The sequence below is a fragment of the Corvus moneduloides genome, chromosome 2 (assembly GCF_009650955.1).
Source record: "Corvus moneduloides isolate bCorMon1 chromosome 2, bCorMon1.pri, whole genome shotgun sequence".
In the NCBI taxonomy this organism is placed as follows: Eukaryota; Metazoa; Chordata; class Aves; order Passeriformes; family Corvidae; genus Corvus; species Corvus moneduloides.
This window is the reverse complement of record NC_045477.1, coordinates 122155076-122216023: the sequence shown is the minus strand read 5'-3', so window position 1 is coordinate 122216023 and position 60948 is coordinate 122155076. Positions and strand designations below refer to the sequence as shown.

The 60948-nt window shown below is 53.2% G+C and overlaps 3 protein-coding genes and 1 long non-coding RNA gene across 9 annotated transcripts; 2 read left to right on the top strand and 2 right to left on the bottom strand.

The window, feature by feature from the left end:
• Nucleotides 1-335: 335 nt before the first annotated feature.
• Nucleotides 336-12636, top strand: KCNE1 (potassium voltage-gated channel subfamily E regulatory subunit 1). 4 transcript variants are annotated; one of them, XR_004238582.1, is made up of 2 exons: nt 336-1800; nt 4705-5209. XR_004238582.1 is itself a non-coding variant. In XM_032101161.1 (2 exons), exon 2 carries the CDS (start codon nt 11913-11915, stop codon nt 12291-12293), a length of 381 nt encoding a protein of 126 aa, XP_031957052.1. In that variant the 5' UTR covers nt 336-1800; nt 11875-11912; the 3' UTR covers nt 12294-12636. The 4 variants fall into 4 exon arrangements, 3 of the variants coding, with proteins under 3 accessions (XP_031957052.1, XP_031957053.1, XP_031957051.1); XM_032101161.1 differs by lacking the exon at nt 4705-5209 and adding an exon at nt 11875-12636; XM_032101162.1 differs by lacking the exons at nt 336-1800; nt 4705-5209 and adding exons at nt 8516-8602; nt 11875-12636.
• Nucleotides 12637-30661: 18025 nt separating this feature from the next.
• Nucleotides 30662-33546, top strand: LOC116440412. 2 transcript variants are annotated; one of them, XR_004238580.1, is made up of 2 exons: nt 30662-32065; nt 32136-33546. It is a non-coding gene; the product is annotated as an uncharacterized LOC116440412 (long non-coding RNA). The 2 variants fall into 2 exon arrangements; XR_004238581.1 differs by having other exon boundaries at nt 32101-33546.
• Nucleotides 33547-37464: 3918 nt separating this feature from the next.
• On the bottom strand, nt 37465-50499 carry SMIM11A (small integral membrane protein 11A). Of its 2 annotated transcripts, none has more exons than XM_032101158.1 (4): nt 49529-50499; nt 46132-46222; nt 44160-44339; nt 37465-39466 (listed from the first exon to the last, which is right to left on the bottom strand). In XM_032101158.1, exons 2-3 carry the CDS (start codon nt 46150-46152, stop codon nt 44172-44174), a joined length of 189 nt encoding a protein of 62 aa, XP_031957049.1. In that variant the 5' UTR covers nt 46153-46222; nt 49529-50499; the 3' UTR covers nt 37465-39466; nt 44160-44171. The 2 variants fall into 2 exon arrangements, with proteins under 2 accessions (XP_031957049.1, XP_031957048.1); XM_032101157.1 differs by lacking the exon at nt 37465-39466 and adding an exon at nt 42506-42681 and having other exon boundaries at nt 49529-49762.
• Nucleotides 50500-52481: 1982 nt separating this feature from the next.
• KCNE2 (potassium voltage-gated channel subfamily E regulatory subunit 2) lies at nt 52482-52878 on the bottom strand. The gene has a single exon (XM_032101156.1). The coding sequence runs from the start codon at nt 52857-52859 to the stop codon at nt 52482-52484; it is 378 nt and encodes a 125-aa protein (XP_031957047.1). The 5' UTR covers nt 52860-52878.
• Nucleotides 52879-60948: the final 8070 nt, after the last annotated feature.

Here is a 60948-nt window from a genome sequence, read left to right as displayed (position 1 = left end):
GGGCGGGGATTCCTGATGCAGGGGGCGGTACCCGACATGTGGGAGGAGCTCAGAACAGTCACATCAGGGGGTGGAGACAGGAAAGGGTCAGGAGGAGGAGGGGGAAAGGGATTGTGGGAAGGGGGAGGTGAAAAGGCAGAGCGTGCCATGCGGTCTCCGCCATTTTGTGGCCATGTGGGATGGGGGGGGATAATGGCAAACGGCACTTTGAACAATTTTCTAGACTTACAACTGGGGAAGAGGGCAAAGGATACTGGGTTTGGGTAGAGGTCAAAGCAGCCTGGCCAGGGCTATCTTGACAGGGTAGTGGAGAAGACTGAGAGGGGTCAGGGAGGAGGTAGCAGCCCTGTGCCTCTGGGCATGTTGCACCTCTTGGTTTTTCCAATGAAGGGGAAGTGGGAAGAGGAACACGAGGAGAGGAATGAGGAATACGGGGAAAACTGGGGAGAACTTTGGGCTTTTCTTTTACTTTCTGGTTCATTTTATGCAAGTCCCAAAGGCCTAAAACTTTTCTCCAGAGGTGTTCCCTCTTCGCTTCAAATCAGCGGTATTATCACCTACAGCCTGCCAGAAAGCAGGTGATTTTAAATTTGCAGGGGATGCCTCAGGAAAGTAAAAGACAAGCCAGCGGGCAAACTCTTTTAACAACCCCTTTGAAAATTTAAACCCACCAACTTCAAGGGACTCCACAACTTGGATGCATACCTCTCTTTGAGGCTGAGAGAGTTTTGAGCCCATTGCTCTCTCGACCCTGTTTCCACCCACCACCTGCAAAAGGAAAACGAAACAGAAATTCTCAGGGACCGGGGATACTCACACAAATTTCAGTTCAGCACAAACCAACACAAATTTAGAGTCACAGACGTCCAGTCCTGGAACCTAAAAGCACGGGTGGGGTCCTCCAGGACAGGCTGTTCTCCAGGATCGGGAGTTGGCAGCCTTCTCTCGGCGCACTCCTTTTAAAACAGAGGGTGCCATGGCCAGAGGCGTTGGCAGCTCCAACGCCGTTTACTCTCGCTGTCCACCGACAGCAAGGACGTCACGGGAACCCACGTGCATGAGCCCCACATTGGGCGCCAACCTACCGCTGTCCCAGGCTCGCTGACACGAGCTCTGGCGTGCCCTCAGTCAGAGGGGACGCAGCGTTACTGCTGCGACGTCCTTCAGGACCGACCTGGGCGGCAGAAAGGCGCTGGCTGGGCGTGGGTGCTGGTTCCTCCATGGAGGAGGCACCTCAGGGCCGATGGTCTGGGCTCACGTTAATAATCCGGAGGCAAAGGAAAGGAGAGGGGCCGCTGGTCTGGGTTCCAACAGGTTCATTGTCAGAGGGTCCAGCAGCCAGAAAAAGGCACCGAGGGGCTTTCTCTTTCCGTTTTATAGGGGCTGGAAACCGGCGGGGAAAGGGAAGGAAACCAATGCGATACCAGCCAGGGGGAGGATACAATTCAACAAGAACCAACGGGGGAACCGGGAGATACAACAGGGAGCCAATGAACCACAGAATAACAGAGAACTCTCTCGAACAGGGGGAGGCGGTTTGGAGACGGGTACTGCCCAGGGGGACGTGGCTTAGGCTTCTGTGCCACCCATCGACCCTCCCTCATAGTCACTGTCCTGGGTGGGGAAATCCACTCAAGGGAGAGCCCTGAACTGATTGGCATTCAACTCCCCCAGCCCAGCCGTGGGCTGGGTCACAGCAACATCCAGTGAGCACACGGTGCCAACCGGGAGAAGGAAGAGAAGGATTTGCCTGGAAGAAGGGACTTGGTGTTCTCCTCCTCAGCCAGGTGCTGCTCCCAGGTAAGGATTTCAGTGCTGATTGGATTTGCATACGCTCAGCTGAGCAGAGAAGGAACATCAACGCTGCATTAACCCTGTGTGCTAACCAGGAAATGCCCATGGAATCCCCGAGTGGACTGGGATGGGAGGGACCCTAAAGCTCATCCAGTGCCACCCCTGCCATCAACAGGGACACCTTCCACTAGTGCAGGAGAAGCTGTGGCTTCCCCTGGATCCCTGGAAATGTCCAGTGCCAGGCTGGAACAACCCAGGATAGTGGAAATCCCTACCCATGGAACTGGATGATCTTTAAGGTCCCTCCCAACCCAAACCATCCCATGATTCCATGACCTGGCTCCTCTGCTGCTGCTCAGGAAGGTATTTTGGGAGCAAGTCCAAAAGTTCTGGCTCTACCTGAAGGCCATGAATGAGGTTGGACTTAAGCGTGGAATAAATTTGCTCCTGCTACCATGGTTAAATCCATGGAAAACTGGGATGAGAAGCTCAGGATGGCAAATCCACACCAGTTCTCCAGCGAAGGCTGCAGGGGTGTAGCTGCACATCCAGGGGCACTCCTGGCCCTCTCACTCCACTGGGAATCAGTGGAGCAGGAACAGAGGCTCCAAGGTTTGGGAAGGGTTGGAATCAGCTCGTGCTGCTCCCATCTGGAGCCTGCTCAGGGTAAAACCACCCCATCAGGAAGACATGCGGGGCTGCCTGGAGAGAAAAGCTTATCTGGGCCTCACACCATAGCACAGGCACTGGTAAAGAGGAGGAAATGAGATAAAGAAATTACTCAGGGCTGCTGCTGCCTCTGAAAGACTTCCTTGATAAGGGAGGCAAGGCTGGGGTTCATGTGCTGGGCAGGCTCAGGAAGCCGGGGGTGGTGTGGGCAGAAAGCTTCAATTATTTCAGCTCAATTAACAGAAAAACCTTTTTCAGTTGTGCTTCTCAGGACAGAAGGTTCCCTGCCCCTGTGATTTGGCTCTTTTCCTGAATTGGGGGTATTTTTGAGGTCCTTCCTTGTGCATGGAGGACCCTCCTTCCCTGACATTCCCCAGGAATTTGGTGCAAATTCCTGGGAGCTTGGAGAGGATGTTTGGACAGATCCTTTTTCCTGCACCATTGGGGCATCTTTGATCTTTCATTCTCCTGACAAAGCCACCACAAATATTGGTTTCTGAGCATAAAACATCTCTGCTTCTCAATGTACTGGGAGATCTTTCTCCCTGGAGAGGGAGCTCAGGCCTTGGAAAGAGCTGCCCAGGGAGGTTTGGAGTGCCCATCCCTGGAGGTGTCCCAGGAAGGGCTGGAGGTGGCACTCAGTGCTCTGGGCTGGGGACAAGGTGGGCATGGGGCACAGCTGGGCCTGGCTGGGCTGGGAGGGCTTTTCCAGCCTAAATCCTGGGATTCTGGGATCTGCTGATAAAAATGGGGGTATAAAATGCCCTCTGAGGTGGTTGGAGTCAATGGAGGAAAAGCCAAAGGTTCAGTGATATTTTTGCTGAGGGAACCCTCTGCCAAAGGAGATCAGCACAAACAGGTCAGGTTTTCAATACCTTAAAAATTGGGAGGATGAACCAACCTCCAGTGATGTGGTGATCCAAGGCCAAGCTGGACATTGGGGCTTGGAGCAGCCTGGGACAGTGGGAGGTGTCCCTGCCATGGCAGGGGTGGCACTGGGTGGGCTTTGAGGTCCCTCCCAACCCAAACCATTCCATGATTCTGTGTGCTCCTGGGAAGAGTTTGTTTGAGTTTGATCCAGAGTCTCACCTTCCTCCCTCTGCCTAAATCCTCCCAGAGATTCTGTCCGGCCTGTGGGAGCTGATAACCCCAACTTCCTCTCAGGGATCACAGAGTCCCAGACTGGTTTAGGTTGAAGGGACCTCAAAGCCCATCCAGTGCCAGCCCTGCCATGGCAGGGACACCTCCCACTGTCCCAGGCTGCTCCAAGCCCCAATGTCCAGCCTGGCCTTGGGCACTGCCAGGGATCCAGGGGCAGCCCCAGCTGCTCTGGGCACTCTGTGCCAGGGCCTCAGTCAGGAGTGCAGATGAGTTTGTAGCTCAGGGTAGGAACCCTCTCAGGACACCTGGGAACAATAAACTCCAGCTTTGGTCAGCACTAATCCGAATTTCCTCTGTCTGGTCATTAAGGCCGTGAGTGGTGATCAGGGATGACCCCTCTGAACTGTCCTCACCAGAATAAACTCTCTAGCCCCTGTGCCTCTGCTGAGGGCTCAGAATTCCTCTGCAGGAAGGGAATTCCATTTAACCTCGTTCTGGGACTCAGAATCCTCCCCATCCAGCCCCTTCCAAAGCTGCAGCTGCCAGCACATTTTTAATTTAACATTGTGGGGTTTTCCTTCAGCCTAAATTGCATTTCAGGCACAGGCTGTGAAGTTTTCCCAGCTGGAGCAAATCCCCAGAGCTCCAGAGCCTTTGCTGCATCCCTGGGCTGTGGCCTCGCCAAGGGAAGTTTTGGATCCTGGCAGAGGTTGTGCAAATGGGGGGGACCAGGTGCCCCAAACCCTTGTTTTTGGGCCTTTGGGATTGTATTACTGCTGGGATATCAGCAGCTGCATTCACATCCCCCTCTTGGCCAGGGTTTTCCTGGAAGCCCATCCTTTGTAGGGGGACTTGGAAAACCTCAATCCAAAATTATTTCTACAGGGTTTGGGCTGAACTGGAGGTCCCATCCCAAAGGGACTGGCCAAGCCCTTTGGCAATAGAACTCTTTGATGGGGGACATCCTTGGGATGGGGGATGGAGCTGGAGAGGGCCCAGTCACCTCCTGTCCCCTTGGCTCAGCCAGAGGAAGCAGAGCCATGGCCTGGGGCCTGCCAGGAGCTGTGGGGCCAGAGGGCACCAAATTACTTCCAGATTATTGAATGAATTCTGAATTATTTCTCCCTCCCTCTTGCTCAGGAGCCCACAGAACTCTGCAAGAGAGAGTTTGTACAGCTCTGGTCCTTATCCCTGATTTTGAAGGGTTACCATGCCACAGATAAAGATCTGGACAGAAACATGTTAGACCTCATCTATTCCTGTACATGGGCCACAGCAGCAGCAGCAGCTTTTCCAAGGAAAAGGGAAAATTCAGTGAAAGAATAAAGTGTATTTTCTGCTCCCCAGTCTTATTTCAGTATTTCTTTCCTCAAAACAAAAATGGGGCCAATTTAAAACCAAAAGGCTTCCAGGACTAGAGTTTAAAGGGATCTGCAAGGGCCTGTGCTGTGAAATGTCCTTTGTCACCTTCCAGAGAAAACTTCCTGAGGGATCCCATCACTCCACAGGTCATCACTGAACTGGGGAAAATGAAATCTGTGGCTACTGACAGATCTGAGAGGGCAAAGAGAATTCCTATGAGAAAGAGCTGGAGCTCTTTAAAAACATATTAAATAATAATCTCCCTGTCACAGGCGCTCTCAAGTCCCCCCAAAGTCAAATAGAAGTTACAGAGATGCTTCTGGAACAATGGATCTGCTCTAATGGAGACAGGACCTTCCCTGGAACCCCCCCGGTGGGACTGGGAGCGGAGTGGGGCCCACACAGACTCTGAGATCTCGTAAAATTAATCATAAAATGGCCTGGTTTGGGAGAGACCTTAAAGATCATCCCCTGCCATGGCAGGGACACCTCCCACTGTGCCAGGCTGCTCCAAGCCCCAATGTCCAGCCTGGCCTTGGGCACTGCCAGGGATCCAGGGGCAGCCCCAGCTGCTCTGGGCACCCTGTGCCAGGGCCTGCCCACCCTCCCAGGGAACAATTCCTGCCCAATCTCCCATCCAGCCCTGCCCTCTGGCACTGGGAAGCCATTCCCTGGCTCCTGGCCCTCCATGCCTTGTTCCCAGTCCCTCTGCAGCTCTCCTGGAGCCCCTTTAGGCCCTGCAAGGGGCTCTGAGCTCTCTCTGGATCCCTCTCTGCTCCAGGTGAGCACCCCCAGCTCTCCCAGCCTGGCTCCAGAGCAGAGGCGCTCCAGCCCTGGAGGAGCTCTGTGGCTCCTCTGGCCTCTCTCCAGCAGCTCCAGGCCCTTCCTGTGCTGAGAATTCCAAGGCTGGACCCAGCAGTGCAGGTGGGATTCCAGCAGGGCACAGCAGAGGCCCCTGGTCCCCACAGAAGGGGTTCCCTCCCTTCCAGAGCCCTTTGCCCCCCTCAGCAGCTTGGTGACCTCCCTGCTCCCTTTGGGGTGCCAGGGTGACACCACACCTGGCTAGGGGGACACGGGGGCCCTGCCCTGGGAGAAGGGGACAAGGAATGGGGCCACTGGTGCCAAGCCCTGGCTCCACGTGCCCTCCTTGGGTGCCCAGACTGCCCCATGGCCCAAGAGCCCCCTCCCCACCCCTGCCCCCCAGCACAGCAGGGCACGGCCACCTCTCCCACCCCAAAGCGATGCTCCTCTCCCACACCTCCTTCCCAGGTATTTAGGGAAGAGGGCAGCTGGGCCAGGAAGTGACAGGATCTGATTTTGTCCGAGATTTCCCCTACGAGGAGGAAGCAGGGCCTGACTGGTCACTCTCTGCTGTCACTGACCACCCACACCCTCCTCCTTTTCCTCCTCCTCCTCCTCCTCCTCCTCCTCCTCCTCTCTCATCCCAGTCTGGATCTCTCCTGGATCCAACACACTGAAGCCACCCCTGAGGGAGCATTTGCTGCCCTAACCCCATTTCTGAGCTTTCTGCACTGTTGATTTAGCCCATTTATTTCACCAAATTGATTTATCCTGCAGTGCAGTTTCCCTAATTAGCCCCGGCCCATCCTTCCAGCAGCTTTTTTGCTGCAGTGCTGGGTTAAACTCTGGGACACCCCTCTGTGATCTGGGTGAGTTCACACCCTGGGGCACAACATTTCTTCATGTTCCAGGGTTTTGGTGGCCGTGCTTGGCCTCAAACTGGTGTCACTGGTGTGGGGAAGGGAATCAGCTCCCCCCGTGACTCCTCCTGGAGCCTCGGCCACCCCTTCAGCTTCTCCCTCTTCCCCCACCACCGCTCATGCCAGGCTTTAAAATGCACCTAAAAGATCTCAAAGGGGAATTTGACAAACAAGAAGGATCAGATCCTGCTCAAGGCTTCCCAGGGGCAAAGGAAAACTGAATTTGGCTGCCCTGGAGGGGAGATACCAAGCAAGCAGGGGCTGGGCCAGAAGAAAGCCAGGTTTTACCAGGGATTTGGGCCAGTCTAGGAAATTAATCCCACAACCTGCTCCTTCATTTGGATGCAGCAATGGCTCAGGCAAGGAAAACAGGGGCTGCATCCCCACCCTGAGGGAAAATGGAATAAAGCTCTGGAAAAGTGTGCAGCAAGAAAATGCTGAGCTATTGGTTTCATCCGTGTGTTTAAATCCCTCCATCACCACCTCAGTTCCTCTCTCCAGCTGCTGCCCAGGCAACAGCAGCTGGTAAAGAGTGTCAGGCAAGGAGGGGCCATCCCACCCCATCCCATGGATCCCACCCCATCCCATTCCACCCCACCCCATTCCACCCCACCCCATCCCAGTTCCTGTTCTCATCCCTGCCCCTGCCTATTGCAGCTGATGAGAGTCTGGAGGTCACTGTCCCTGTCAAGGGCCACAGGAGGGATGTGCCACAGCCCCAGGAATGCTGAGGGGATGTTATCCCACAGGAGGGATGTTATCCCACAGGAGGGATGTTATCCCACAGGAGGGATGTGCCACGGCCCCAGGAATGCTGAGGGGATGTTATCCCACAGGAGGGATGTTATCCCACAGGAGGGATGTTATCCCACAGGAGGGATGTGCCACGGCCCCAGGAATGCTGAGGGGATGTTATCCCACAGGAGGGATGTGCCACGGCCCCAGGAATGCTGAGGGGATGTTATCCCACATCAGCAGCACTGTCTGAAGGAGTTTAAATGCATCTTTCAAAGCTGATAAATTCATTTTGTAGTCTCCAGGTGGGCATTGATGAATCCCCCTCTGGCTCAGTGGTGACCACAGACACTTCTTTCTCATGTGGAAAATAGGGGTGAGATTTTGGGTGGGGTTTTTAATGTTTAGGGGTGGGGAGGAGTGAGCCAGTGCTCCCTGTGAGGATGTGTTTGAGAGGAGCCCTGGAATGACCTCTCCTTCCTCCTCACACCCCAAAAATGTCCCTGAAGGATGGACCTCGGGGAGTGTCAGGGGGCCAGGGCAGTGTCACTGGGAATGTCCCAACACCGGGCACCTTCCTGGAGCAGAGAGCCTGAGCCCAGAGCTCCCCGGGGGCTGCAGCAGCCAGGGAGCGGCTGGAGCTGGGCCAGGGCAGGGATTTAGGTTGGATTTTAGGGAAAGGTTCTTCCCCCAGAGGCTGCTGGGCACTGCCCAGGCTCCGCAGGGAATGGGCACGGCCCCGAGGCTGCCAGAGCTCCAGGAGCGTTTGGACAGCGCTGCCAGGGATGCCCAGGCTGGGACTGCTGGGGGGTCTGGGCAGGGCCAGGGGTGGGACTGGCTGATCCCTGTGGGTCCCTTCCCACTCAGGATATTCCAGGATTCCCTCTCTCCTGTGCTGCTCTGCCTCTGGCTCCACGTTTCCCGTGCCGGGAGCTGCGGTGCCCCCTCAGCACCTCCCACCTGGGCACCTGCAGCGGGCCCGGCCCTGGCGGCCCCGGGGCTCTGCCCTCCCTCCCTCCCTCCCTGCCGTGCCCGGGAGTTTCCCTGTTCGCTCTCACCTCCTGCGCCGAGCCGGGACGGGCCACTGACAGCCGGGCTGCTCCCCGCAGCAGCAGCAGCCGCCGCTCAGCCCCTCACACCCACCATCCAGGGGCTTTTCCAGAGCTGGCATCTTCCCACTTCTCCTTCCCCAGGAGGGGCTGCAGCCCTGCACCCGCCAGGTCTGTGCGGGCGCTCCGGGATGAGAGCGGGGGTGGCGGAAAACTGGGAAGCTCCAGGAGCCTGGGAGCTCAGCAGAGCTGAACTGATGGAGGAGCAGGAGCTGGGGCTCTGCTGCCAGGGTTTGTTTGCTCTTCCAGCCCTGCCAGTGTTTGCTCCTTCGGGCTGGGAGCAATCCCAAGGCAGCTGCATCCCAGGGGATAAACCCGGCTGGATGTTTTGTAGGGAGGATTGCTGCGCTTTCTGCGGCAGAACAGTGGGATGTACATACAGTGCACAAGAAAATTGAATTCCTGGCTTTTGATCTAAGAAAAGTGAGGAGTTTGGGGAGAATTCGGTGTCCCCCACTGCACAGGGGCTGCTTTTTAAAGCCACCCCAGGAGCTGAGGTGTCGCCCAGGTGAGCACTGAAGGACGGCCTGGACAGGTAGGGAGAGGCTGCAGATCTGCCCCAGACATGTGGGGGCTGCAGGAGGTGTTTTGGGGGCCACAGGAGGTGTTTGCAGATCCCAGAGCTGCAGATCCCCCCCCTGGGATGTGCAGCTGTCCCAGCTCGGAGCAGTGCCCTGGATGCCGCTCGGTTGCAAAATTCCCGGGAGCTGGAGCGAGGAAATGGGGCTGCCTTGTGCAATGAAGAACGGTGTCCGACCTACTCATCCCTGAAGGAATGGCAGGGAAACCAGCCAGGGAGGTCAGTGGATCCTTTGTGGTGGTGGAGAAGCACCAGAACATTTGGAAGGCAGAAATTTTGGGAGGTGCGTGGTGTGCTGTGCTGGTTTTTGCTCTGAGAGTAGCACAGGCTTTATTCCTGTGTCATCACACCACAAGAAGTTGTGATAGAGCTGTGTTTTCTGAAGGTGAGTGTTCCTCCAGGCTGCCTGGGTTCCTGGGGCTGGTTGCTGATGCTTTTGGCAGCAACAGGAGAGCGGGTTGGAGATGTTTGCTCGGTGAGAATTAAAATAGAGGTGCTTTGGTTTGGGAGAGCTGAGAAAATGGTGTTAAAATCTGTCAGCTCACATCCACCTCTCCTTGTGGGATAAATGTCACATTTAAACCTCAGCAGGGGAGAGAAATAGAGGCAGCCAAGAATCAGTTTTCATGGAATCATGGAATGGTTTGGGTTGGGAGGGACCTTAAAGTTCATCCCATTCCAACACAAACCATGGGCAGGGACACCTTCCACTATCCCAGGCTGCTCCAAGCCCCAATGTCCAGCCTGGCCTTGGGCACTGCCAGGGATCCAGGGGCAGCCCCAGCTGCTCTGGGCACCCTGTGCCAGGGCCTGCCCACCCTGCCAGGGAACAATTCCTGCCCAATCTCCCATCCAGCCCTGCCCTCTGGCACTGGGAAGCCATTCCCTGGCTCCTGGCCCTCCATGCCTTGGGAATTGTCTCTCTCCAGCTTTCCTGCAGCTCCTTCAGGCCCTGCAAGGCCACACTGAGCTCAGCCCAAAGCTTCTCCTCTCCAGGCTGAACAATCCCAGCTCTCGCAGCCTTTCCTCCCAGCAGAGCTGCTCCATCCCTCTGCTCATCCTGGTGCCTCCTCTGGCCTCTCTCCAGCACCCAAATGCTCGAGGACAAAATTCCCACTGAGCTCCAAAGCTGTCACAACTTCGAGGTGCATTCCAGGACAGAAAATTTCCTCTTCCCTTTTAAACCCTGGTGGCACCAGCAGCCTCTGGCAGTACCTGCTCCTCTGCAGCTGAGCTGCTGGAGATAAGCCCAGCTCAGACGGGGCAGGAAGGGCCGGACTGAAGCTGGAGGTGCCCACTGGGCTGGGTGCCCTCCACTGGGAGCAGGCTCCAGGCTCTGGGAACAGGCTCCAGGCTCCTTTGGAGCAGACAGAGCTGTTGTGCTCTGCCTTTGTTGGGAAGCAGCTGGGTGTCAGTCAGCCCTGCCATTCTCCATGTGCAGCCAGATCTAGCTGCAGTTCCCTGTGTTTGGAGCCCAAAGTCAACCTGTGGCTCTGCTGGGACATTCCCGATGGCCTCAGCACCCAAACAGGCACCAGAGGTCTCCAGAGGCTCAGCTTGGCCTCTCTCCACACCCAGCCAGGATCAGACTCAGCAGCTCCGGGAAGTGGCTCCTGGAATGGCTTTTGCAGCTCTGGCACCCCATGGCTGTGGGGATTTGGGTGTTGAAGAGATCAGGGACAGGTCATAAAATCAGAGAATCCCAGAATGGCTTGGGTTGGAGGGATCTCAAAGCCCATCCAGTGCCACCCCTGCCATGGGCAGGGACACCTCCCACTGTCCCAGGCTGCTCCAAGCCCCAATGTCCAGCCTGGCCTTGGATGGAGCTGCAAGAAAACGGGAGAGAGACAGTTTCCAAGGGCAGGAGGGCCAGGAGCCAGGGAATGGCTTCCCAGTGCCAGAGGGCAGGGCTGGATGGGAGATTGGGCAGGAATTGTTCCCTGGGAGGGTGGGCAGGCCCTGGCACAGGGTGCCCAGAGCAGCTGGGGCTGCCCCTGGATCCCTGGCAGTGCCCAAGGCCAGGCTGGACATTGGGGCTGGGAGCAGCCTGGGCCAGTGGGAGGTGTCCCTGCCATGGCAGGGCTGGCACTGGGTGGGCTTTGAGGTCCTTCCCAACCCCAAATGATTCTATGATTTTATGATTTGATGTTACCTGGCTGCTGAGGATTTGGGAATGCAGTGCTGACAGGATTCCTCTTCTTAAGTGATTTACAGGTGCCACTGGAAAGGGAAAAGGACCCTTCAGCTTCTTGTGTGAGACTGCCAGAGCAGAGGCTGTGCCTGGGAGGCTTTGGGCTTCCAGCTGCTTCTGGGTGTCACCATTTCCTGCTCCTGGAGCTCTGGCAGCCTCGGGGCCGTGCCCATTCCCTGGGGAGCCTGGGCAGTGCCCAGCAGCCTCTGGGGGAAGAACCTTTCCCTGCTCTCCAGCCTGAGCCTGCCCTGGCCCAGCTCCAGCCGCTCCCTGGCTGCTGTCCCTGGCCCTCTCTGGGAGCAGAGATTAGAAGCCCCTCATGCCTGGGGGGCTCTGGGGGAGTCCTGGACTTTAAATACCAGCAGGGAGGTCGGGGTGAGGTCTGTGACAGCTCCACACTGTGACAGAGTCTGCAAAGTCCGAGGGTGCTTTGAAGGTGTTGGTTGGGATGGACTCGGCCCTTGCTGGGTTGCAAACGGGAGCTGAGAGGGGCTCTCCAGGTCCATCCAGGCTCTGAGGTAAATCCCTCACTGAGGAGGGGAACCAGGAAAGGGAGACAGAGGAAATCCCATCTTTTTCTGATGCCATCCCCTGATTTTTATCCTTTTCCAGCCAAAGGAAGGAAGAGGTGCCAAGGACAGGAAATCAAAATGTTGGTGCTGTCGAACAACACGGCGCTGAACCTGCTCCTGTCCAAACTGCTCCAGGACTACCTGGAGCAGACCAACAGCTCGGCTCCTTCGCAGGTGAGGAGCGCCAGCAACAACCTGGAGATCATCTACGTGCTGCTGATGGTGGGGCTGTTCGGCTTCTTCACCGTGGGGGTGATGGTGACCAACCTGCGGGCGCGGCGCCTCGAGGGGCCCTGCGACCCCTACAACACCTACATCGCCACCGACGCCTGGCACCAGAGGGACAGGGAGTACTTCCAGGCCAAGGTCATCGAGAATTACAAGCTCTGCTGTGTCCTGGAGAACCAGCTGGCCGTGGAGCAGCCGGGCACAAAGATCCCTGAGGAGAAATCTTCCTAGGGAAAGGGGGGAAAGGGTTGTGCGTGGCACGGGGACGATGTGAGCGATGCCTGCTGTGGGCCGGGGAGCTGCTGGCCCTTCTGCAGAGCCACAGGCCTGGGCCAGGCTGAAGAAGCAGCGATGGTGAAGCTGATGGATCTGGGATATCCCAGTGCTGCCCCAGCGCCCGGCACCGGCACCTTCTTGGAATCACTGTGAGGCCAACAGCGGGATACACACGGAATATCATGGACTCATCAGCTTCACCTACTGAGACAGGGCCTCAGTCTGGAGGAGGGCAGGGATAGGTGGGATTTTGGGAAAAAATCCTGCCCTGGGAGGGTGGGCAGGCCCTGGCACAGGGTGCCCAGAGCAGCTGGGGCTGCCCCTGGATCCCTGGCAGTGCCCAAGGCCAGGCTGGACATTGGGGCTGGGAGCAGCCTGGGCCAGTGGGAGGTGTCCCTGCCATGGCAGGGGTGGGATGGGATGAATTTGATCTGCCTTCCAACCCAAACCATTCTGTGATTCTCTGATTCTCTAAAGAGGCAAATCTTGGTGTTGCCGGTGTGAAATTAGAACCTAATTAGGGCCTAATTAGAACTAAACACAGGGCAGAGGTGTTAATTGCCAAGCATGGCTTAGACAATCATTTTCAAGAAAGACCAGATCCTCCGGGGGAAAAGCAGCTGGAAGATTTCATTTGCATTTTTGTCCAGCCTAGAATGATGATTTTAGAAATCGTACAATGCTGTGCTAAACTATTTCCTTCAGAATCATGCCCCTCTTAGGGATAAGATAATAGGAAAAATTTCCCGTTTTTTTTCCTGAAAAATATTTCTGTGGAAAAACGCAGAGGGAGGGAAACTTCAGTGACTGCTGGGTGGTGGGTTAATGTTGGGTCAAGGGTTGGACTCAGAGGTCTTGGGGAGCTTTTCCAACCTCAATGATTCCATGATTCTGATTCCTAGCAGCTTTCCCAGTCTGGTCTTGCTGGCTACTCCTCATTTCCTTCCCATGGATGGGGCTCCATCCGGGCAGCAAAATCCGTGTGCAAAGATTGAGCAGCCCACGGGGTCTGTGCCATGGAAGTGGGTGACATTCCCAGATTTCAATCCCAGTTAATTATTGCACGAGGCCTGAGTGCCAGCCCATGGTTGGGAAGGGAATTTCCACTCTGGGAAGAGCAATTCCATAATTTCTGCTGTTCAATCGCACGCGGGGGATGTCTGTGCTTAACTCAGATTCCATGAGCAGCTCCTGCAGCTCCCTGGTATCCATCCCAGGACCCAACACAAAATCCATGCCAGCAAGGTTTTCCTGCCCTTCCCTCCTTTTCCCTCCTCCCTTAGGCCAGGTCTGGAGGGACAGGGCAGCCAAATTCAGCTGCTGTGGCACCAACCATCACCTGCCTGTCAACAGGAGAAATCCATCTCCCCTGGACATTGTGTTCCTTAAAATAACAACTCTGCCGGCTTGGAGCCGGTTTGGGATGAAGGAAGCAACAGTCTGGGCAGGAGTGGGGATTTTATTGCTGCTCTGCAGATACAAATCCCATTTTTAGCTGCTGGAGAGGAAAGAGAAGTGGGAAAGGCTGGAAAGAAGAGCAGAGCAGCTGCTTCCAAGGCAAGGCGAGGGCAGAGAGCTTGGATGGGGAAGCAGTCCCAGCAGAGCCCTTTTCCCGGCACTTCTTTAGCACTGCACCTTCATCCAAGTACCATTCCGGCCGTGCCTGTGTTCCCAGAGCACTCAGGACACTGCAAAACGCAGGGCTGCTTTTTTTTAGAAGATATTTATACAGTGCCTACCACCAAGCTGAGGACAAGATCCACGTTTTCGGTGTCTGGAGCAGCTTGGAAAATCTCCAGCAGCTTAATTATCCCAGTCCCTTTTTCCTCTGGAGGAATGGAAACCCAAGGCCAGCTTTGGAAAAATGTTGATTTCTCAGCTTGGGCGCTGCTCTTTTGGGATCTCACTGTTTAGGACTTGCCTTGGGAGAGGAGCTGCAGAGCCAGACCCTGGACTTTGCTGAAACTTGCACCAAAAATTGCCTGTAATGACATTAAACCCTTTAATTAATTTAAGGACATGAAAACATTTAATGACATTAAAACCTTCAATGACATGAAACCCTTTGAATGAAGCTTGTCCCAAGGGCTCCCTCCTGCAGCTCTCCCCCCAGCCCTGGTGTTTCAGGGATTTGGGATCATTTCATTCTCATAGCTCCAGGGGGTTTATTTGTGAGGAGGCTGATGCTCAGCACTAATTGGATCCCACTTTTTTCTTCCAGCAGCTCTGCCTTTTTATTTATTGAAATTAAAAAAGGGGAGAGGTCTCATAATTCAGCTTTGCTGTGCCACCATCACCCCTCGGTGCCCAGTGTGGATTCCCACTGTGGCTTTGCACCTTTCAGTCGTGGAGTTCTCTTTCCCCCCCTGGTTTTTGCACTTGTACAAAGCAATAAAGCAAATTTCCAGCACTGCTCATGGCCTCAGATGTTGTTTTTTCCTCCCAACCTGTTCCACAGGCTCAGGGAAGGGGGCAGATCCTCCCCAGCGGGCACCCACTCAGCCGTCCCCTCTCTCCAGCCGATTAACCAGGGCCAGGCAGGTGCGGGGATCTGCACAAATATCGAAATGTCAGCAGCAAATTCCTCACCTCGAGTTGACTCCCGTGGTTTGCAGCCCCTGGGGCGAGTTTGGCTCCGGAGTTGGGAGCAGCGATGCCGGCGCAGCCTCTGGGCACCAGCTGGGCACAGCATCCCCCCCTGCAGCACCTGCTGAGGGCAGCCTGGGCTTTGTGGCACCTCCAGCTCCATGAAATGACAGTGGGCCTGGAAAAAACATGGAAATGTGGGAATGAGTCCAGAGGAAGCCATGGAGATGCTCCAAGGGCTCTGGAGCCAGGCTGGGAGAGCTGGGGGTGTTCAACTGGAGAGGAGAAGGCTCCAGGAGAGCTCAGAGCCCCTTGCAGGGCCTAAAGGGGCTCCAGGAGAGCTGCAGAGGGACTGGGGACAAGGCATGGAGGGCCAGGAGCCAGGGAATGGCTTCCCAGTGCCAGAGGGCAGGGCTGGATGGGAGATTGGGCAGGAATTGTTCCCTGGGAGGGTGGGCAGGCCCCGGCACAGGGTGCCCAGAGCAGCTGGGGCTGCCCCTGGATCCCTGGGCCAACCCAATCTCGAATCCGATCCTTCTGTCAGTTTAAAACCGGCTCTATCTGCCCACCATAAATCCACTCAGAGCTGTGAGAGCGGCGCAGGCTCAGCTTTGGGACAGGCAGGTGCCACTTCCAGCTGGAAGAAAAGGTGAGTGCAACACTGAAGGAAATATATCCAAGGAAAAACTCCAGGTGTTTCTATCCAGGCAGCCCAGAGCCAGGGAAGGAAGTTTGTGCTGATCTGAGGCAGCTCTGTAGCCTGATGTGCCCAAACCGAGGGCTCATCCTTTGTCCTCCCCATCCTGGAGAACTCCAAGCTCTTATCTCCCATCTTGTGGAGAACTTGCACCTGCAGCAGGTGGATTTTTATATTTTACCAGCAGAAATCCTCAGAGCTGCAGGGATAGGAGATCAAACCCCTGGGATTTAACAGTCCAGCTGGAAAATCCTTCCCAGTCCAAGGCTGTGTGAGTCTGGAGCTAGTTTCCCTGTGTCATTTGGAGTTATCAGTGCTATCTTTATTTGCAGCTGGCTGGGTCAGACCTGCTAAACCTGGAAACTTGTTCAGAGACAAGCAGGAGGAAACTGATAAAAATAGAAGATAGGAGCAATCAGAAGTGAGCAGAACATTCTTTACAGCTGATAACTGCTGTTATCTTATGTAATATTTCTCTGGCATCCTGTTTCGGTTTTACACGTTGTTATCACTGCCCCAAACTCACTCCCCAATCTCCTGATCCAGCTGGAGCCATCAGCTGGGCATGTGGAACCTCCACGGAGCCTTTCTCAAGCAATGGCTGCAGGGAGCAGCACAAACCCTGGCACAGGAGGCTGCGGGAGGTCACTGGGAACGGGGCAGGAGCTGCCCTCAGGTACCATCCAGAGGGAGCTGGACAAGCTCCAGAAGTGCCCCGTGGGAATCTCATGAGGTTTAACAAGGCCAAGTGCTGCACTTGACTCAGGGCAACCCCTGGGATCAATCCAGGCTGGGGATGAGCAGGTGGAGCAGCCCTGGGAGAGCTGGACCTGCCCCAGCCCAGAGCCCCCCATGCCCTGGGCTGAGCCCCCAGCGTGGGCAGCAGGGAAGGGATTGGGATGGTGCCCCTGTGCCCCTGTGCCCAGGTGAGAGCCCACCTGCAGAGCTGCCCCAGCCCTGGGACCAGCACAGGGAGGACGTGGAGCTGCTGGAGAGAGGCCAGAGGAGGCACCAGGATGAGCAGAGGGATGGAGCAGCTCTGCTGGGAGGAAAGGCTGCCAGAGCTGGGATTGTTCAGCCTGGAGAGGAGAAGCTTTGGGCTGAGCTCAGTGTGGCCTTGCAGGGCGTGAAGGAGCTGCAGGAAAGCTGGAGAGAGACAATTCCCAAGGCATGGAGGGCCAGGAGCCAGGGAATGGCTTCCCAGTGCCAGAGGGCAGGGCTGGATGGGAGATTGGGCAGGAATTGTTCCCTGGCAGGGTGGGCAGGCCCTGGCACAGGGTGCCCAGAGCAGCTGGGGCTGCCCCTGGATCCCTGGCAGTGTCCAAGGCCAGGCTGGACATTGGGGCTTGGAGCAGCCTGGGACAGTGGGAGGTGTCCCTGCCATGGCAGGGGTGGCACTGGGTGGGCTTTAAGCTCTCTCCCAACCTAGGCCAGCCTGGGATTCTGTGATTTAACCCTGAGGATCAGGGATTGATCCCAAGCTTTTGTCCAGGGAATGCTCCTTTGGCACAGCCTCACCAGCTCTGGCTCCTCTGCCTCCCTCCCACCACTTCCACGCTCATCCTTCTCCAGGTTCCCTGCAAACACCATCCCTGGCCTGCAGCCCCAGGAGCTGCCCCCTCTCCCCAGCCCGAGGGGCCCTATCAGGAGGATCTCTCCCATTGTTCCCAACTCCTGAGCTCCATTTCCTTTTTCCTTGTGACCTGCAGCTCCAGTGGCAGCAGGGGTTTGTCAGGGGAGCATTGATTCAGCAGCTGTTGTGCACATGAACCTCCAGCCTGTGCTCTTTATCCAGGCAGGTTTAGGGACTTCCAGGACTTTTTGTCCTGGCAGGATTTTCTCAAGGCTTTATTTTCTGCTTCCCACCCAACAATGCCAAAGGGAGCTGGGAAAAGGGTGCAAACAAGAATCTCACAGCAACCCTGCACCTGCAGGCAGTTCCTTCTCATTCCACCTCTGGAACACCGCCCCCCCCCCCCCCCCATCAGCCCCATTCCCAGGGACTCGGGGCTGGATCGGACCCTGAGGGATAAAACATCAAATCCTCCCCATATTTTTATTTTTTCACCTTAATGTACAAAAGCTGTGGTGCAGGAATAGGAAAAGCAGCATGGACACCACTCAGGGACCCCCTGGGATTTACCCAGGGCAGGGCTGACACCCAAAATCCACCCTCTGTTCTCCTTCCGTTTTTGGCTTTCCCTCCAAAAAAGGGAGATCCCTCTCTTTACCACCAGCCCAGCTGCCTTTCCATCCAAATCCTGACCTGGAGAAAGGATTGTGACAGAACAAAAGGCATTTTGAATAAATTAAGTAGATGAGAAACAAAGTGGTTCATGCCAGAGCTCCAGGAGCGTTTGGACAGCGCTGCCAGGGATGCCCAGGCTGGGATTGGTGGGGATTGTGCAGGGCCAGGGCTTGGATCAATGATCCTGTGGGTCCCTTCCAGCTCAGGATATTCCATGATTTGATGCTGATCCAAATCCCAGTGCACAACACAGCCAATAGAAACAGAGCCTTTATTTAATAACAAATTATTTAACCCAACCTGTGCACATTAAATCCTCTCCTGTATTTTTCCATGGGCATTTTGCTCCTCATTTCCACTCCCAGAAGTCACTGAAACGGAGAAATCACCAGGAACTCTGAAGGATCCTTCCTTTCTCCAGCTCTGGGCAGGCTTCCTCTTCCCTCCTGAAGTTCTTCCAGTGGGAACCAAGGCAGGCAGTGCATTCCCTGCTCCAGCTTCTCCTCTTTATTTATCCACAGGCATTTTTTAGGGATTTGCAGAGAATTGTGGAATTTTCAAAAAGGAGAAAAGAGCTGTCCCAACCTGCTGTGTTTATCAGATGTATTTGTGGGTTTATTCCATTAAATTTCCCATTCAAGGAGGAGGATGAGCCTGTACCTCCTGCAGGGACCACACCAGTGGGGCCCAGTTGGTCACCAGTTGCATCGGTGCCTGCTCTGGGGAAAGCCATTAAATCCCAGTGCAGGTGGCTCAGATAAACCCATTTTACCTGGGAATCTTCAGGAGATGGGGAAGAGGAACCCAGGAATTCCAGTGTCAGGGACAACCCATCCCAGGCCTGGCCTGGGGCCACCGTGTGTGGCTGTACCCAGATCCTTCCCCAGATCCCAAATATTCCTGCTCTGCTGACGCCTCCTGCTTCCATTTTTTGGGACTTTCTGGGCAGATCCCATCAAGCTGTTCCCAATCCCTATGGATTTAGAAATGCCCAACTGCCTGTGGAGGGCGTGGGATGAGATGGTCTTTAAGGTGCAGCTCAAACATTCTGGGATTCCGTGGTGATTTTGGGAACTCCAGGTCGATTTTGAGGAGTTCACCAGAGCAGAAATGATGCCCCGAAGGGCCAACACGTCACCAGAGCTGCACCTCTGTCCCAGCTGTGGTGACAAGGCAGCAAACACAACTTTTCCAACTCTGTGCCCTCCTCTTCCACTTCCTCTGATCCCTGATGGTGCCCAGGAGTGAAACCCAGGAGGGAAAAAGGTCTTTGCATGGATATTTCCAGCGTTTATCAGGCTGTGCCAGTCTCTAACGTTCATTTCCCCGCTCGGCTCTCGTGCGGGGATGGCACCGCTCGGGCCCTGCTGCCACCAGCAGCCACCCCTGCTGCCTTTGCTGTCCCAACGTGACGCTGGCTTGGCCAAGGGCTCCGTAATGGGCAGCCTGTGGTGGAAACAGGATGTGAAGCACAGGATGGGAGTGGCAGCTGCCTTCGTTCTGTCCTGGCGGTGACACCGCTGCGCTCGCGTGCCTGGAGCCGAGCCCAAAACGTGAACACGGGGCCACAGAAATGGGGATTTATTTTTTTTTTTCCCTGTTTGCTCCCCAGGCACAATTAAAGGGTGATATCCAGAGTTTTGCTGCCAGGGCTGAGTCACAAGTGGCAGGACCTGGATGTGGCTCCGAGCCAGGCCCTGGCACGGCTGCACAGATCCCGCACGTGGCGGGGATCAGGGATCAGGGATGGGCAGGGATGAGGTGCAGGCTGGAGCACGTTCTGCAGGTCCTGGCAGCCTCCTGGTGATGTGGGGTCACAGCAGCAGCCAGAAGTGGAATTCTGTGGCAAAGGGAGAGTCTGAGAATGGCAGGAGAGCAGCAAAAGCTGTGGAGGTCTCATACTGGAGCGGGGAGGAAGCTGAGTGCATTCAGCACCAATCATGCTGGAAAAAAATGCTGGGAAAAGCTGGGAAAAGAGGAAGAAAGAAACAAACTGAACTGCCTGGGGCTTCTATCATCCAAATCCCTCACTGTACAATGTCCAATAACATCTCTTTTACCCTCTGGCTCACACAGCTCTTTTCTTTCACGGGATGTGCAAGGAGTTTTCAGAGTTCTCCTGTACTGCTGAGGAGGAATATTGGGAATATCCAAGGCTCCTGCAGGAAAATGCAGCTAAGAAGGAGTGCAGAGAGCCCTGAGCTGTGCCAGGACCAAGCTGTTCCCACTGAGCCCTGGAGCAGGCTCGGGCTGAGGGAATGTTTTGTATAAATCCCGGAGGATTCAGAGCTTTTCCTCACACCTATACTGAGGGTGGAGAGACAAACAGGTCACAGAGAGCCAGGCCTGGGGACCAGAAACCTGGGAATGGGATCCATGAGTTGGTCTGACCTGCTGTGGGACCATCCACAGAATCCTGGAATGCTTTGGGTTGGAAGGGACCTTAAAGATCATTTATTTCCAACCCTGCTGCCATGGGCAGGGACAGCTCCCATGATCCCAGGGTGCTCCAACTCTGTCCAACCTGGCATCTCCTGGGAAGCCAAGATGGCTCAGCCACCACTGAGAGCAGGAGAAGGACGGGGCAGATCCTCCCCCTGCCCAGGCAGGGTCTTGGGAAGGGATTTTCCGTGCAAAATATCTCCCGGCTCTAACAAATCTCCCTCAGCTCTTGCCTAACTCTCTGCAGCCTCAAAATATCCCCCTGGAAGTGTCCAAGGGCAGCTTGGATGGGGTTTGGAGCAACCTGGCATAGGGAAAGGTGTTCCTGCCCATGGGAATGGGCTGATCGTTAAGGCTTCTGCCTCCAAGAAACTTTGGAGGAGGAGGAACAGGAGGAATGTTGGGGAAGGGGCCTTGGGAATGGTTCATTCCTGCAGCAAACACCTGCCAGGAGAGCATGACCCAGATTTTTTGGGAGGAGTCATAGGGATAACGTGCAGGATCCACCTGTGGCCGAGGCCCTGGGGCCGCTGTCCCTGGTGACCGATGACCAATGACCGGTGAGGGCTCCTCACGTGAGCGGTGTCACATCCAGACATTCCTGCATCCCACTTCCTCCGGGCCAGCAGCCCTGGCTCAACCAGAAATGTCACTTGGAGACACGATCCACCTTGTATGTCCCGGGGCTGGCAGCATGGAAAACAAGCTGGGAGGAAAGTGGGGCTGGGAAATGCTCGAGGCTGGGGCTCATCCGGGCTTGTCCGGGCGCCTCCGTGGCTCCATGAATCCTCACTCCTGCCTCATTCCAGCACGTGGGATTTTAAAGGCATTTGGTCATGTCCTGCCTGTGCTTCCAGGTATTCTGGAAGAGGGGACACAGAGATCAGGTCAATTCCCACCAGCTCCTAAACCCCAGCCAGGGTTTTGGTGCTCTGAAATCCAACATTTGGGCAAAAATAGGACTAAAATAGCCTTGCTCGATTGTTTCCTTGCCTTGTCTTTTTCAAAAATGAAATTTCAGGAATAAGGGGATAAATCCTCAGCTGTGCCCTGGTCTGTATCCTATAAAACTGATGGAAACTTCCCAGTTTATTTGCCATCATTGGAAAGAACGGCCAGGTTTATTCCTTATGACGCTGGTATTCCTGCTCCAAACCCATTCCCTCATCCTTTTTCAAAAGCCCAGACTGCAGGGCCGTGGCTGGAGGAGGGAGGGGGACACCTTTGAGCAGGGGTCACTGGGAATTGCTATGGGGACGTGGCTGTGTCTGTGTGTCCCTCTCCATCCACACTCCCGGAATTCCCACCCTCCCTCTGGAAATCTTACCCCACCCCAGCTCCTTCATTCTCAGCCCTGGGAATGGCAGCTGGATGCCCCTCTGGAAGATGTGGGATCCCTGCTGGGGGATGTGGGATCCCTGCTGTGCTGCCCTGCTGAGGACAAGGAGGAGTCCTGCACCTTTTTCCTGGGAATGACTGGGGGGAGTCCATCCTCTCGCACTTTTCCCGTCACCAGTTAGAGGCTGACACTAATCACAGTCATTAATTAGCGATCCAGCTGCTCTCCAGGGCAGGTTGGATTATGGACTCCCTGTCTCTCCCAGAGAATCAGGAAAATTCCCTCAGAGTCCCTGGCAATGAAACAAACCCCCCAAAATCGCTTGTCCCCCCACACGGTGCAGCTGATCCAGGGGTCATCACTCCCGAGGGATTGTTATCCATGTTTATCTTTCTACATTTCCACTGGACTTGGTTTCCAAGGAAAAAGAACCATCAAATCCAGGGAAGAGTCTGAAACTCTCACTTCAGAGAGGACATTGAGGGGCTGGAGCGTGTCCAGGGCAGGGAAGGGAGCTGGGAAGGGGCTGGAGCCCCAGGAGCGGCTGAGGGAGCTGGGAAAGGGGCTCAGGCTGGAGCAAAGGAGGCTCAGGGGGAACCTTGTGGCTCTGCACAAGTCCCTGACAGGAGGGGGCAGCCAGGGGGGTCGGGCTCTGCTGCCGTGTGCCAAGGGAAAGGAGGAGAGGAAATGGCCTCAAATGGCACCAGGGGAGGCTCAGGTTGGAGATTGGAAACAATTTTTCCCTGCCAGAGTGGTGAGGCCTTGGGATGAGCTGCCCAGGGAGTGCTGGAGTCGCTGTCTCTGGGAGTGCTCAGGAGGAGTCTGGATGTGGCCCTTGGGGACAGGCTTTGGGGTGCTGCTGGTGCTGCTGGGGTGGCACTGGGTGATCCTGGAGGGCTCTGCCAGCCCTGATGATTCTGGGATCCAATGAAACCAGGTGGGTTTTCCATGTGGGTTTGGCTCTTGGGAATGGTGGCTTTAAACCTCTCAGCACCACATTTTGCCCCAAAACCTGGGATTTGGCTGTACACAGCTCCCTTGGCCTGGCAGCAGTGATGTTTTACAGGAAAGAGGGAGTTTCCCAGGTCTCTCCTTCCCCTTGGGAGCCCTCAGATCTGCTCTCCTCCAAGCACTAGCTCCTGCTTCTGATTTTCTTTCCACTTCTGCATTTGTTAGCCAAAGGCGGAGCTCACTCACGAGCTGCTGAGACTTTTAAAGCTCTGTGTGTTCTCCAGAGGAGATTGGACACGGGGAAAAACTGAGCTGAGTCCCACAGGCAGATTTAGGAATGTGTCTGACCACAAATTAACTGCTGCTGCTGCTTCCCAGGGGCTCCTGGCTGCCGTGGGGCCCAGCTCTCCCTCCTGCTTCCCAGGAAAAATCGGCTGAGCTCTCATCCTCCCTCAGCTGGGCTGCTTGCACGGAGGAGCCTCACGCCAGGAGCCGTCTGTGCTCCAGATCCCAGTTAAATCAGGGATATTGCAAGGGCTGGCTGGTGTTTTGTGTTGCTCCTGGAGGGGATTTGGCTGGCAAGGGGTGGAACTGCGGCTGTTTGGCCGTGTCTGAGCGGGTTCAAACACCCCTGCCCAGCTGGCAGAACAGGCTGGAAGGGGTTGGGGCAGGAAGATGGCAGCTCAGATACGGAGGTTGCCTCATCCAGCATCCTCTTTCCTATTCCTGGCGACTTTCTTTCCCCATCCTTTCTCCAGCAGGGTGAAGCAGGGGTGGAGGTGTGCCCTGAGCAGGGACAGCTGTGCAGCCTCGTCCCTCCCAGGGGGACAGAGGACGTTCCTGGGGGTCTGGGCAGGGAAGGGAGCTGGGCTGGATGGTCCCGATGGCTCTTTCCCACCTTAGTCTATTCCATGGTTCTGTGGCTCCTCTGGTGGGACACGAGCTGCATCCAAAAGCACTGAGGAGGAACCAGGACACTTCTGACAGTCCCCGAGTTTAAAAACAATCAAAAATTAATGGGGGTTTATAACCAATAACCCCCCCGGACCCACCACCTCCTCTCTCATCCAACACCAAACACCCTCCCAGAACAACTTTCCTCGTTTATTTTCCTCACCACTGACACACCTGAGTCCTCACCCGTGTTACCCTCCCCCTTTTGCCCCTTTTCCCGGAGCCCCTGGAGCGGGAACCTCCCAGGTTTCGGTATCCTGTCCCCGCCTGCCCGGACACTCCCTGCTGTGATTATCCCCAGCAGCAGCAGCAGCGAGGCCACTCCTCCGCTCTGCTCCTTAAATAGTTAAATCCCTGGGGCAGCCGGAGCGGAGCTGCCGGGGGGGACAGGAGCCGCTCCGGGGCTGAGCGGGCGCTGCAGGTGAGGAGCCCTGGGCAGGTAAAACAACTCAGGGATGCTGTCCCAGAGGCAGCAATTTCTTCTATTAATGATACGGGAGCGCTGCTTTCATTGTTAATTTCAATTTTTCATTCGTTTGGGCTGCATTTATTGGATTTTTTTTTTTTTTCCCCTCCTGAAAATCAGCTCTGTTTAACATTCTGGTTATCAGTAATATTTAAAAAAAAATAGCTAAATATGGCATTAGGCCTATAGAAGAGACCTGTAGCCCTGTTTTTGTGTTTTAATGTGTTTGTGTGCGTGGGGGGAGCAGGAATGTACGCAAACCTCCCAGAGTGCATGGATTCATTCCTATTTATGAAGCAGGAGATGGTGGTTGTGGAATGGGTTGGGGTGGAAGGGACCTTCAACATCATCCAGGGACACCTCCCACTGTCCCAGGCTGCTCCAAGCCCCGATGTCCAGCCTGGCCTTGGGCACTGCCAGGGATCTGGGAATTCCATCCCAGGGCTGGATTTCTGCCGCCTGTCCACTCTACCCCTGCAGTGTTTGTGTGGGCCGCGCCTCTGCCCCCGCACAAAAAGGGTCATGCCAATCCTTAGGCTGTGGAGAGAGGACGAGGGGAAAGGGGCTGAGCCCAGTCATAGAAAAAAAAGGAAAAAAAAAAAATCGGATTTTGGACCTGTTTAATACAACAATGGGGAAAAGGAGCAGCACAGAGCTGATGGGACATCCCGGGATCTCCACACTGCCCTAAAATACATCCCAGTGCCTTCCATCGGCACGGTGGGGATGGCTCGAAGGCTGGACCTGATGATCCCGCAGACTTTTCCCAAGCTGATTTCTGTGATCCCAGGCTCTCCCAGCACTGGCACATGGACAAATAACCCAATTTATTGATACTCAACCTGTTTACTCTTCCCTGGGCACCTGGAGCTGCCCAAGAGCAGCCACAGATCCTTCCTTAGCCGTCTCTAAAGGCAGATCCTGCCCTAAACTTCTTTTTTTTTTTGGCTCATTTTGGGGAGAAAGCTCAGGTTCTGCCATTCAGTGGCTGCAGAAGTGGCTGAGAATTGTCCCCGCTGAAGGTCACGGGTCCCTTGCTGCTCCTGGTGCTCCTGGATTTTATTTTTTCTAATATATATTGGGATTTTCTTTAATATATTGAGATTTATTTTTATATATTGGGATTTTTTTTAATATATTGAATTTTTTTAATATATTAAGATTTATTTTTATATATTGAGATTTTTTAAAATACATATTGGGATTTTAAAAAATATATTGATATTTAAAAAAATATATATTTTATATTTTTTTTATATATTGAGGTTTTTTTAATATATTGAGATTCTTTATATTGGTATTTTTTTATATTGAGATTTTTTTAATATATATTGAGGTTTTTTTTGATATATTGAGGTTTTTTGATATATATTGGGATTTTAAAATATATAGATATTTTAAAATATATATATTTTTTATAATATATATTTATGTATTTTTAATATGTATTTTTTCATATTGAGGTTTTTTAATATATTCAGTTTTTTTAATATATTGAGTTTTTTTAATATATTGAGATTCTTTATATTGGTATTTTTTTATATTGAGTTTTTTAATATTGAGGTGGGTTTTTTAATATATATTGAGGTTAATATATATTGAGATTTTTTAATATGTATTGGGATTTTTTTGCTATATTGAGGTGGGATTTTTTTACTATATTGAGGTGGGATTTTTTTACTATATTGAGGTGGTTTTTTTACTATATTGAGGTGGTTTTTTTACTATATTGAGGTAGTTTTTTAATATTTTGAGGGGTTTTTTGGATATATTGAGGGTTTTTTTTGATTTTTTTTGATCTATTGAGATTTTTTTTGATATATTGAGATTTTTTTTGATATATTGAGATGGTTTTTTTAATATATTGAGATTGTTTTATATGTATTGGAATTTTTTTATATTGAGGTGGTTTTTCTCTATACTGAGATTTTTTAATATATTGAAGCTGGTTTTTTATGTTGAGGTGGTTTTTTTTAATATCGGGACTTTTTTTAATATCAGGACTTTTTTTAATACTGACCTTTTTTTTTAATATCGGGATTTGAAGTGCCTGTCCAACATTTCACTGAGCAGAAAACATTGATTTCCTTAGAAAGCAAAGTCTGAGGACCTGAAAGTCAAAATTCTGGCCTTTTATATTCAATTTTAAAGCCCCCAAAATTCGTACGCCTTGTTCCAGGACCAGCCCCACTCCAGGAGTTGGGGAATCCATAGAATTCCAGAAGGTTTGGGTTGGAAAGAACCTTCAGGATCATCCCATTCCCACTCCTGCCACGGGCAGGGACACCTTCCACTATCGCAGGCAGTGGTGGGCACTGTCCATAAAAAACACGGATGGGAACATCCAAAGCTCAGCCTCAGCTTTATCTGCCAGCAAATAAAGAGAATTTTGGGTAGGGGGGGATTGGGGCTGGGCAGAGCGAGGGGTTGTTGGCGTTTTGTTGAGGTAGGACTGCAGGGAGTTTGGAATTCCACCTATCAAGAGGAGGAAGGAGCGGGGCTTTACTCCTGGATTTTGGTGCCCTGTGCTCCTCTCGGCACCGCCCACAAATCCCGTGGAGCAGAACAGCCTGGAGGGGCAGAGAGAGGAAAGGTGGGTTTGGGGCAACGGCTGAGAAAATCTTATAGGAAAACCCATGGATTTGCAGACAATCTTTTCCAGGATAAAACCTTCACCTGGGGTTCGGCCAAGGAATAAACGCCGTTCATCGCTCGGTGCCCTCTCACAGGGGAACCTAGGCAGGTTTCACTCCTGAGCACAGCTGGGATCCCGGATTTCCAGTGCAGACAAATCCCTGGGGAGGGAATATTTACAGGAGCGTGTGGGGACGGGAGAGGGGGAACGGCTCCCAGTGCCAGAGGGCAGGGATGGATGGGATATGGAGAAGGAATTGTTCCCTGGGAAGGAGGGGAAGTGCTGGGATGGAATTCCCAGAGCAGCTGGGGCTGCCCCTGGATCCCTGGCAGTGTCCAAGGCCAGGCTGGACATTGGGGCTTGGAGCAGCCTGGGACAGTGGGAGGTGTCCCTGCCCATGGCAGGGGTGGGAATGGTGTTATCTTTAAGGTCCCTTCCAAATTATTCACTAATTTTGAGTAGCCAGATTGGGCTGGGGCAGAGGGAAAAGTTTTACAATCCATGGGTGCTGTACTTGGAATCTGGAAGGGATTTTGCCTTTCTGTTCTCCTTTATAGACAAAAAAATCCCGTTTAGCTCAAAGCTCCACCTGAGCCGCGTGATCCCACACACCCAGAGCTGCTGGAATTCCTTGGATTCCCCTGGAACATCCCCAGCTCCTGTGTTTTGCCTGTAAATCTCCACAACCCTCGGCCCCTGGATCCCCCAGACTCCACACTGGGCTCCTACAGCCCTGCCGCAGTTATTTGGGCATTTCGAGATTCCAGGCGGAGCAGTCAGAGCCCGGCAGGATAAACACGCCCATTAACAGGGAATGGGTGCAAGGAGAGGAGACCTCCCCAGGAATGGCCATCCTTAATCATCCAGGATGTTCGGGCCATCCCAGCCAGCCGGGGGGCACTCCAGGGGTCTGGGGATGGGCTCATGCCAGGGCAGCAGGGAGGAAATGCCTCAATTCCCTGAGTCAGGAGTGCCGAGCATCCCCGTGCCAGGCACGAGGAGGGAGGATAAAACAATTCCTGCCAGAAGGATGAGAAAGGGAAGGAAGCTGCCAGCTGGTCTGACCTGAGGGTCAGGTTCTCTCTTTTCCAAGGATAACCATCCAGATATCTCAGGGGACACTGGCAGGAAGATCTGCTCTTTAGTCTCCATATTTTTTCAGGTTTTTAAAAAACTCTCTTATTCACATTAATTTTAAGTTTAAATGTAAACCCACTTCTGTAACCCACTTTTTAAAATCCACTTGTAAAATTTTTAAACTCACTTTTTAAATAGGTTCTTGTAGGAGATTTAAGGCAGAGCCAACCCCTCAGGTGTTGTACTGAGCTCTGGCTGCAGGAGGTGAGGCTGTTTCCTCATTTTTAAAGACCCTTTGGAACAGATGAGCTACACTGGTTAACCAAAACAGGCTGAAAACCAAGGAAAACTGCAACAAGGAATCATGGAATGGTTTGGGCTGGAAGGGACCTCAAAGCCCACCCAGTGCCACCCCTGCCATGGCAGGGACACCTCCCACTGTCCCAGGCTGCTCCAAGCCCCAGTGTCCAGCCTGGCCTTGGGCACTGCCAGGGATGCAGGGGCAGCCCCAGCTGCTCTGGGCACCCTGTGCCAGGGCCTGCCCTCCAGGAAAGGGAATGATTTAAGTTAGCAAAAATTGCTTGTTTGGGATGAAACTCTTGGCCTCTATTTCCAGCCCTCATGGGCAGATTGGCACAAAGCTTTTCTAAGATTATCACATTCTTCTCAAAGGCCTTTCAGAGAGCTAAAAATGATCCATGGATTTCTGTCAAAATTGGAAAATGGTTGCTGTCCAAAGCTTATTCTTGGGTGTGGGATTGGGAGACAAGGCAAAAATGTTCTCATCTTTAGATTTTTCAGAATGGCAGGATTTTGAGGTTTGCTTAAAGGCAATGGTTTGCCCAGAGCAGCTGGGGCTGCCCCTGGATCCCTGGCAGTGCCCAAGGCCAGGCTGGACATTGGGGCTTGGAGCAGCCTGGGACAGTGGGAGGTGTCCCTGCCATGGCAGGGGTGGCACTGGGTGGGCTTTGAGGTCCCTTCCAGCCCAAACCATTCCATGGATCTGTGACAATCCCAGTACTGATTTCCTCTCCTCTTGGTGATGTTACCTTTCATCCCGTTTCCATTGAGATAATCCCCGGAACTGGCAGTGTTATTCCCGAGTTCTGACTTTGATGCTGCATCAGCAGCAGAACAAAACCAGCCTGGGGGAGCTGTGTGTGCCCGTGTTCCATGCAGACAGCACAGCTTTGGATTCTCTGAATTCCTGCCCTAACTTGCCACTGGCTTCCACTGTGGATCTCTGCCTGTCTGGTGTGCAGCTGGAGGATGGAATCCTGCAATATCCTGTGTTGGAAGGGACCCACAGGATCATCCAGTCCCACCCCTGCCCTGCCCAGACCCCCCAGCAATCCCAGCCTGGGCATCCCTGGCAGCGCTGTCCAAACGCTCCTGGAGCTCTGGCAGCCTCGGGGCCGTGCCCATTCCCTGGGGAGCCTGGGCAGTGCCCAGCAGCCTCTGGGGGAAGAACCTTTCCCTAAAATCCAACCTAACCCTGCCCTGGCCCAGCTCCAGCCGCTCCCTGGGTGCTGTCCCTGTCCCAGGGAGCAGAGATTGGAGCTGGCCCTCTGAGGAGCTGCAGCTCAGGTGAGCTCTGACCTGGGGCTCTTCCAGCTGGACATTCCAAGTGCAGGAATCGCCAGAGTGGAGGACAGGGAATGGTCTGAAGGCCCTGGGCTCAGCTAATCGGTTCTTTTTTGCTTTGTTTTGTTTAGATTGGGCATCTGGAGTGGAAGCTGCGATGGCTTTGAGCAACCGCACCAACAGCAGCTCGCTGCTGCCCAGTTTACTGCACATGTTTGTGGAACAGAAAAAAGCCCTTCGGTTCAACAACTACAGCAACCCCGCCCTGGAGCTGCAGGAGGAGATCATGGCCTCGTTTTACATCCTCATCATCGTCGGCTTCTTTGGCTTCCTCCTCTTTGTCATGATGCTCAGCAACATCGTTTCCAGCAAGCCCGAGAACTACATGGATTATCTGTATTCTGGGAAGCTGGGCCCGCCCCGGAGCCAGCGGGAGCTGCCCGGAACTGAGAGCAAGGACACCTTTGTGATCATCAACAGCGCTGCCTTCCTGGAGCTGCAGCGGCAGGACGGCAAAAACCACCCCAGCACTGAGAGGCTGAGCACAAACTCAGCCCTCAGGGATGTGTGAAAATGGTTTTGTTTCATCTTCCTTCTGTTCAGCCCACCCAGGGATGATTTTCCTTCACAAGGAGCCGTGCCAGGACGGGCACAGCCCTTGTGGAGGCTTCCCACGTGCAGCTGTGAAGGCACCGGAGTGAAACCAGAGTTATTCCAGCTCCAGGCCTTTGGATGGGAGGCTGGAGATGAATTCCCTGCTGGGCTGCTCTTCCGTGGCTGTTCCTATCGTGTTTGCATGGCTTGGCTCTCGGGGGGAGGGATCACCTTTCATTTGCCGTTGCTTCCAGCAGGGTCAGGACATGTCCAGCTGGGACAATGTGTCTGTGCCTGCTTCCTGGTATTCTTTATTCCCTAATTTATTTGGGTGCCAGTGAGCCCTGGCTGTGACTGTGCCAGCAGAAACAGGCACTGCAGCCTGCATGTCCAGCCTCAAATGATGGGAAAGGGCTGGTGATCTGTGTCCAGCCATTCCACAAGGAGTGAAGGTCATTTCAAGGATCTGGAGGCACACGTTGGACTTGCTTGGTCTGCAGCAGGTTTTGGACAGAGGTCATGCATTTCTCAGCAGCTCTTCCACACTTGGCTCCCCTAAACCTGGAAAACGAGGAGGGTCAGGACATCCCATTCCCAAGGCCTTGGAGACAGGACACAGGGAATGGCCTGAAGCTGGAGGAGGGCAGGGCTGGCTGGGAGATTGGGCAGGAATTGTTCCCTGGGAGGGTGGGCAGGCCCTGGCACAGGGTGCCCAGAGCAGCTGGGGCTGCCCCTGGATCCCTGGCAGTGCCCAAGGCCAGGCTGGACATTGGGGCTTGGAGCAGCCTGGGACAGTGGGAGGTGTCCCTGCCCATGGCAGGGGGGGGGATGGGATCTTTAAGTCCTTCCAATCCAACCCATTCCATGCTCCTGATGTCCCTGCCTTGGGTAGCCTCAGGGCTGACAGTTCTCAGCTGTGCCAACAATTCCAAACAATTCCTTTGGGGTTTAGTGCCACCCCTCTCCTCATGGAATCCCACGGAGCTGTTGCTGCTTCCCCAGGTGGTTACAGGAACAAAGGGGGGAGTTGCAGTTTTGGGGTGTCTTTTGCAGGCCCCCACAGGGCTCAGGAGTGCTCAGTCCATGCCCTGCAGAGCCCAGGAATCCAGGATGGGAGATTTGGAGAGGCAAATGCTGGTAGAATGTTCCAGCTTGCTACACTTGGTCCAAGAATTCATTGGGAAAAGCTCTGGAGTCTGCAAACCCAAATGGTTGGAGACTGGTGGGGCAGATACTGTGAGAACTTTGAGGCATTTGGTTATAGGAGTAAAAATCCTATGAAATCCTATAAAATGGTGAGTTTGGGGGGTGAATGTTGGGGGCTCCACTCGGCCTCCTTTAGGTTCCTTTGTGTGTTTGCTCGTTGTTACTGACAGGAAAAGAATTCCCAACAATTGTATAGGAAGCATTATTCCCTAATTCTCCTTCCACAGAGTTTTACTGTCTGGAACTTCACGTTTTGCTACTGTGATGTTTTTCTCTCCCTGTTTTTCCTGTATCCTTTCCTGCCGTGATAAAGTGTTGTTATTATGGGATTTTGCCACTGTTCTGGCCCATCCAACTGGCTGGAATTGATTTATTCCATGTGGGCCACATCCTTAAAGGGAGTTTCCAGAGCCTGATCTCCTCAGAATTGTTCCAAGGCTGCCACTTCCAGATGATATCCAAGCTGAAATCCAAACCACTCTCTTGGCTTTCCACACTTGTCCTTGGAATTCCAGAGTTTCATCTTTCCAGCAGAGACCTCTCCTTTTTTGGACAGGTGCATATTCCCAGCCACTGGCTCCAGCAGAGACCAGTTAGGGATTGGAGTTGGTTTTGGATCCTGTTCCTTTGGCTTCCCTGCTGTGTCGGCTCAGTCGGAGCCAGGATCTGCAATTCCAGCTCCCGGCAGCCACGTTCCCATTGCTGCTGCTCAGCTGGGAAGTGGGAGGTGTTTAAAGGTAGAAACAACATTTGAGCTTCCAGGTTTGTTCCCTCTCCCCAGTGGGGATGTTTTCCAGAACAGGACAGGTGGCACCATCCAAAGTTGGATCCAATTCCCGCTGTGCCACCACCAAGAGGAGATTCCAGCCTGACTTCCAGCAGCTCTGACAATTCCTGCTTTGCACACCCAATTTTCCATGGAAACAGCATCAGGGAGCAGAGTTGGTGGTGCCTCATTCCGTGGCCAGATCCAGGTTTTGGAGGTGCCTCATTCTGTGGTGAGATCCAGGTTTTGGAGGTGCCTCATTCTGTGGTGAGATCCAGGTTTTGGAGGTGCCTCATTCCATGGTGAGATCCAGGTTTGAGATGCCTCATTCCGTGGTGAGATCCAGGTTTTGGAGGTGCCTCATTCCGTGGTGAGATCCAGGTTTTGGAGGTGCCTCATTCCGTGGTGAGATCCAGGTTTGAGGTGCCTCATTCCGTGGTGAGATCCAGGTTTTGGAGGTGCCTCATTCCATGGTGAGATCCAGGTTTGAGGCATCCATCACCCGCTCCCGGTTCTGGGCAGGGATTTCACCTCCTGCACCAGTGGCTGCTGCAAGGAAGTGCCAGGCTGGAGTTTGAATTCCACAGGGAAGGTCAAAGTGAGCTTCCAAAACCAAATTCCCTGCTGGTAGATGACAGAACTCTGATATTCCCTTGGGAATGAGCCCATTCCTGCTCACACCTTCACCAGCTCCTGCAGGTGGGTGAGGTGAGTCCTTCCCTCTGCACTGGGGGCTCCACGTCCCAAAAGGAGAGGGAACATCAAACCCTGACCACTCAGGATCTGGTGGCTTTGTCCCCTTCCCAACCATTCTGTCCCAGCCCCTTGGAGCTTTCCCTTCTGGCTTTTCCCTCCTCACCCAGGGAGATGCAGCTGTACCTACAACATTTCAACCATGCTGATAAAAGCTCCAACTCCTAAAGAAATCCTGATCCTACGGAATCCAGGCAGGGAATGTTCAGTATTTCCAGCTGAAACAGTGGCTGGGATGAGGCAGAAGCTGTGAGTGTGATGCCAGCCAGGGGGAGTGTGATAAACTCAGCCTTGGCTGAGAATTCCTAATGCTGAACCCCAACTTCCATCAGTTTTCACAAAGTCTCTCCCTGCTTTAGCAGGAAACCACCAACTCTTGTACTGAGTCTGTTCTGAGGAGTTTAGGGCTCTTAATTTAATTATTGTCTGAATTTATTTTCTAAATTTGCCTCCTTTTTCTGTTTCCATCTTGAGGCCATCTTTGATTTGGGCAAGTTTTTCTCTCTCGGTTCCAGCAGAGCTAAAATTACCCACTTTTGGAAAGGTTTTTTGATACCAAAAATACAACTTTGGTGTGGGACTTCAGCTCATGCTCAGGAATTCATCAGCCAGCAGGAGGGAAAAGAGACTATTTAAATTGGGGGTGGTATTGGTTAGAAAAGGAATCCTAATCTTTGTCACTTTGCATAAGACTGGGAGAGAACCAAATTCCCTGTAGAGAGTTGGTTTTGGAAAAAAAACCCACAAAACTTTTAATTTAGATAAAAATAGAATATTAAATTTCAAACTTAATTTTAGCTGTAATGTAATACAGCAGTAAAAAAATCCTACTGTTGCTGTGTATTTCATTATGTTCTGTATTTCATGATGGTTTTAGTTGGCATTTTAAAATAAAGGGTTTGTGATGATTTTTAGCTTGAATCTCAAATGTGATGACTGGGAAGGTAATGACATAATGAGCCCTGAGCTGGGTAATTGGGGTGTAAGTGATAATTGCCACCCTAATTGCTCCTTTAATAGGGACATTGTTCAGGGGTAAGTGGGAAATTTGGTGGTTAGGTTGGTTTGTGTCACTTCTACAGGACTGGGACAGAGGAGAATCCGCTGCTCAGTGCCACTGGGATTCCATGGCCAGATCACAGAATCCCGGAATATTCAGAGCTGGAAGGGACCCACCAGGATGATCCAGTCCCACCCCAGGTCCTGCACGGACCCCCCAGCAGTCCCAGCCTGGGCATCCCTGGCAGCGCTGTCCAAACGCTCCTGGAGCTCTGGCAGCCTCGGGGCCGTGCCCATTCCCTGGGGAGCCTGGGCAGTGCCCAGCAGCCTCTGGGGGAGAACCTTTCCCTGAGATCCTAACCCTGCCCTGGCCCAGCCCCAGCCAGGTTCCTGTCCCTGGCACAGGGAGCCATTAGTGCTGCCCCTTCTCTGCCCTCACCAGGACGGTCTGACTGGGGGGTTGAAGGAGGCAGGGACAGCCAGAGCTGCGGCGATGCCACCTGGCAGCCTCACCCTGGGCCACTGCAGTGACAGACCTTGCCTGTCCCCAAGGCCTCAGGAGCACCATCCTCAGCCTGGAACAGCTCAGGGAGAAGGGAGGGAACAGGGAAGGAGAGGGGAAGCCCTGCTTCATTCCTGAACCCCAGGACACTGCCTGGCTGCTCCCACAGCTCTTCCCTCACCGGTTTCCCCTTGGTGCCCACTCACAGTCAGGAGGGAGCTAAAGGCAAGAGTGACAAAAGTCACGGAGCCTTTTTGTGTCTGTCTCGAGAATGGCACGTTCTGACTGGTGCAGGATGAAATAAATAAATTAAATAATTAAACAAGGAAACAACCAGGTCAGGGAGGGATCCTGCCCCTGTGCCCAGCCCGGGGGGCACCTCTGGGGTGCCGTGCCCAGCTCTGGCTCCTCAGCCCAGCAGGGCCAGGGAGCTCCTGGAGCGGGGCCGGCGGAGGCTGCGCAGCTGAGGAAGGGCCTGGAGCAGCTCCGTGCCCAGCACAGGCTGAGGGAGCCGGGGCTGCTCAGCCTCGAGAGGAGCCCCGGCTGAGAGGGGCCCTCAGCCCTGGCTGTCCCTGGCTGCAGGGAGGGCTCAGGGCAGGGCCCGGGCTCTGCTCCGGGGCCCGGCAGCGGCACCAGAGCCACGGGCAGGGCCTGAGCCCGGCAATTGCCCTGCACAGGAGGCAGAACTGCTGCCCTGGGCAGGGCCCGGGCTGGAACAGAGCCCAGAGAGGGGCTGGAGCCTCCTCCCCGGGGATATTCCAGAATATCCACACTCCTGGGCCCTGGGCTCTGGGATGATGCTGGAGCAGGCAGCTGGCACCACATGTCCCAACCCAACCCATCCTGTGAGTCTGTGAAGCACCACCTTCAAATTAGGGAACAGAGAATAGGATTTGCACTTCCAGTGAGTGCCAAGAGAATTAGGCACCAAAAGAATTAGGGAATAATTCCCTCCAGGCTTTTCTTCCCACACTTTACATCCAGTTCTTCAATAGTGAGATCCATGAATGAGTTTTTTGGGGGACCTCGGGCCATCATCAGGCCTTTAAATGTGCCCTTTGGAAAATCAGTAATTCCAGCAGGATTATCCCTGTCAGGTTCTGCTCCTGGTATCCTTTATTAAGGATAAAAGCACATATTAAAGGAACACTAATAAAAGAGAGAATTTGAAATCCGAATGTTTCGTTTCAGGTGTATCCCACGACCAGGTGCATCTGTGCTCTGCTTGGATCAGGGACAGATAATTTACACAAAAATGGGCCAAAAATCCAGTTTCACCACCTCTTGTAAATTCCTCTGTTATAGGGAGTCAGGAGACCATGCCTTGGACGTAAATCCCCCAAATTTCAACAAAGACAGGGCCGGAAAATGAATTCTATAGGTCAAGTCTGTCTTTGACTCCAAGGGGGATCTGCTCCTGAGCAGGGAATTGAATAAATCTGAAGGATTCCAAGTGCCTTTCCCACTGCAGTCACATTAAAATCTGATGAAAATGGGAAATTCAGATTTTCCCCCCTAAAACCTGGTGCCAGCTCAGTGGCTCCCAACACCGAGCACTTCACTGCCACCACTCTGCAAGGAACTTCTCAGGGACAGGCAGGAGAAATCTCCCTGAAAGGGAAGTTCCCACCAATTAGTGGTTGGTTCAGGCTTTAAGGCATTAAATTCAGCCTCTCAGGATAAAATCTGGCACCTCATCAGGGCAGATTTTTCTTCCCCATGCCATTAATTAGTGAAATTTGGTGATTTCCCATGGTCAGCGATGCAAAGTGGTGTTTTGTAACAGTTTTCCCAAGTTCATTGAACATTTTCCTCCTTTTTTTTTTTGGAAGTGGCTCCCAATTTACATTATTATTGTGTTCCTTGTGGATTTCTGAGAGAATTAAGGCCATAAAAACATAAAAGAAAGAAGTTATGATTCACCAAAGAGACAAACCTGTGCTGTGCTCCTCCTGTGTCTGGAAATCATTGAAATGGGAATTTTTGTGTCAGAGAGAGATGTGAAACAAGGGACCTTCAGAAGAATCCACAGATTTAATTCTCCAGAGCTGAGATGTGAATAGGAAAAGAAAAATAACCCAGCTTTTCTCAGCTTCAGATTCCTCAGCAAAAACATCTGCTCATGTTCTATGTGAGGGAGGCAGCAGGGAATGGGAAATGGAGCAAAAAAGGAGGGAAGGGAAAGGGAGAGACTGGAGAGGGGCAGGAGTGATTTTATGGTCCTGGTATCTTAACCCTGACCATAATTCCACATTGTCTTGAGGCAGAAATTGCTCCACTAAACATCCCAGAAGAATCAAGGCTGGAAGAGCCCTTCAGGATCACCCAGTGCCACCCCAGCAGCACCAGCAGCACCCCAAAGCCTGTCCCCAAGGGCCACATCCAGACTCCTCCTGAGCACTCCCAGAGACAGTGACTCCAGCACTCCCTGGGCAGCTCATCCCAAGGCCTCACCACTCTGGCAGGGAAAAATTGTTTCCAATCTCCACCCTGAGCCTCCCCTGGTGCCATTTGAGGCCATTTCCTCTCCCCCTGTCCCTGCCCCCTCCTGTCAGGGACTTGTGCAGAGCCACAAGGTCCCCCCTGAGCCTCCTCTGCTCCAGCCTGAGCCCCTTTCCCAGCTCCCTCAGCCACTCCTCCCAGGCTCCCAGGCCGTGCTGATGGATTTGGAGTGGTGTGAAACCTCAATGAGGAAAGGAATAGTTCTGGTGCCTCTCTCCCCGGGGAAAGGCAGGGATTGCACAGCGCTCGGCTTTTCTTGAGACACAGCTGCTGCTCACCCCATGGCCCAGTGGCTGCTGCCCTGCCCTGCTGACGCCTCCCAGGGACTGGGGACGAGGAACAGCTCCAGTCAGACCAGCACAAATCCCAGGGCTCCACTGTTGTGTCTGGATTCATAGGAAGGAGAACAAGCCCAGACCTGAAAGGCTCAGAGTCCTGGCTCTGCTGTCTCCCTGGGATTTGGTTCCAGGGCTCAACAGCTGCGGGTTCCAGGCAGTGTTTCCACCCTTGTTCCATGGAAAAGTGTGTCCTGCCATCCCTGACACAGCACAGTCCATGGGACCAGGAATGGGATCACAGGGTCATGGAACCATGGGACGGTTTGGGTTGGAAGGACCTGAAAACTCATCTGGTTCCATCCCCCTCCCACTGTGCCAGGCTGCTCCAAGCCCCAATGTCCAGCCTGGCCTTGGGCACTGCCAGGGATCCAGGGGCAGCCCCAGCTGCTCTGGGCACCCTGTGCCAGGGCCTGCCCACCCTGCCAGGGAACAATTCCTGCCCAATCTCCCATCCAGCCCTGCCTTCTGGCACTGGGAAGCCATTCCCTGGCTCCTGGCCCTCCATGCCTTGTCCCCAGTCCCTCTGCAGCTCTCCTGGAGCCCCTTTAGGCCCTGGGAAGGCTCTAAAATCTCCCCAGAACCTTCTCTTCTCCAGGCTGGACAACTCCAATCACCTGCTCCCCACCCATTTTAGCAGCAAGGAAGTATCCAAAGGAGGCAAAGGTTTGTGTCCCAGGAATTGTGTTTCCTGGTTTGTATTCTTTGGGAAGATGAGGGGGAAGCCCCCAGGAAGGATTTAATGGAAACAAGCATTAGGAAAGAGGAAGTGTTTGCTGCCAGTTTCCCAGCAAACAAAGGGAAAACCAGAACTGTCTCCTTTTCCTGGAAAGAGCTGGGAAAGCTTTGTGAAACCTCTTCCCTTTTCCCTCTGGGAGGTTGAGGCCTGGCAAAACTTTTCTCCCCAGTCCCTTTTAATGAGCATGGAAACCCGTGGGCAGGGAAAAGAGCTGAGTCTGAAACCCAAGGAACTTTGGGATGTTACAGAAACCCCTCCAAGATGAGTCCTTGTGTTTCCTCCACTCCCCCTCTGCTGCTGTACGGGGTAATTACATCCCATGTTTGCCACAAAACCCTGTAACCCTTCGTGGGGAAGAAAAATATTGTGGCTCATGCAGTTGTGACTCAACTGGTAATTTGGGATGACAAGCAATTCCTTGAACATCTGACTCAAGTTAATGGGAGGATGTTACCCAACAGCAGCACCTTAGTCAAGAGCCCTTGAAACAACATCCCAGCTCCTCAGCAGCGTTTAAATCCCTATTGTTGTATTGGCTTTGCCAGCAGGAGCCCTTGGAGGGAGGCTCAGGGCACTTGACCATTGCAGGAGAGCAAAGCCAAGCTCTGGTCTCACTTAGCAATGTGTGTGTGTGTGTGTGGAGATTTTTCTCTAAAATGTGGGAAAAATGATTAAAGGATCTTTGCATAAAGACAAGAGGCAGAGTCAGATGCAAATCTTGGGGGAGAAGCTGTCACAGACATCCCTCTGCTCCAGCTGGAATGCAAATCACCTGAACTTCCATGCTGTTTCACTGACTAATGAGTTCTAAATGCTTTTCTAAGCCTCATCTTCATGGAAAAAAAACCCCACAAACATTTCTTTTTCCTCCAGCTCTTGGAGCAGGTCTGTAATGGGTGACACGAGACATTTTTAGATGGGAACATTTTCCCCCATTTTCCAGGCTTCAGTCCTGACAGCTTTTTGCAACCCAGGGCCAAAAGCACTTGGGGACATAATTTAGGGGTGATTATGGTGGGACTGGATGGTCCTGGAGGGCTCTCCCAAGCTGGATGATTTGGGATTCTGGGATGAGGGCTTTAGAGAGTGAGCAGGCAAAGTGGGGACCACTGAGAATGGGAGAAGGGTGGCCAGGAATGGAAAGCCAGGAATGGAAAGCCAAGAGACATCACTCAAAGCTCATCCTCTGTCCCTGTGAGCTTATTCCTTGGAATTCCTTCCTACAAGGCCCAGGTGGGAGAGGAAGAGGCATGGGAAGAGGAGGGAACACACTAATGATGGTCTGGGTGAGAAAAGCAAAATAACAGAGCTGGTTTAGAGCACAAACACAAGGCCCAGACTCATTTCTTTGACTCAAACCCCGCTGTCAGGAGCTGCCATTTGTTGGTGCTTGGCTCTGAGCCTCCCCACATCACTGAGGAGCACCAGGCTGGGAAATGAGCCCGAGTTTAGGCCAGAGAAATGAGTCAGAGCAGATAAAAAGAGCTGGAGGACTGGGAAAGGGCCACACCATTAGAAGCTGAGGCACTGGGGAGCAAAGCCAAGCAGCAGGAGGAAGTCCAGGTGACAAAAAAAGGATAATCAAGAAGGAGAGTCACCCATCTGTGCTCCTAGGGATCAACAGGAAGCAGCCACATCCATCCTCCTCCATGTGACAGCCACATCCCAGCCTTGGGACAGACTGGGACAGCCTTGCAGGGATGCTGGGACACATGGACACCTCCAGGAGCTCTCTCTGATCCAGCAGGAATGGCTGCCATATGGAAATACACACGGATAAAAGCTGAATCACTCATCTGTGCCCAAACAAACTTTCCCTCCACAGGAAGGAGCCCATTTGTATGGGATAACTCGTGGCAGCTGCCAGGAATTCCTGTTATCAGCTGGTGCTGGGATTATTCCAAACTGCTCCACACGTGTGCCAGGTGAGGTCCAGCTGAGCCCAGACACTCTGGAATTGCTCCAGCAGCCAAGACAAACCAGCTTCAAAGCCAGAGCCAAACTGGGGAGTGACTTGGGTTGTGCCAGCTCTTGGTCCCCAGTCACTCACAGCCAAAAATGGCCCTTGGAGCAAATCCAGGGGGAAAACATCAACTCAGGTTTTGGAAATTTTACCTGAGCCATCCCCACACACTCCTGGGTTGGACATTGGGTTGTTTTCCATGTGGTGCTGCAACGTGAGAGAGATGTCCAAAGGATGGGGAAGGGTCTGGAAGGGCCACACAAGGAGCAGCTGAGGGCACTTGGAATGTCCAGCTGGAGAAGGCTGAGGGAGACTCCTCAGGGGCTGCAGCTCCTCCCGAGGGGCAGCGCAGGGACAGCTCCGATCTCTGCTCCTCGGACAGGGACAGCAGCCAGGGAGCGGCTGGAGCTGGGCCAGGGCAGGGTTAGGTTGGATTTTAGGGAAAGGTTCTTCCCCCAGAGGCTGCTGGGCACTGCCCAGGCTCCCCAGGGAATGGGCACGGCCCCGAGGCTGCCAGAGCTCCAGGAGCGTTTGGACAGCGCTGCCAGGGATGCCCAGGCTGGGATTGCTGGGGGGTCTGTGCAGGACCTGCGGTGGGACTGGGTGATCCCTGTGGGTCCCTTCCAGCCCAGGATATTCCAACTCCCTCATGTGAGGTCCATCAGCTCCCCACAAGCCTTGAAGGCTGAGGTTAATAATAGTTAATAAATATTAACTAATCAACTATATCATATATGCTGTAATTAGAGTTGCTGCATCCTTGGAAGCAATCCTGCCAAGGCTGGAGCTGGGATCCCAGGGAATTATGAAGGATTCTCCCCCACACAGGACATTTTCAGAGCAGAAAAAAGCAGGTGGAATTGCTGAACCCCAAGAAGAAAAGCAGAGAAGGAAATGTTGGAATCCCTGTTTGGATGTGAGGCCCTCGGGATGCTCCCTCCAGCCCCAGTCTGGGGTGATTCTGGCAGAAGTCTCAGACTAAAAGCTTCCAGTGGTACTAAAATAAAGCTGAGCTCATCTCAGCCAAAGCCTAATGACAAAACTGTCCTGTTGAAGGTTTATTTTTCGCTTTAAGGAGCACAGAAACCCCACAGCCCCGAGCTCCCTGTTCCAGCAGCCACTTGAGTCACCTCAGAACCTGGGAGAGTTTAGGTTTTTTCCCCTTAAAATCCCACCAGCTCCTTTCCTGATCACAAGGATTTCAGCTTTTGTTTAAACCCACTCACCCTTCATGTGAATAAAAGGAACCCTAAAGGTGCAAACACTGGAAATTTAAAAGGCAGTTTTTAATTTTAAGCCTTTTCTGTCTTCAGCACTTGGCACTGGTGACAACGACAATATCAGAAATGGAGAGACCTGTGCAAGGGAGAACCCTAACCCTAACCTGAACAGTGCTTTGGAAAAGAGGAATTTTATGGAACAGGGGAGGAGGACAGACCCTGTATTCTGTAGGCACCAGAGTGACCTGGCTCATTTTTTGGGATGGGAATATTTCCAAGAGGTTCCTGTGTAGATCCCTTGGTGTTGAAGCTGCTGGATGTGGCCTTGGGGGACAGGGTTTGGGGTGATGCTGCTGGGGTGAGGTAGGACTGGATGATCCTGAAGGGCTCTTCCCACCTTGATTCTGGGACACACTGAGCACTCCAGGGCTCTCTATCCTTGCTGCCTCCTCTTCCTCAGAAATTGAACTGAATTGAATTCTCTTTTCCTCTTTTAAATGTGTTTTTAATCATAAAACCCTTCTGTGTCCAAGGAAGGTCTCAGTGCTCTGGGCTGGTGACAAGGTGGGCATCGGGCACAGCCTGGACTCCATGGGCTGGGAGGGCTTTTCCAGCCTCAGGGATTCTGGAATTCTGGGATTCTCTCAGAATTCGAGGTCCCCAGCTGGTTTCTGAAGGAGCCACTGCAGCAAAGCTGAGCTGCTGTCTCCCCCCAGTGTCAGATTTTTCTTGTTCAAGCTGTGGCACACGGGATTCCCAAAGGTAAAATCACCTGGAACCTGAGACAGCACAGGTCAAACTCCCACCTGCAATATCAGGGAACAGGGATTGGTTCAGTTTGGGAAGGGATAAGACTGGACAAGACCGATTCTTACCCTGGAAATGACTGGATGTCCCCCATCCCAGGCTCTGGAGATAGCTGAGCTCTGATGCTACGCTGAAGCTTGGGAATGGCCTCAAGCAGGAGGAAGGCAGGGCTGGACGGGAGATTGGGCAGGAATTGTTCCCTGGCAGGGTGGGCAGGCCCTGGCACAGGGTGCCCAGAGCAGCTGGGGCTGCCCCTGGATCCCTGGCAGTGCCCAAGGCCAGGCTGGACATTGGGGCTTGGAGCAGCCTGGGACAGTGGGAGGTGTCCCTGCCCATGGCAGGGATTGGAACAAGGTGATTTTAGGTCTCTTGCAGCCCAAACCATTCCAGGATTCCATGCCTGAGCAGAAAACAGGGAACCAAAGAGAGTTCTCAGGATAAACTTCCTTCCTCAACACTTCCATAAAGGTGATGCCATGATTTCCATGGATCCAAGGAAGTCCTGGATGCACAAAGTGCCTGGAAAAGCTCCTCCCCAGGGTTTGTCCATCTGGATTCCATGTAGGCCCCACGAGTGACCCTTGCAGGAAGCAGCTGCTCTGCAGAAGCTGCACTGAGCCCTCCCCACTTCCTTCTGCCTCTCCATGAACTTCGGAGCCTCCCAGGATGGATCCAGAGCATTTTTCTCCTCAATTTCACCCTCCAGAGTCTTCTCCTCTTCCATCCCAGCCACCTCCTTGCAGCTGATCTTCCCCAAGTGCTTCCCCTGCAGCTCCAATCCTTCGAGGAAGCAGCCCCCAAGTTGATTTTTTACCAAAGGCTTTTTTTATTGCATAAATAGAGGCTCAGACGCTCTGCTGTACATACAAAAATGGAGATCATGTCAGTGTTACTCCGAGGTTACACATCCTGCTTTTTCCAGGAAGGCTTCATCCTCCTGGGAGAGGAATCCAATGGCAGCTGCCAAGTGTCAGGAATCTGCAGGGTGGGGAGAGAGCAGTGAGAACAGCAGGCACCAGAGGCTGGCAGCACAGCGGCTCCAGTGCCCACGGGGCACCCTTGGAGCTGCTCCCACCTCCATGGGGGAATTCCTCCCTCTTAATCCCAGAATTTAGGAAGGGCAGGGAATTTCTGTGGAATCGGACACGTTTTAATGCCAGTTGTTCACCAAGGGTGATGTCACCTGCTGGGCACAGAGGTTTTGTGGGATGATCCTGGTGCAGAAATCCCTGGAGCTGTGGGGTTTGCCAAACAGAATTCCCTGGGATAACACTGCACAGAATCCCAGAATCCCAGACAGGTTTGGGTTAGAGGGACCTTAAAGCTCATCCCATCCCACCCCTGCCGTGGGCAGGGACACTTCCACCATCCCAGGTGGCTCCAAGCCCTTTTCCAACCTTTCCTTTTCCAGGGAAGTGACCAAATCTGCCCCAAGCCAAGTCCTGAACCTGCTGGAAACAGGAGACTGAAAAACTCCTTTGGTTTTGTTGGGTTTTTTTTCTATGCAAATAGAAAAAACTTTGTTCCCATGGTTATTCTTCATTTCTAGGCACAACTCCCAATCCTTGCTGCAGGAATAAAGGAGTTTGAAATCAAATCTAGAAAAGATCTGAAGAACTGAAAGTGTCTTTAGATGGGAGGGGGATGACCTCAGGAAGGGAAATCAGATTTTGATTTGAATAAAGAGCAACATTCCATCAAACTCCTACTGAGCTTCCAAAGGGCAGGCAGGAATAGAATTCCCATTTTGCTGCAGAACAGGGAGAAGGGAAGCAAACTGCTACAAAAATGACAAGCAAGGCAGGGAATAGAACCCAAGCACCAGGCAGGACTCATTCTGCTCATGGATTTGCTCCAAGAAAGCAGGGGTTGCTTCAACTTTGGGAACAGAGGGGAGCAACTCAGGAATTTCAGGATGAAAACCCCAAATGTAAGGCATTTTGGAATGTTTGTTTTGCTCTTTCAAGCAGAAAAATGTGCATTTTTCTCAGGGAATTCTACATGGTGCATGTTCCATGGCACAACCTGTCCCTTTGGGAATCCCACGTGTGGAATTTGCCCTTTCCAGCTAAACCACCCCCATCCTGTCAATGATTTCACTCATCCAGAAGGGCTGATTATTTTCTCTCTCTGTGATGTGCCTGAAGGCCCAGAGTTCTGATTGCAGCATCCTGCCTGGCTGCTCCCCTGCAGTTATTCCCAATTTATCCCCCTCTTTGTGCATCACAGAAAAAAATCCAGGGAGATAAAGAACAGAGAAGGAATATTGTGCTAAAATATCCTCAAACAGGGCACTGGTTCATGCAATTCCCACAAAGCATGAGTGGGAATGAAACATCCCAAATATTCCGAGAGCTCAGCTCCTGCTGCTGGCTCAAAGTGCACATTCCAAACCATTCCCAGGGGGATTAATAATGTCATTCTCAAAGCCCAGGATGTGGGATCCATCCCATTACCTGAGGGACTCTTCACTCATCCTTCTTCTCTGCTTCTGCTTTCAGTTTCTCCTCCTGTTCCCTCTTCAGTTTCTCCTCGATTTTCTTGCTCTGGTACATTTTGACTCCAGCAAAGGCCAAGCAAAGGATCAATGTTTTAGCTGCCAAAATGTACATCAGCAGTGGGAAGTTCTCCAGAGCCTGGAATGCCAAAGAATCTATTTAATCTAATTATGGACAATTAAAAACGAATTTATAGGGGTGTTCTGCATCTTCCATTCCAATGGCAACGCTCCTCTCTCTCTCCGTGTTTTTTATTTCTGTGGGAAACTAAAGCAGGCAGAGCAACAAAGCCAAAGAAAAATCCTCTTCCCTCAAGTCCTGAACCCCTTTTGCTCCTTTTACAGCAATATTGGCACCACCTGGAGCTGAAAAAAGGGAAGAGCTGAGTATTTTAGGGAAATTGTGGAAGTGGAAATGCTGCTGAACAATCCTCACAGGTGATGGATCCCTGGGGATCAGCTCTCAGATGGGATCCCCAAAAACACTCCTGGAAATCTTAATCCATAGCAATTTTGTACTGAACCTGCTCAGATACGGAAGGTTTAGAAAAATGCTTTTAAACTGGGAGAAAAGTAAAAAATCCTCAGCTTCCAAGGATTGCTGCACCAGTTTTGAAGGCCTGGAATTGCACAGTGTTTCAAGGCTATAAAAACATGAACTTGGTGCACACGGAGAGGAAAATCAAATGGAAATGGGTGGTGGGGCACTGAGCAGGCTCCCCAGGGGTGGGGTGGGATTGTTGGAGGGTCTGTGCAGGGCCAGGGCTTGGACTGGGTGATCCTACGGGTCCCTTCCCAGCAGGATTCTGTGATAACCCTGCGAACTTGGGATTCTCCCTGTCCCCTCAGCCTCCCAGCACCCCCCAAAGCTGTCAGAACACAACTGAGCTCTGAGTTTAGGCCAAGCCTTGTGTCCATTCACCAGCAGGGAGTTTGGAAAAACAACACCAGGCTCTGTCAATCTCCCCACTGTCCCAGTGGCAACAGCTCTGAACCAAAAGCTCTGCAGCACCAGGGCAGGGAAGGCAGGGCTGGGGGCAGTTGGTGATTATTGATTTAATGTGTTAAAATTGTTAATTATAGAGTTGTGGAATGGTTTGGATTAGAAGGGATTTCAAAGCTCATCCAGCACCACAGGCAGGGACACCTCCCACTGTCCCAGGCTGCTCCAAGCCCCAATGTCCAGCCTGGCCTTGGGCACTGCCAGGGATCCAGGGGCAGCCCCAGCTGCTCTGGGCACCCTGTGCCAGGGCCTGCCCACCCTCCCAGGGAACAATTCCTGCCCAAGCTCCCATCCAGCCCTGCCCTCTGGCACTGGGAAGCCATTCCCTGGCTCCTGGCCCTCCAGCCCTTGGGAATTGTCTCTCTCCAGGTTTCCTGCAGCTCCTTCAGGCCCTGCAAGGCCACACTGAGCTCAGCCCAAAGCTTCTCCTCTCCAGGCTGAACAATCCCAGCTCTCGCAGCCTTTCCTCCCAGCAGAGCTGCTCCATCCCTCTGCTCATCCTGGTGCCTCCATGGACTGGCTCCAACAGCTCCATGCAGGAGGCACCTGCTCCAACACTGTGGTGCCTCACACACGACCCTGCAGAGCTTTCACGGCCCCAAAACCCCAAAGATACAGTGGAGAAAACCCCCCTCCAGTAAAAAAAGCAGCTAAGGGAAGAGCAACCAGAGGAAATCCTGGAAAGAGGAAAGGCAGGAGGAGCAGGGATGGTCAGAGCTCTGGTGAGCTCAGGTCTGAAGTGTGAGGCCCCAACAGCAAATCCTGGGGCAAGCACGTCTGGCAAGGAAGGACAACAACCAGTCCCCTGTCCCTGAGAGTGTGCTGGTTAAACACCCCTCCCCTGGGAAAGGAATCATCAGAACCCACCCAACACATCCCACATGGGAAGAGCAGCAATCCCTGCTTTGGGAATGTGCACCAGCCTCACCTTCCAGTTAAAGGCCACCATCTCGGCTGCGGGGTGCCCCAGGACTGGGGGGGGATCACACTCCTGGAGGCACAGGGCAGGGCAGGAGCATCTTGGAGAAATGGAAAACAAAGCAGAATGAACTCTTGGAGAAATGGAAATGAGAAGATAATTAGGCGAGCTGCTAATGAGTGCACCCTGCCCCTCTGACGGGCTCATCTGCAGCGTCTCCCCAGTGACCTCCAGGGCCTTTTGGGGCTGAGTGGCAGCAGCAGGACAGGGGTTTGACAGGCCCAGGCAGGTGCTGGGGCTGGGATTCCACATCCTGGCAGCTGCCCCATGGAAAACATGGAAAACACGGCTGCCTTTGGAAGCTGGACCTGGGTGTGCTCACCCTGCCTGGCTGTGCTGGGACCTGAGGGACACAGAGCCCCACAGGAGCTGCCTTGGGGTTTCTCTGAGAGTTTCTAAGCCCACCTGCTCTGTTTGGAGCCTGAATGTCTAATTAATCCTCTAATTTATCAGTCTTCTGTGATTGATGCATTGAATTCTCCCACACTAACAGTTTATAAATATAGAAGTTAGCAAACCAAGCACTCCCTGGAGCCCTGAGTGGCCACCAGCCATTCCAGAGCTGAATTCCTGGGATGAAAAGCCTGAGGGGATGCTCGAGGCTGCAGCACACACAGCACTGCCCTCGGCTCTCTGCTCCACCTCTTCAGCTGCTGGAGTCCAAATTAACCACTGGAGGCCTTTCCTGTCCATGGAGCAAGAGTGCAAAAGGAGGAAGGAACACTCGAGCACAGTGCAGAGCTGGGCTGAATAAATCAGCACCACACCACGACAGCTGCTGCTGAGCTTCCTTCAGAATTAAATGTTCTTGCAGCTCCTGCCCTGCTCAGCTTCAGGTAGATGTTCTAATTTCTCCAGCCAAAGCATCCTCTCCTCTCCTTTTCCCTCTCACTTTGCTGAGACTTCTCTGGAAACATTCCCACACCTCCAGAGATCTCTCTGACTGAGATCCAGCTGTACCAAAGCTGTGGAGTGGCCACCACCACCAAATTCTTGTTAATCAGTCACTATTTCTGTGCTGATCCTGATTGTGCAGCTCCTTATCCTGCTGAGAAAATGTCAGGGTGGTTGTGAGCTAATGAGTCAATGTGCAAAACCGGGTATTTTCACTTCATAGAATCCTGGAATGGTTTGGGTTAGAAGGAACTTAAGAGATGATCCCATCCCACCCCTGCCATGGCAGGGACACCTCCCACTGTCCCAGGCTGCTCCAAGCCCCAATGTCCAGCCTGGCCTTGGGCACTGCCAGGGATCCAGGGGCAGCCCCAGCTGCTCTGGGCACCCTGTGCCAGGGCCTGCCCACCCTCCCAGGGAACAATTCCTGCCCAATCTCCCATCTAACCCTGTCCTTCTTCAGCTTGAGGCCATTCCCCCTTGTGGTGTCCCTCCATCCCTTGTCCAAAGTCTCTTTCTGTGTTTCTTGCAATCCCCAAATGTTTCCTGTGAGAGCTGACACCTGTGATGCTCTGTCCCCATGGCATCTCATGCAGTTGGGACTGAGTGGGAATGTCACTGCTCCCTCCAGGCTGCATTCCCACATCCCACCAGCCTCCAGTGGCCAAGCACTTCTCCCCATCTCATCTCTTGGCTTTTCCAGTCTCCATTTGATCCCAGTCTTTATTAAATCCAGCTGAAACCTCAGAATTGAAAAAAGAAGGTGAGGCTGCAGCACAGGGCAGCGAGAAGAAAGCGGGAAGAGGAGAGGACTTTGCCCAGAGCAGCTGGGGCTGCCCCTGGATCCCTGGCAGTGCCCAAGGCCAGGCTGGACATTGGGGCTTGGAGCAGCCTGGCACAGTGGGAGGTGTCCCTGCCCATGGAGGCTGGATGGGCTCTTAAATCTATTCCAATCCAAACCATTCCAGGATTCCAGGATTCCTTTCCCATTTGAAAAACACCATTTATGAGCACTGAGGTCATCAGTGAAAGAGCAAAAATCTCCGACACTGCTTTTTCAAGGTTGGGATATCTTAAAAGCCTGCAGGCAAATAAACAGCTGGAATTCTGTGTTTGCCTTTCCCGAGGAGATAAGGCACAGATAGGAGCCGGGAACACATCCACAGGCAGGCATTGTTCGTTCCCCAGGAAAATGCAGGCTGCCTTGGCAAACACGGGGCCACAGCCCGGGCCCCTCAGAAGGGCACTGCTCCCTCCCTCACGTGCAAGGAGCTCTCGTGTGCAGCCACAGGAGCAGGGACAGGAGCAGCAGGCTCTAGCAGATATTCCCTGACAGATGCTCCACAAGCTGGGATGAAATGGCATCAGCCTCACATGGATTCCCTGGGATTGCAGCTCCCAGGCTGGTCACTCCCAGGTCTCCTCTGGAGTTTTATTCCATAACAAATGGGAGCTGGCTGCCCTGTGAGGCTGCTGTGGGCATGAGCTGATCCATCCCACTGTGGCTGCTCCAGCCCTGGAAGTGTCCAAGGGCAGCTTGGAGCAGCCTGGGACAGTGGGAGGTGTCCCTGCCATGGCAGGGGTGGGGCTGGATGGGCTTTAAGGTCCCTCCAACCCAAACCATTCTGACATTCTGTGCTGCATTGTCCCAGGGAATTCTGTTTGGTGAAGCAGATCCGACTCCTGCAGATGGGAAAGAGGAGAGGGTCTGTCCAGATCACACCTCAGGGCTGTGCCAGCAATTCCCTGTGAACTCCAAATGCTCCGGGATCCTCAGGGAGCAGAGCAGGCACAGAGGCCACAGCTCATTCCAGAGGGTTGTGTCCCTTAGGGAGGGCTGCACTACATCCCAGATTTTGGGATTAGTCCTGGTTCCAGCCCCAGGATCCCTGCCCAGCTCTGCCTTGTGCAACACAGCCCCAAAGCTGGGCCCCAGGCACGTGGGAGGCCTGTGGTGGAGCATGGAATTGAATCCCAGCCCCTGGATTACAGCTCCAGCCCTCTGCAGGAACCACAGCCCAGCCCAGGCTCTCAGGGCATTGTCTGCAGAGCACGGACAGCCCCGAGGCACCACACAACATCCACAGCATCCAAACGCTCTGCACATCTCACCCTGCCTGCCCAGAGCTCCATCATTCCCACAAAATGGGGCTGGAGAGACCCCTTTGGGGATTGCTGAACAGCTCCAGCCACGAGGCCTTGGGAAGCACCGAGCTACTGAATTATCAGAGTGCACTTAAACGTGACATTTCTGGGCTAGAAAAGGGGTTTCACTCACCAAGGCCAGGCTGGATGGGGTTCTGAGCAACCGGGAAGTGTCCCTGCCCATGGCAGGGCTTGGAATGAGGTGGTCTTTAAGGTCCTTTCCAACCCAAACCTGATTCTGATTTTGGAACTCAAGGTTCCAACTCAAGCAACATCACAACAATTACAAAACCCGAGATCTTTGTACCTGATGAAGCAGAAATTAAAATATGAGTGATTCCTCTGGCAGCTTCTCACATGCTCCAAACTCTGGAAAACAGGAACAGAGCAGATGGGATGTTCCAATCACATTGGCTGGATTAAAATCAAACCAAACCCAGAAATGCCAGGGCCACATCAGACTGCTCCACTGTGGATCCCTGGGCATCATGAGGGATCACAAAGGTGATCCCGGGTCTGGAGCCCCTCTGCTCTGGAGACAGGCTGGGACAACTGGGATTGTCCAGCCTGGAGAAGGGACAATTCCAGGGAGACCTTAGAGCCCCTTCCAGTGCCTAAAGGGGCTCATAAAAATGAGTGAAAGGGACTTTTTTATATGGGCAGAGACTGCTAGGACAAGGGGCAATAGTTTTAACCTGCCAGAGGGCAGGGATAGATGGGATATTGGGAAGGAATTGTTCCCTGTGTGGGTGGGCAGGCCCTGGCACAGGGTGCCCAGAGCAGCTGGGGCTGCCTCATCCCAGCCCAGCTCTGTCCTGGGCTGGAGAACAAGGAAGGGGGACTGGGAACAAGGAGGGAGGGTGGAAAGCAGGGAAAGTGGGGGGTGGAGAGCAAGGAAAGGGGATGGAGAGCAAGGAGGGGGGGCTGGAGAACAAGAAACGGGTGCTGGAGAGCAAGGGGGGGGATGCCTCGAGAATAAGGAGAGGGGGCTGGAGAGAAAGGAGGGGAGTGGAGAACAAGAATGGGGGGCCTGGAGAGGAAGGAAGGTGATGGAGAACAAGGAAGGGGAGCTGGTGAACAAGGAGGGAGAAGTGGATATCAAGTAAGGGGGCTGGAGAACAATGGGAGACTGGAGAGCAAGGGCGGGTGGAGAGCAAACAGAGGGGCTGGAGATCAAGGAAAGCGGGGCATTGGAGAGAAGGAAGAGGGGGTGGGGAGCACGGAAGGAGGGTTGGAGAGCAAGGACGAGGCCTGCAGAGCAAGGAGCGGGGGTGGAGCAAGGGCAGGGGCAGAGGCAGAGGCAGGACAGCGGGGCAGGCCGGGCAGGAGGCCGGGCAGGGCGGGCAGCAGGCCCGGCACGGGAGAGCGGAGGCCCGGCGGGAGAGCGGCGAGGCTGCGGGGAGCGGAGCGCTCGGGGCCGGCGGCGATGCGGGCCGGAGTCCCAGGGTCCCGGTGTGTCCCCGGAGCCCCGCGGGGCCGTGAGGGGAAGGGGCCCGGGCGGGTCCTACCTCAGGGCGCGGCCATGGCGGGCGGGGGCGGCGCTCCCGGGCTGAGCTCCCGGCAGCGGCAGCGCCGGGCCCGGCCGGGGCCGCTCCGCCCGCTCGGTGCGGCGCTGGGGGCTGGGAGCGCCTCGCTGTTCTTCCCCCAAATGAACGGTTCTGCGGTAAAGCAGCTCCCGTAGGGACCGCGGGGAGCTCCCACACCCCTCCCGTGCCCTGGGCTGAGCCCCAGCGTGGGCAGCGGGGAAGGGATTGGGATGGTGCCCCTGTGCCCCTGTGCCCAGGTGAGAGCCCACCTGCAGAGCTGCCCCAGCCCTGGGACCAGCACAGGGAGGACGTGGAGCTGCTGGAGAGAGGCCAGAGGAGGCACCAGGATGAGCAGAGGGAGCCAGGCTGGGAGAGCTGGGGGTGCTCACCTGGAGCAGAGAAGGATCCAGGGAGAGCTCAGAGCCCCTTGCAGGGCCTAAAGGGGCTCCAGGAGAGCTGGAGAGGGACTGGGGACAAGGCATGGAGGGCCAGGAGCCAGGGAATGGCTTCCCAGTGCCAGAGGGCAGGGCTGGATGGGAGATAGGACAGGAATTGTTCCCTGGGAGGGTGGGCAGGCCCTGGCACAGGGTGCCCAGAGCAGCTGGGGCTGCCCCTGGATCCCTGGCAGTGCCCAAGGCCAGGCTGGACATTGGGGCTTGGAGCAGCCTGGCACAGTGGGAGGTGTCTGGCCTTCAAGATTTCCAGGAATGGGGAGTCCACAACCTGTCTGGGCAGCCTGTGCCAGGGCCTCACCACCCTCATACTAAAGAATTTCTTCCCAATATCTGATATAAAGTTGCCCTGCTTCAGCTTAAGGCCATTCCCTGGCTCCTGGCCCTCCATGCCTTGTCCCCAGTCCCTCTGCAGCTCTCCTGGAGCCCCTTTAGGCCCTGCAAGGGGCTCTGAGCTCTCCCTGGAGTTTCTCTTCCCCAGGTGAGCACCCCCAGCTCTCCCAGCCTGGCTCCAGAGCAGAGGGGCTCCAGCCCTTGGAGGAGCTCTGTGGCCTCCTTTGGACTCTCTCCAGCAGCTCCAGCTTTTTCTGGTGTTGATCCAGAGGCAGCTCTACAGGTGGGGTCTCCTTATAGCAGAGTAGAGGAAAACTCCTTCTCAGCCTGTTGCTTGTGCCTCTTTTGCACCTCCAGCACATCTGGAGCGTGATGACATCAGCTCAAATCTCAAGACCCATCTCCAAAACAAGCCAAAGGCTCCCAAAGAAAAGAAGCCCTTTGTCATTTATTATTTAGCACAAGTGAAAATGGGAATCAGGTCATTAAAAAGGAGTGTGGAGTGAATGTGTGCAGGTTCCCTCCTGCGATTCATTCCCTAATTGATTGCTCAGTTAATCCTTGGACATTGGAGGTTTTACTGGACAATTTCAAGTTATTTTTAGGATGGGCTTAAGTCACACAGTTTGGACCTGAATCAGCACTTTTGACCACCAATTCACAGTTATTCTGAGGTGGGAGCATCCAGATCTGCTTGTGGATTTAAAACATGCTCAAATAATCAAGTTACCATTCTCTTGGCTTTATTTTCCTAAAGGGAAAGCACAATCAGATTTCTCTTGGAGTTTCCCAAGATCCTCATGGGAACCAGAACACTGATTTCCTCAGCACTCCATTATCCACTGCCCTGTGTGTTAATTTAATCAACACTTCCACAGCTCTTTGGAATTCCGGTTGAGTTCCCTCTGGGTGACTTCGTGATTCCCTCACTGCTGGTGCTTCCAGAAAGTCAAGGTGATTCCAGGCTCGTTTTATCCCTTGCCCCCAGGTTTTCATGGATCACACACTTGAGATCTTCTGGATTGAGAACCTGGTTTTTGTACTTCTCTCCCCAGTCCTCCACGATGTACTGGTGATAGGGATCGTTGGAGTGCTCCCTCCTCTTGGATTTCACAGTGCTCACCAGGATGGCCACGATGATGAAGGAGAACATCCCAATCATCACCATCAGGTAAAGGATAACGTAGTCAAAGTTTTCAGCAGCCACCTCTGCCTGCAGCTTATTCGCTGCTTCTGTCATGTTTCTCCTCCAGCCATTCATGTAATTGAGGAAGGTTTCCTTGAAAATATCTTCCACTGCCCAAGTGAAGTTTTGCATCTTTGCCATCCTTGCAAATTGTGCTGCTAAAGACAACAAAATACACTTTTTAATCAGATATCGTATTAAAAGAGTTGGAGTATTTTGTCAGTGTCATGGCAGTTGTCTAATAACAGTCACCCTCTGCCACTTGAAGGTGCAATTTTAGCTCAGCTGAGAATCCCCATCTCTGAGTGGTTCCATATGTTCAGAGACCCAAAAAGATCCTGCTCAGAATCATGGAATGGTTTGGGCTGGGAGGCACCTTAAAGCCCATCCAGTGCCAGCCCTGCCATGGCAGGGACACCTCCCACTGTCCCAGGCTGCTCCCAGCCCCAGTGTCCAGCCTGGCCTTGGGCACTGCCAGGGATCCAGGGGCAGCCCCAGCTGCTCTGGGCACCCTGTGCCAGGGCCTGCCCACCCTCCCAGGGAACAATTCCTGCCCAATCTCCCATCCAGCCCTGCCCTCTGGCACTGGGAAGCCATTCCCTGGCTCCTGGCCCTCCATGCCTTGGGAATTGTCTCTCTCCAGGTTTCCTGCAGCTCCTTCAGGCCCTGCAAGGCCACACTGAGCTCAGCCCAAAGCTTCTCCTCTCCAGGCTGAACAATCCCAGCTCTCGCAGCCTTTCCTCCCAGCAGAGCTGCTCCATCCCTCTGCTCATCCTGGTGCCCACAGGTCCCTTTGGTGTGTGGGCAGCTTTGGTGAAGGCCCCCATGGCCCCTGTCCCAAGGGATGAGGCCCTGTCCCTTCCCTACAGAGGCAAAACTCCAAAGGAAGGAGGATTTCTCCTGAGGAGAAGACAAAGACATGGGAGGGACATGGAGGCTGAGCCCCATCCCTGGACTGGCCTCGGTGACCGTTTGAGACAGTCCCCAAAGGGGCAGAGACACTGCCTGGTGCTGCAAAGCCATGTTTGATCCCATTTATCCCAAAATTCGGCCCCCAGTGCTGCTCAGACCTCATGAACCAGGTGTGTATCCCACAGGAGAATCCCCCTCCAGCATTCCTTCCCACCAGATCCCATTCCCACCAGATTCCATTCCCACCAGATCCCATTCCCACCAGATCCCATTCCCACCCAGGCTGTCCCACTTTAATGTGGGCAATTCCTTCGGTTCTCCAGGCCAACCAAGCCCTAAAACCTGTGGAAATCTTCCCAGAAATGCTCTTTGTTCCCAGTGCAATCCTCAAGAACAAGGAGTTCGCTGCATCCAAGGGGAAGGGGCAGTGAAATTTCATTGCTGATAAAAAATTTGGGACATGTTTCAATTCAGGAATTCAGGAATTCAACACACAGATTCAGGCACACGTGCAGCTGGATCCCTCTGCAGTTACACCCCTCACACATGCTCAAATAAAGGGATAAGGGTAATTAATGAAAGGAAATGAGAAACTATAAATACCAATTGCCTTTACTGTCTGTAAAATCTGCTTTTTCCTTGATTTACATCAAAAACTGTGCTGCTTTTTCAAACTGGAATAAAGACTTGCTAACAGCGACTTACCTTTGCTGTGTCCTTCCCTAAGGAGATTCAGAACACTCAGGCTTTTCAAACTCCACTGGATAATGGGATGAAACTCCCAAAAAGAGCAGGGATGTCTTTAAGGAGCCTCCAGCCTGCACAAGGCTGGGAGCAGTTGCCTGTGAAGTAAGTGCCTCGCACTGCACACTTTATGTTTATATTAAATTAAAAGCTAAATCTAATCTCACCTGGAAAGTCAAATATTGGCTGACAGCTTGCATCAGTCATCCTGTCGGATCTGGGAATGGGCCTTTGTGCTGATTGCTGCAATTTGAGATACTGGAAAAGAGCTTTCCTGGGGATAAACAGGGATGCAGCTTCATTTTTGATGAGTTAGAGGAGCAAGGATGAGCTCTGTAGAATAATAATAATTATTAGAAAAAAATTCTCCCCTGGGAGGGTGGGCAGGCCCTGGCACAGCCCAGAGAAGCTGTGGCTGCCCCTGGATCTCTGGAAGTGTCCAAGGCCAGGTTGGATGGGGCTTGGAGCAACCTGAGACAGTGGAATGAGATGATCTTTAAGGTCCCTTCCAACCCAAACCATCCCATGTTTCTATGAATTAACCAGCAATAATAATAATAATAATAATATTAATAATTTCCTTTACTGATCAGGGCACAAAAGGTGAGCACTGAGCAGTCAGGCTGCTCGATGCCCAAAGTTTGACCTTCCTTTCTTTTTCTCCCCCCAGGATCAGGATCAAGTGAGCAACCCTTCCAAGCCCTTGCTGGGAGAAGGAAATCCTCCCAGCCAGCCAGAAGCAGCCTCTCGGAGCTCTGCTCTGTGGGCACCTCACTCATGAGCTGCAGCAGGAAAAGACAAAAAGTTACTAAAGAAACCCCAAAAAACCAAAACAAAACAGAAAGAAAAGGAGAATAAATGAGTGTTGACTTTCCTCCTGGCAAGCAGCACACACTGACACCTCAGTGAGAGGCTCTGAGGCACCTGAGAGAGCAGGAATTTGCTCAGTGAAACGAGACCACGTCAGGAGCATCAGCAGCTGCTCCTGCTCTGGTGGGGACATCCAAGGAGGGGGGTTCTGGTGGGATTGAGGTGCTCCCCAAGCACTCAGGCTGGGACAGAGCTGCTGTAAAAAACACATTTTCATTTTACAGCCGGTCCTGCCTAAGAAATGTCACCTTTGAGGGACGTTAAGGCAGCGGGGAGTGACCCTGAATCCACAGCACACACCAGAGGGAGGGAGATGTGCTCCTGGGGTGGAAAAGTGCTGATCCCTGAGGAAGCCCTGCTGCTCCTGCCATTGGCATGGTTCCTGCTCTCCTTGCTCCTGGACATGTTCTGAGTGTGAAACCTCCCAGCACAGGGATGAGCTGCTGGCAGCATTTCCTCCTGATCCCACACTTTTCCTGGCAGGTTCCTTTGGCTTTGCCTCTGGAAGTCCAGGGAGCTGGCACAGCTTCGGTTTGCTCTGAGGAACCCCAGAGGGACCTCACTGCACTGTGCACAGACATTCCCTTGCTGCTCCCAGCTGGATAAAATCACCTGGAGCTCTTTTGTCTGGCTGTGGAAATAAGAGAAGAGCCTGGAAGTTCCCAAGTTCTGGAATAACTGCCAACAACGTGGTGAAATGTATCCCTTCCTCAACCCCTCTCTTCTACCAGCTATTCCTGGCCAGACCTGTTCCCAATGGAGCCAAAGATTTCCTGAATAATCCCAGTCTGCTGCGTGTCCCCCCTGAAGGTCGCTTTGCTCAGGGTTTGCTTAGTCTGGAGAGCAATGAGGTGGTCAAGGACAGCCAGGGTGGGAATGATTAAACAGGAGGAGGAGCCCTTTCTTGGGTGGGAAAGGTGGAAACCTTAATATTAGTCTGGAATGGAGACTAGTGCCAAGCAAAATGCTCCTGATCTTATGGAATCACAGAATAATGGAATTCCAGAGCTGGAAGGGACCCCCAGGGATCACCCAGTCTCACCCCTGGCCCTGCACGGACACCCCACCAATCCCAGCCTGGGCATCCCTGGCAGCGCTGTCCAAGCGCTCCTGGAGCTCTGGCAGCCTCGGGGCCGTGCCCATTCCCTGGGGAGCCTGGGCAGTGCCCAGCAGCCTCTGGGGGAAGAACCTTTCCCTAAAATCCAACCTAACCCTGCCCTGGCCCAGCTCCAGCCGCTGCCTGGCTGCTGTCCCTGTCCCCAGGATGATTTGGAGGCCTTTTCCAACTCAAAAGATTCTGTGATTCTTCCGAATAACAGAAGATTGTTATTAATAATGATCTTTCTTCCTAAACATTTCCCTTCAGAGACATTTTCAGTGCACTTGATCCCTTTTTTTCCCAATCTTCCATTGTTTCCCTGCATCATCTGCAATAAACAAACTTTGCACTTTGTTTTCAATCAGCATTCAAAACTTTTGCAGTATTTTCCCTTCATTTTCTCTAAAATAAGGGAATTAACCATACATGGTTCCTGATTTATAGGGTTAATTCCCTTAGGATCATGAATTCTATAGGGTGAATTCTTAGAAACAAAAGACTGGAGCTGCTCAGTGTGGTTGGTGGAGAGGTGTGAGGATCCTTTCACACCTCCCTGTGTAAGTTACCTTTGGAATTCCTTCTGTTCTGGTTAAATCCCAATATTGCAGCACTCACTGGATCTTTCCCACCTCAAACCTTGGGATGCACAGGCTTAACTCAGCCTTCAACTACTGAGAGGCTCTACTGCAACTCTGATACTCAGAGTGCTGATAGAATTTCATTAATTTCCCCAGGTTTCATCTCCTTCAGAGCTCTCCTGGATTCCTTCTGGAATTTGCACGTGTTTAAATGACCGTCAGTGAATGGGACAGTTCTGTCTGTCCCTGGGCCAAGTCCTCTGTCAGTTGATCACCCTCTAATCCAAAAAATCCTCTCAAGGCCAGTAGGATTTTATGGTTTCCTCTGTGCCTGTTGAAACCATTCCTCTTAGGCTTACTCAAAACTACATCAATTAATTCAGTTAAAACTGTTTCTTTATGTTGACTTTCCTTTATCATCCAATTTTGTCTTGGGACATTTTCCTGCTCCTTTGTTGATAAAGATTCTGCCTCTTTATTTTTTGGTTTGCAGCTGTGCTTCTGTCTCTGACCTGCTCCTTCCTTTGGGTCAGAATAAGATTTAAGCTTTTTTTCTACCTCTCCACCATTTAACTCTTCTCCCTCTGTTTCCCTTTCCTCCAAGCAAATCCTTATGGATTCATTTGCTCTCTGCACTCCCCCCATGCAGGATGGGGGTTATTTTCTTTCCCAGGTGATGGATTTAGGATCTGCACAACATTTCCTCCCAAGGGGATGTTTTGAAGCACAGCTGGGGGTTTTATGCCTTGCCCTGTCCAGGTTGGGTTTTCTTTTTTAGCTGAGGAAATCCATTGGAATTGTTTCTTTCTTGTGGAACTGTTCTTCCATCTTTTGGGGTCTTTGACTGCTGAGTGGTTCAACCACGGGGGTATTTTGGTTTTCTGAGAGATCCTGAGACTTCATTGTGTTATATGCTTTGATAGCCTGTTGTAACACTGGGGGTTTGTTTGACCCCCGTCTTTTCCCATAGGATCAGAGGAACAGCTGATCTGCTGGAATGTTGCTGCTTTCCAGAGGGATCCTGACAGGCTGCCCCCAAAATATTCATATCTGGTAAAAAACTGTCTCTAAATACTCCAGTAACTCCATGGCTGAAGATCAGAGCCCTACACAGGGTGCACTGTCCTTAATTCCTAGTGGAGAGGGACACCTGGGATTGTCCTTTGTGGCTAAAAACAAAAAAATCCCATTTTCACCGATTCCCAGAATAATCACGGTGGGAAGAGCCCTTCAGCATCATCCACTTCCAGCAGCACCCCAAACCCTGTCCCCAAGGGCCACATCCAGACTCCTCCTGAGCACTCCCAGAGACAGTGACTCCAGCACTCCCTGGGCAGCTCATCCCAAGGCCTCACCACTCTGGCAGGGAAAAATTGTTTCCAATCTCCAACCTGAGCCTCCCCTGGTGCCATTTGAGGCCATTTCCTCTCCCCCTGTCCCTTGGGACACAGAAGAGACCTGGCTGCACCCTCCTGTCAGGGGGTGGTGGAGAGCAACAAGGTCCTGCTGAGCAAAGCTCTGCTGCCTCAGCGCAGGCTGCAGGGATGGAGAAATGCGAGGCAGGAGGAGGCTGCAGTGCCCAGCTTTGTTGCTATGGTTTTATGTGTTGCTGTTGCAAAAGCTTCAGGGGATAAATGAGGGTGTTGGCTGCACAGAGCGTTGAAATGAAAAAGCAAACACGGATATTTCTGGCTGGGAAGAGCAGATGTGACACCTGAAATGCTCGGGTGTGTGCATCCCTCCGAGGGGAAGAGAAACCTGAGGTGCCCACACTGATCCCTTTGAAATATTGGGGGTTTTCCCATTCTTTCAGCTGTAATGAAAAAATTGGTGCTGCAGCTGAACTGCAGCAGCCTGTGGGTACCTGAGGGCAAGGTCTGCTTGAAATGTCACGAAAGGCAAAGTTAATGACTGACAGCAGCAACGGCTTGGGCTTGTGGAGTTTTTCGCTTTGTTTAACTGGTTGGTTGGTTTTTTTAATGGTTTGGGTTGGGAGGACCTCAAAGCCCATCCAGTGCCACCCCTGCCATGGCAGGGACACCTCCCACTGTGCCAGGCTGCTCCAAGCCCCAATGTCCAGCCTGGCCTTGGGCACTGCCAGGGATCCAGGGGCAGCCCCAGCTGCTCTGGGCACCCTGTGCCAGGGCCTGCCCACCCTCCCAGGGAACAATTCCTGCCCAATATCCAGTCTAAACCTACTCTGTCAGTTTGAATCCATTGCCCTTTGTCCTGTCACTCCATTCCTTGCCCAAAATCCCTCTACATGCTTCTTGTAGCCCCTTTAGGCACTGGAATGGTCTCTGAGGTATATGGGAAATATAAATGTCAGCTGGGGCAGTCACATAGCAAGGCCCTGTCTGTCCCCACCTCCCCTCTGCTTCCATGGGGTGAAAAACCAGAATCCAGAGCTCCTCTGCCATCAGTGGATGGAACCAGCAGCAGTGGTGGTGTGGAGGCCCCACTGTCCCTCATGTCCCAGCCTGTGAGCTGAACCCTCTGCTCCGATCTTTACACACTTGACAGCCCCACTCTGAGTCCTGGAGATAAAATTGGGTCCTGATCCATCACATTCAAATGGGTTTTTTGTTGTCCTGGCATTTGCTCTGACAAATGCAACCTGTGGAGCTGAAGCCTCACCAAAGAATCATGTTGGGCTCTGCAGGAGAGCCCTGGAGGGGCTGGAGCGTGTCCAGGGCAGGGAAGGGAGCTGGGAAGGGGCTGGAGCCCCAGGAGCGGCTGAGGGAGCTGGGAAAGGGGCTCAGGCTGGAGCAGAGGAGGCTCAGGGGGGACCTTGTGGCTCTGCACAAGTCCCTGACAGGAGGGGGCAGCCGGGGGGGTCGGGCTCTGCTGCCAGGGAACAGGGACAGGAGGAGAGGGAACGGCCTCAGGCTGGGCCAGGGCAGGCTCAGGGTGGACAGCAGCAGGAATTTCCCCATGGAAAGGGAGCTCAGGCCTTGGAAGGAGCTGCCCAGGGAGGGATCCCTGGAGGGATTTCAGAGCCATGTAGATGTGGCACTTTGGAATTTGGCTTTGTGGAGGATTTAGCAGTGCTCTGTTACAGGTCGGATTCCATGATCTTACAGGTCTTTTCCAGGCTGGAAAAGAATCATTCTGTGATTCCAGGTTCTCTCCACTTCCACACAAGACTCCAGAGACAGGTGAGCGAGGCTGTGGGTGGTACCAGAGAGCCAAAGGTTCGTGGTTTGGCCTCAAGCAGACCTCAGGTTTTATTTGGGATTGCAATGGGAAGCAGTTCCGAGAACCTGCAGCCCAGGTGTGCAGTGGTCACAGTCATCAAATCCCACCTGCCACTTGTCACAACCAACCCCTCCAGAGCCTGGGGTTTCCAGGGAATGGCACCTGGGAGGGGCAGCCCTGCTGAATCCCCATTTTCCTGCCCAGTCCTGTCCTCCCAAAGCAGAGGGAGGCAGAGCAGCAGCTGCAGCAGCAGGCCCTGGGTTTGGCAGGAGAGCAGGGCCCTGCCAGAGGTCACTGATTGCCACAGCTCCCGTGGGCAGGGACAGCTCACAGCTCTGACAGGGCTGAATTCCCACAGCAGCACTCCTGGTTTCCAGTCTCACTCCTTCTCCTTTCATCTCCTCACCACAGTGGCCTGGGAGCTGGATCCAAATCCTGAATCTCCTGATTCACATTATCCCCTTCTCCCTCCACACTCTGCTAAGCTGTGGGACCTTTGTGCCACAGGACACTGGAGGTGCAAACATTCCAAAAGAGGTTGATTCAGAGAGGGAAAATGCATCCAGAGGGTTTGAGTATAAGGACAGCGTGTCCAGTCCCAGCAGAGGATTAGGCTGGGGAGGCGTGCTCACATGCCTGCCCCACCTGTGTGTCCTTCCTTAATCCCTCAGGTTTGTCCATCCCCTCGACGGATTTCTTCACCTAAAACCTCCCCACCCTGTCTGGGAAAGGGGAGGGAGAGGCAGGAAAGAGGAGGGTGGGAAAAGGAAAAAAATGCATGTGGGGATCAAGCTGTCCATGGGCAGCAGAGGAGACCAAGGAAGGATGC

Bases quoted from the DNA above. Each gene is read 5' to 3' on its own strand.
- SMIM11A (XM_032101158.1), bottom strand. From the start codon at position 46,152: ATGGTGGCCTTTAACTGGAAG. The intron at 44,340-46,131 runs GTGAGGCTGGTG...TTGGCATTCCAG, and splicing joins TGGTGGCCTTTAACTGGAAG to GCTCTGGAGAACTTCCCACT.
- KCNE2 (XM_032101156.1), bottom strand. From the start codon at position 52,859: ATGGCAAAGATGCAAAACTTCACTTGGGCAGTGGAAGATATTTTCAAG.
- KCNE1 (XM_032101160.1), top strand. From the start codon at position 9,267: ATGGCAGGGAAACCAGCCAGGGAGGTCAGTGGATCCTTTGTGGTGGTG. The intron at 9,457-11,874 runs GTGAGTGTTCCT...ATCCTTTTCCAG, and splicing joins TAGAGCTGTGTTTTCTGAAG to CCAAAGGAAGGAAGAGGTGC.